At 37.8% G+C, this 72,089-nt stretch overlaps 3 protein-coding genes and 1 long non-coding RNA gene across 7 annotated transcripts; 1 reads left to right on the top strand and 3 right to left on the bottom strand.

Annotated features, from left to right (window-relative positions):
* Positions 1 to 23,088: 23,088 nt before the first annotated feature.
* Positions 23,089 to 28,877, bottom strand: LOC129882568 (uncharacterized). Its single transcript, XR_008765798.1, has 5 exons — positions 28,793 to 28,877; positions 28,076 to 28,142; positions 24,476 to 24,523; positions 24,011 to 24,084; positions 23,089 to 23,492 (listed from the first exon to the last, which is right to left on the bottom strand). It is a non-coding gene; the product is annotated as an uncharacterized LOC129882568 (long non-coding RNA).
* LOC129882565 (glyoxylate/succinic semialdehyde reductase 1) lies at positions 27,116 to 33,323 on the top strand. Its single transcript, XM_055956931.1, has 8 exons — positions 27,116 to 27,368; positions 28,849 to 28,959; positions 29,051 to 29,152; positions 29,799 to 29,900; positions 32,380 to 32,495; positions 32,618 to 32,696; positions 32,777 to 32,947; positions 33,062 to 33,323. Exons 1-8 carry the CDS (start codon positions 27,261 to 27,263, stop codon positions 33,134 to 33,136), a joined length of 864 nt encoding a protein of 287 aa, XP_055812906.1. The 5' UTR covers positions 27,116 to 27,260; the 3' UTR covers positions 33,137 to 33,323.
* A 79-nt stretch (positions 33,324 to 33,402) lies between these two features.
* Positions 33,403 to 48,680, bottom strand: LOC129882567 (oligoribonuclease-like). Of its 4 annotated transcripts, none has more exons than XM_055956932.1 (9): positions 48,425 to 48,680; positions 48,158 to 48,289; positions 46,696 to 46,772; positions 45,823 to 45,904; positions 45,648 to 45,703; positions 35,556 to 35,642; positions 34,096 to 34,186; positions 33,763 to 33,877; positions 33,403 to 33,667 (listed from the first exon to the last, which is right to left on the bottom strand). In XM_055956932.1, the coding sequence occupies exons 1-9, from the start codon at positions 48,534 to 48,536 to the stop codon at positions 33,583 to 33,585; spliced, it is 837 nt and encodes a 278-aa protein (XP_055812907.1). In that variant the 5' UTR covers positions 48,537 to 48,680; the 3' UTR covers positions 33,403 to 33,582. The 4 variants fall into 4 exon arrangements, with proteins under 4 accessions (XP_055812907.1, XP_055812908.1, XP_055812909.1 ...); XM_055956933.1 differs by having other exon boundaries at positions 33,757 to 33,877; positions 48,425 to 48,679; XM_055956934.1 differs by having other exon boundaries at positions 33,403 to 33,656; positions 33,757 to 33,877; positions 48,425 to 48,679.
* Positions 48,681 to 55,014: 6,334 nt separating this feature from the next.
* On the bottom strand, positions 55,015 to 55,919 carry LOC129883558 (uncharacterized). Its single transcript, XM_055958194.1, has 3 exons — positions 55,890 to 55,919; positions 55,357 to 55,512; positions 55,015 to 55,266 (listed from the first exon to the last, which is right to left on the bottom strand). Exons 1-3 carry the CDS (start codon positions 55,917 to 55,919, stop codon positions 55,015 to 55,017), a joined length of 438 nt encoding a protein of 145 aa, XP_055814169.1.
* Positions 55,920 to 72,089: the final 16,170 nt, after the last annotated feature.

Below are 72,089 nucleotides of genomic sequence, written 5' to 3'. Positions count from 1 at the left end.
AAAGATTTATGATCCAAAGAAGATGATTTAGAGAAGACTGATAGATCTGGATAGAATAATATATTAAGGCACCGACTGAATTGATACACAGCAATAAACTATGATAAGTTATAGTTGAAACAAGTAACAGTATGGTTAAGATAAGAGTACAAGGGAAAGAGAATTGTGATGGATATGAAATGTTACCAAGACAGCTTGTGAGATATTAAGAGTTAGACTAACTAAGAAGGGTAAGTAACCCATAGTAAGAATCATGAAGAAGGTCAAGTAGTGTTATACTATGGGACTGAATGTGAACAGGATACCATATGAATATAACAAAGGTCATGGTGAGAATAAGTAAAGCATAATAAGGAAGTAACTAAAAGGGATGACATGGTCCATGTGATTGGAGTATAAAGATAGGTGCGAAATAGAAAAGTGATCTATGGGACAAATGAAGAAGACTTATCAAGTTTTGTAAGGAAAATTTCGAATAAAGGTTATATGACAATGAAAAAGATAGCTAGTTCAAGGAAATAAAGAGTAATATGGAATTCCTTACGCACAACAAAAAAAATGGACATGAGCTGGAGGAATAATAAGGAAGTTCTAACAGAGGCACCCAAGATAGACATAAGTAACTGAACACGAGGATGGAATGAAAAGAGAATGTATAGTTATCAATTTAAAGGGGTGGGTGAGATAAAGGAAGGCATAGATATGGTGCAGTATACCAATGGTGTTGGAAAAGAATCATACGCATTGGAAAATTCGAAATAAGGGCGTAAGGTAGAACACAAACAAATAATAACATGGGTACACCCGAAAGGGGGGAAGTGGCTTCAAGTGAGATCCCATACTAGCACGAGTTGACAAGATTTAAAAGTCAACAATGAATGTATAGAAGCCATGGCACCGGAAACAATGTTGAGAATTATTAATAAGGACCTTGAATAGTATGACATCAAAGGATGGGTGCATAGGAAAAGAGTAAATACATAGAAATCTTAACGCACTCGTAAGACCTTATCAGGCTAGCAAACTTTTGAGGATGAATGTTCGAAAGGAGGGAAGGATGTTATAACCCATACCTTTGTTCTTTGGAATTTTTTCTTAAGCTTCTTGAAAGGTGCCATGTGATCAATATTAATTCTAATGTTATCAAATAACTCTAAGGAAAGAAAGATGTGATGCCCCATAGTAGTGAAGGTTGGAAATAGAGTTATAAGAATTGGAAGGGAGTTGGAGGCCAAGTAATGAGTCATAGGACTTGATCTACTTGTGTAAGCTACCAACTTGGATGTCTTACATAACTAAGCTACTTGAGTACACCTCGAGCTTAAGTAACAAGGATTACAGAGGTTCTTAAAGTGAGACGAGATTATGAACCCATAGAAGAGGCAGAAAAAGGCGTAGCACCTACTCGGAAGCAAGCAGGTGATGCACAAACTTGGACCAAGTAGGTGACGCACCTACTTGGGGTGGGTCCAACATGACCACGTGGCAGCATGGGATTGGTTGCATGAGGTGACATGGATGCCTAAGGTGGTGACACATGTCACCCTTAGGGATTGACACATGTCACTCTCCAAAAAGGTGTATATATATGTATAAATGACTAAGACTCCATTTGTTCATCTTTACAACTTAGAAAAATAAGAGAGAGTTGAGAGGAAAAGTTGAAGAGCAAGAGAGGAGGGCTACGAGTTGCTTCAAGAAAAAAGGTAAGGCTTGATTTTGTTCTATGAATTAATTATTTAAGGTATCCTACGGTGATATGATGGTGTTTAACAACATAAAATTTATAGTCGGTGTTTTGAGGCGGTTCTCGTTCTTGTCAACAAACCCATTTTAGAAATAGGATTGTTGTTAGTAATACTACTATAACTCCTTGTGTAAAGCTTCATTCCTAGTGATTCAAGATGTTTTGGAAAGAACTATAAAACCCAGTATTGCTTTTATCTGCTCGAACAAGGATGATGAAGTATAGGTGAGATGCTGCCCAGATTTCATTTTGGAAATCCTACACGGGCTACTGTTCGTATTTTGGGTATATCCTTTTGTACGGAATTGATGTAGGGGTGATTCGAAATTTTATTTGAACCTAAGACACATGTATATAAATTTTATTGAGTCCACAAAGCCTGTTTCCCTCAATTACCCCTTCGAAACTAAGCGACAATACAAGATAGTAGGCTGTCCAGAATTCACGTTTTGATAGTTTTGAGCAAGTTGTTTGGGGGTTTGTATTGTGTAATGTTAAAGTGAATTACTTGTGTGTATGCTGCTGGTTGTTGTTGTTGGTTGTCTTTAGTTATTAGGAGTGTAATTGGAAATTCAGATAGGGCATATTATAGGGGAGATGCTGCCCAATTTCTGTTAACTCCTTAACTAGTTAAGAAACTAGTCGAGAAGGCGAACAAGGGGTTGAGTTCTATGAATACTCATGTATAGCCTAAGGTAATTTAAGGCCAAGGGTTATTGATACTTGCATTGCTTCCATGTTAACTAGGTTTGGAGGGCGACGATGTGAACGTGGTTAAGAGAAGTCCGGAAGAGGTATGTAAAGCCTGTCTCTCTTTTCTTTTGGGAATTTCTTAGATTTAAGTAGAAAATGATATATGTATGAAGCCTGGGGTAATTCTATTTAAGAGCTATCAACATGATTCATGATTCATAATTCGTGTTCATTGTTGAATGTTAAGACTCTTAAAGTAGTTAAGCTTTCATTCCTCAAGTCTTGTATATGCTCAAAAGTAGTGTATGTAAAGTTATTCTTCCTCACTTTTGGTATGACTTAGATGTAAGTACTATGTATATGAAGTTTGAAGTTATTCCATTCTTAAAACTCTAAGTGTGAGTTAAGGTTGTTGTTCACTTCCTACTGATTAGAACTACTGTAATAAGTTGATTCATTACTTTTCAAGTCTTCGATATGATAGGAAGTGGTACATGTAATGTCACGACCCAACTCCATAGGCCGCGACTGGGGTCTGACCTGGACCCCCCCCCCCATATACCTAACTATCAGTTATGGTCAAATTGAACTATAAATAAAACAATATCATATAATAGAGCCCCATTGGGCGATAACATTTTCATAAACTTGTATCCCTTTTCATTTGTGTCATAACATAAAAGGGCATGCAAGCTGACAAGGCTGCCATAACATAATAACATATACCATACATCATGTAGACCCAGTTGAATCAAACTGATATATACAACACACATATACACGTCTGCAGACCTCTAAAAATATTAACGACAATATGTGGTGGGATAGGACTCCAAAACCTGTATCTGTACCTGCGGGCATGAAACGCAGCCCCCCGAGAAAAGAGGGTCAGTATAATATATGTACTGAGAATGTAAAACATAACATAGCATAAATGGAAACATATTTGAAACAGAGAAGCAGGGAATCCAGTACATCATAAAAGAAGCCTTTGTACCTGTACTATGTGAATCATAAAAACATGCATGTTCAAATTATATCATATAGCCGGCCCTATCAGGGGTCCGGTGGATACACCTATAAGATCATCATAACCCAGTGCCATCACCATCTTATTACAACACATTATCATATATATATACATACGTATCCCGACCCTCTAGTGAGGGGCTCAGTAGATAATATAGTGAATTATGCACGATTACTATTCCCAGCCCGGGACTTAGTGAAAAAAGTGCTACAGTATACACAAGTAGAGTAGTGAGCAACTATATGCAGTTTAAATCATTATTGGAGACTCAATAGAATAAGAAAGTTAAGCTTTTGTTTGAGGACCCGAATAACGGTGTAGTTATATTGAGTGTCCTCTAAATGCCATTATGGGCTGCCTTAAAAGTAATCTCGGGGACCCTAGATATGTATAAACATAGGGCCAAATCATTTATGGAATCAAAAACACTTAGTCTTGTATAGTCTTTAAGACTTGGAGCCTGTATATTTAGTACCTCTTTAACATATAGAAGTTTCTAGGGAAATCGTTCAACTACTATTAGAGTTCGATATTCAAAAGTAAATAGGAGATGTTAAGAATGGAGTTACTCCGGAGCTCACATCATATTTAACTTACCACTAAAACATGCCAGAAAAGAAAGAGAGTAAATCTACATAGTCTGTACTTTCCTTCAGGTGGTCATTATATACATATCTCGTACCCGGCCCATCCTGGGGCTCGGTGAGCAAATATGGCATCATAATCTCATTTTCATACCAAGTACATATCAAGAGAAAGGAAAGATAGTTTCCCATACACTACTCTTTAGCACGTAGAAGCCTTAACAGGCAATGCTCAATTCTTGTAGGGGTGTCAACCCTAACTGTAGTTAGGGATTATGAGGCGTACTTGGAGTTCTGGGAATGGAATTATCCCCACATTCCACATACAATTCACTTAAGGCTAAGAATTGTCAAAAGGAAAGAAAGATAGTTGTACGTACTTATACCAAAACATGCCAAGAGAAAGCTTTACATACCTCGTACGAGTTACTCTTTGTCATGTTCGCCTCGTCGTTCTTTGAACCTATTCAATATGGAAGTAATACGAATATCAACCACTCTGGACTTTCCAGCACCTTCAGTTTCACCTTAATATCCATGGAATCTACTTCCTTATCCGTTTCCTCGACTAGTCCTTTAATTAGTTAAGGCGTTAACGAAAATTGGGCAGCACCTCCCCTATAACATGCCCTATCCAAATTTCTAATCACACCCCTAGTAACTACAGCCAACCAACAACAACAACCTACAACATATATACAAGCAATTCACACCAACATTACACAATACAAACCCCAAATAACTCACTCAAAACTATCAAAACGTGAATTCTGGATAGCTTATTGTCTTGCATTGTCGCTTCATTTTGAAGGGGTAATTGAGGGAAAAAGGATTTATGTCCATGAAAGTTATATACATGTGTCTTAGGGTCGCATACAATTTTGAATCACCCCTACATCTATTCTGTACAAAAAGATATTCCCAAAATACCAACCGCAGTCCGTGTAAGATTTCCAAAACCAAAATATGGGCAGTACCTCCTCTATACTTTATCACCCTTTTTCGAGCAAATAAAAGCAAAACTGGATTTTAAAGGCTAAATGAACATTATAGACATATGAAATATATTTCCAAAACATATTGAATCACTCGAAATAAAGATGTACACAAGAAGTTATACCAATATTACTAACAATAGTCCCTTCCAAAAATGGATTTGTTAACTAGTTCTTAACATTTTCTCTCTTTGTTCTTTCAACTTTCTCTCAAGTTCCAAGATGAAGAATTAATTCCGTAGACATCATAAGATACATATATATATCTCCATGTGGTTGATGAACACCGTAGATAATTAATTCACAGAGGAAAATCGGAACTTACCTTGAAAAGGAGCCATCTGTAGCTATGTTCCTTTGCTCTCAAACTTTTTCAGCTTTTGGCTAAGTTTTAAGAAAAGGAATGAATTCCTTAGTCACTTAACAGACATATATAGGGTGTCTTTGGAGGTGACACGTGTCAGCCCCATAGGGTGACACGTGTCTAGCTCTTATTAGGACACGTATGCATGCTGCTAATAGAGTGCTGCCACATGGCAGTGGGGTCCACCTACAGGTGGGTCACCTACTTGACCCCAAGCAGGTGGGTCACCTGCTTTCTTGAGGTGCTGCCATGTGTTGCCTTCCTAGGCTACCACATGTCATCTTTTTCTCTTTTTCATGAGTTTGTAATCTCGTCTTATTTTAAGAACCTGTGTAATCCTTGCTACGTAGGCTTGGTATGTCCTTAAGTAGCTCGAGTATATAAGACTTATAAATTAGTAGCTTACGTAGGTAAATTGAGTCCTACAACTCATTTCTTGGCCTTCAACTCATTTCGGATTCCCACGACTCTATTTCCAACCTTCCCTACTATAGGATATCACATCCTCCCCTCCTTAGAGTCATTTGATAGTGTCTAGACAATGGGAATCTCATGGAAACTTTCAAGAAGACTAGGAACACGTTTTAAGGTTCAAAAGTGCAGGGTGTAACATATAAAGCTTGTCTTTTCCTACTTCTAGAAAGACTAGACTATAGGTACTATAGAACATGGATTTAGATATAGCCCCATTTATAGATTCTGGATGTAACTCATGATTTGTACTCACTTTTGAATGATAAGGGTCTTAAAGTAGTTGAACTATGACCCTCGAGCCTTTTATAGGCTCAATAGTGATGGATTGTGTAATCTCCTATATCTAGGGGCGCTTGAACATGTTTTGTGGTGATATCTAAGGGATTTTTGATATGTTATGGAGTTTTACTTGCACGTATATGTATTATAATATATATGGATCAGGCTAAACGTACCTTGGCATAATTTGCTATGTAAGGATTGGGCCATACGTTCCATGGCATGTTGTGCTATTTACGGATCAGGCCATCGTACCTTGGCATTGTTACATGATATATAGATCGGGTCATCATTCCTAGGCATTATCATATGATATACAGATCAGGCCATCATTCCTCGGCATTATTACACCATATACGGATCTGGCCATTATTCCTCGGCATTATTATAAGATATATGGATCAGGCCATCGTCCCTCGGCATGTACTTTGTATATATATGGATCGGGCTATACGTTCCACAAGGTTAATGGTATAAATATTCTTATGATGGAAAAATAATGTAGTTATTACATAAGTCCCCGAATGGGTCGGATATAGTACGTGATGATAACATGTATTCCTTTATTTTATAAGATGCAGGTACGGTAGATGGCTAAATGTTATACTTGCCCCCTGCATCCCTATTTCAGTTGTTGTCTCAGTTATGATGTTTTATGCTTTATATACTCAGTACATATATAGTACTGATCCTTTTTTCCTCGGAGGGTTGCGTTTCATAACCATAGGTACAGATGTTCATTTCAGGGATCCGCCAGCTTAGGATTTCCACTCAGCTATGTCGAAAGTACTCCACTGTTCTGGAGCCTAGCTTCTGGTGCTGACCTTCTAATGTATATATTTGTTTATTCAAGGGTACGGCGGGAGCCCTATCCCGCCATATATTACTGTTAATATTCTTAGAGGTTTGTAGACATGTAGGTGGGTTATACATGTAAGTTCTGTTCAGTTATGTCTACATGATGTATTGTAAATATCAAGATACTATGGAAGCCTTGTTGGCTTGCACGCCCTTTCATGACAAGATACAAATGAAAGAGGCTACAAGTATATAAAAATGCTATGACCCACTAGGATTCTTATGTATAGTTCGTATATTAATTGTTACATCTGATAATTAAGTATATGAGGGTCCAGGTCAGACCTCAGTCACGGCCTACGAGGTTGGGTCATGACAAAGACAATGGTCCCCTACCCGATCAAGTAACTAATATAGAGTTCCAGACTACCAATACTATGCTAGCCCAAGTGGTAGCCAACCAAGGGGTTGTAGCTCCTCCTTATGTTCCTACTCTGGACTCAAGAGTGGGGGACTTTATGCGAGTGAACCCTCCAAAGTTTCATAGCTCAAAAGGTGATGAGGATCCTCAAGAATTCATATATGAGGTCTACAAGTTATTGAACACTATGGGGGTGTCATCCGAAGAGAAAGCGGAGTTAGAGGCCTATCAACTTAAGAGTGTTGCACAAGCATGGTACACCAATGGAAGATAGAAAGGGTAGATAAAGGTCCTATTGATTGGGAAGTCTTTAAACTCACTTTTCTTGATTGGTTTTTCCCTCTTGAGCTAAGTGAAGCTAAAGTGTTGGAGTTCATTAATCTTCGGCAATGTAATATGGGAATGAGGGACTACGCCCTCAAATTTACTAAGCTATCCAAGTATGCTCCTGCATTGGTTGCCGATCTACGTATCTGAATGAGTCAATATATATCAGGGGTATTTGACTTGTTTGCTAAGGAATGTCATACCACCATGCTTCTAAAAGAAATGGACATATCTCGGCTTATGACTTTCACCAAACGGATTGAATGAGAAAAGCTCGAGGAGATGAGGATGAGGGATTCTAAGGGGGCCCGATATAAAGTTGGGTTCTCCAATGCTAGGACCAGTGGTGGTAGTAGTGCCCTCTCTCAACAAGGCCAAGGCTTAGGGAAGAAGTTCGCTAAAAATAGGGTGCCATACCTAAAAGCTCAAGGCGGAGGAGGTGTGAATGCTAGTAACCCTTATTTTCCTAAGTGTGCAAAGTATGCAAAGAATCGTAGAGGGAAATGCTTGATGAGAATGAGTGTTTTCTATAGATGTGAAAATATGGTCCACAGGTAATCCGAGTGCCCCTGTATTGCTAAAAAAGGTGAAAAAGGTCGTCATCGGAGGCCAAGTCCAACAAAGCACCCACGCTCAACCTAAGAGTGGCTAACATAATAATCAATTCTATGCTCTTCATGCTAGGCAAGATGTGGATGAGACTCTTGATATGGATATAGGTCTTTAACTTTGATGTTTATGCATTGCTAGATCCAGGTGCAAACTTGTCTTTTGTTATTCCTTACCTTGCTATGAGATTTAATGTGTGCCCCGAGGTGTTGTTAGAAACTTTTTTGGTTTGTACTCCCATTGGTGATTCGATAATAGCCAAGAAAGCTTATAGAAATTATTCCATGTCGGTCTTGCATAAAGTTATTCTATGTAATCTTGTTGAACTTGACATGACCGATTTTGACATCATTCTTGGTATGGATTGGTTACATGTCGCTTATGCATTTATATGTTGTAGGACTTATATGGTTAACTTTCACTTTCTTAATGAGCCTATTCTTAAATAGAAGGGTAAAGATTCGGTGGTTAAGGTTCGATTCATCTCATGAAGCCCGAAAAATTATTTTCAAAGGGTGCATTCATCATATTGTGCGAGATAGGGATGTTGATTCTGAAAGACCCACCCTTGAATTGGTCCTTATAATGAATAAGTTTTTTAATGTATTTTTCGATGATTTGCCCGGTGTCCCTCCCAAAAGGGAAACTGACATTGGCATAGATCTCCTTCCCAATACCCAACCTATTTCTACTCCTCATTACCGTATGACTCCGGTGGAACTTAAGGAGTTGAAAGAGCAATTAAAGGATTTGTTGGTTAAGGGTTTTTAAAGGCCAAGTATTTCACCATGGGGTTCTCCCGTATTGTTTGTTAGGAAGAAAGATGGGTCACTCTGAATGTGCATACACTATCAATAATTGAACAAGGTCACCATAAAGAACAAATATCAAATTCCAAGGATAGCTGACTTGTTTGATCAATCACAAGAAGCGAGTAACTTCTCTAAGATTGATCTCTATTCCGGGTATCATCAATTAAGAGTAAGTGAGTGTGATATTCCCAAAACAACATTTAGAATAAGGTATGGTCATTTCAAAATTATAGTAATGTCATTTGGTTTGACTAATGCTCCCTCTATCTTCATGGATTTGATGAATCGTATTTTTAAGCCATACTTGAAAATGTTTGTAGTGGTGTTTATTAATAACATCTTGATTTATTCTTGGAATGAGGAAGATCATATGGGTCACTTGAGAATTGTGTTACAAACATTGAAATACAAGCAACTATTTTCCAAGTTTAATAAGTGCGAATTTTGGCTAAAGGAAGTTGTATTTCTTGGCCATGTGGTGTCTGCTGATGGGATTAAAGTAGATCCAAAGAAAATGGAGGTGGTTAAGAATTGGCCTAGACCATTATCCCCTTCGGATATTAGGAGTTTCTTGGGCTTAGATGGATACTATAGAAGGTTTGTTGAAGGGGTTTCATCTATTGCTTTTCCTTTGACTAAGTTGACCTAAAAGAAGGTGAAATTTCAGTGGTTGAATGAGTGTGAAAGGAGTTTCCAAATATTAAAGGATCATCTTACATAGGCTCCTATGTTAACATTAACCGAAGGTTCGGATGGGTTTGTTTTTTATTTTGATGCCTCACATATTGGTTTGGGTTGTGTCTTAATGCAACACGGTAAGGTGTATGCTTCGAGGCAGCTTAAGGTACATAAAAGGAACTATCTAACCCCAGATCTTGAACATGCGGCGGTTGTGTTTGCTTTGAAAATATGGCGTCGCTATCTTTATGGAGTGCATGTTGATGTGTTTACAGACCATAAAAGTTTGCAATATGTATTTAGCCAAAGGGACTTGAACTTAGAAAAAGGAGGTGGCTTGAACTCCTAAAAGACTATGACATGAGTGTATTGTACCATCCGAGTAAAGCAAATGTTCTAGCTGATGCTCTTAGTTGATTTTCCATGGGTAGTGTATCATATGCTGAGGAAGGTAAGAAGGAGTTAGTCAAAGATGTTCATAGATTGGCATAGTTATGTGTGCGTTTGTTCGACTCCAATTATGGAGTTGTTCTTGTACATAATGGCTTAGAATCGTCTTTTGTGGCGGATGTCAAGGTAAAACAAGACAATGATCTAGTGTTGGTCAAATTAAAGAAGTCAGTTGCTGAAAAACCCATTAAAATATTCTCCCAAGGGGGAAATGGGGTACTAGGTTACCAAGGTCGTTTGTGTGTTCCTAATGTTGATGGATTAAGAGAATTGATATTGAATGAGGCCCATAGATCACGGTATTCGATTCATCTGGGATCCACTAAGATGTATCATGATTTGAGGAAAGTGTATTGGTGGAATGACATAAAAATAGACATAGCAGAGTTTGTGGCTAAGTATCCTAATTGTCAACAAGTTAAAGTTGAGAATCAAAAAATAAGAGGTTTAGCTCAAGATATAGAGATTCCTACTTGGAAGTGGGAAGATGTGAATATAGACTTTGTAACGGGTTTGCCTCGTACTAGAAGATAACATGATTCCATTTGGATTATTATATATTGGATGACTAAGTCAGCTTATTTTCTACCGGTTAAGACTTTTTATGATGCCGAAAACTATGCTAAGTTGTACATTCGTGAACTTGTAAAACTTCATGGTGTTCCTTTCTTGATTATATTGGATAGAGGTACTCAATTCACTTCATATTTTTGGAAGTCATTCCAAAAGGGTCTTGGTACTAAAGTAAAGCTAAGTACCACTTTCCATCCTCAAACCGATGGACAAGCCAAAAGAAGGATTCAAACTTTGGAGGATATGTTAAGAGAATGTGTGACTGATCTTAAAGGAAGTTGGGATGAGAATTTGCCATTGATTGAGCTTGCCTACAACCATAGTTATCACTCTAGCATTCACATGGCCCCTTTTGAAGCCTTGTATGGCAGAAGATGTAGATCTCCGATGGGATAGTTTAAAGTAGGTGAAGTGGCATTGATTGGCCCATATTTGGTAGTTGATGCAATGGAAAAAGTAAGGTTGATAAGAGAAATATTGAAGATGGCTCAGAGTAGTCAAAAGTCCTATTCAGACACTAGGAGGAGAAAGCTTGAATTTAATGTGGATTATTGGGTGTATTTGAAGGTTTCACCTATGAAAAATGTAACGTGATTTGGGAAGAAAGGAAAGTTGAGTCCTAGATATGTATGACCCTATAGAATATTGAAACGTGTTGGTAAAGTGGCATATGAGTTAGATTTTCCATTTGAGTTGGCTATGATTCATCCGGTATTTCACATATCAATATTAAGAAAATTTGTGGGTGATCCAAACTCCATTGTGCCTTTAGAAATTGTGATCGTTGAAGAAAATTTGACTTATGAAGAGGTTCCAGTGGAAATCTTACACTGGCAAGTGAAGAGGCTAAGGAATAAAGATGTTTCCTCCATCAAAGTGTTGTGGAGAAATCAACAAATAGAAAGTGCTACCTTGAAAGTGCAAGCGGACATGATGAAGCATTATTTATATCTCTTTCCTTCCATTCAAGCCTAAAGGTACTAATTCGATTCATGATCAAAATTGATTAAACTCCTACGTATTATGTATCTCCTATGTCATTCATATGCATGCATGTTGTGAAAGTGATTTTTAAAACCATGTTTTATGCTAAGTATGAGTTTACATGTTCTATGAATTTTTAGAATGTTCCTATGTTCATGTTGGGTTGCTAGTCTGTTACACCCCGTACTTTTGTACCTTGGAATACGTTCTTAAGTCTCTTGAAAGGCTCTTAAGTTTCTTGGAAGGATCGTAAGCCTCTTAAGTTTCTTAAGGTTTCCTAAAGTTTCTTAAAGCTTCTTAAATCTTCTTAAGACTTCTTAAGAACTATTACGCTTCTTAAGAGTTACCATGTGAGCCGAATAATCTATAACGTTATCAAACAACTCTAAGGAAAGGAGAATGCGATACCCCATAGTAGAGAAGATTGGAAATAGAGTTAGGAGAATCCAGAAGAAGTTGAAGACCAAATAATGAGTCGTAGAACTCGACTTATTTACGTAAGCTTCCAACTTGGAAATCTTACATACTTAAGCTATTGGAGTACATACCAAGCTTACGTAGCAAGGATTACATAGGTTCATAAAAAAGACAAGATTATGAACCCACGAGGGGAAAAAAAGTGCCACGTGGCAGTATGGGAGAGTTCTATGTGGCAGCAGCTGGGAGTGACACATGGCAGCAGCTGGAGAAAAGGGGGTGGCCCCCCCACATTCTATGTGGCAGCCTGTGATTGGAGGAAGGGATGTGTTGGCCCAATGAGGGCTTGACATGTGTCACCACTTAGGGCTTGACATGTGTCACCACTTAGGGCTTGACATATATCACCCCCTAAGGTGGCCTATATATATATATATGTTTGATGACTTTAATTCATCCTTATCCTTTAAGCTTCATCTTTATCAAAAAAAGATTCAAGAAAAGAAGAGAAGAGAAAACTTGAAGCTAGAGAGAGAGCGCTACAATTTTGGGGAAAAAAAGGTGAGTTCTTTGATTTCTCTCCATGAATTAATTATCCAGGGTATACCACAATGTTATGAAGGTGTTAGTAATGAAAATTTACGGTTTGGATCATCCCAAAACGTTAACAAACACCACGAAATTTTAGGCGCGCTAAAGGAACTTCTGAGGCAAGTTTCGACGAGTTTGATGAGTTTCGGGCAAGGTAAGGGCTTCCCTTTCAAATTGGAGTTTATGATATTTCTATTATGTATATTACATGTATTAAATAAGGTTGGAAGTGGAAAAATTGCATAAGGATGCTTGATGTTAGAAACAAACTAAATTGAAGTGGTTATAGCTAAATCGAAGTCGAGTAGTGGGTTGTCGTTCTGGTGCTGCGGGTAAAGATGGTTGGGTTGAATGTTGCAGGGATTTAAAGTGTTTTAAAAAGAGTGTGGGTGCTTTTGGTTGCAGTCACATGACTCTCCGTTTGGTATGGTTAAAGATTTTGCAAAATAAAGATTAAAAAACTCTATTTTCGTATCGTAGTTTGGAGCTACTTGTTTGGAGCTTGTATTGTGTAAGGTTGAAGTGATTTACTTGTACATATGCTGCTGCTTTTTGTTGCTGGTATGGTTGTTGATATTTTGGCCAATTTGAAATCTCAGGGATGTTGAAGTTATAGGGGAGATGCTGTCCGATTTTAGGTAGATTCGGAACTAGTAACAAACTAGTCAAGGGTAATGGATAAGGAAATAACTCCTATGAGTACATGGGTGTAGAGTTGGAAATTGGAAAGTGAAAATTCATTAACCTTAGTATTACTTTCATGTTAAATAGGTTCAAGAGACGACGAGGCGAACGTGTAAGAATAATCCGTAAGAGGTATGTGAAGCTTACTCTTTCTTTTTTTTTGGCATGTCTTAGCCTTAAGTGATAGATATACGAAATGTGGGGATAATTCCATTCATAGAACCCCAAGTATGACTCATAAGTATTATTCACTTCTCAATGGTAGAATTCCTATACTAGTTGAGTTATTGCCTCTCAAGGCTTCTATATGATGGAGAGTAGTAAGTATGTGAAGTTATCTTCTTTCTCTTGGCATGTTTTGGCATAAGTATGCAGAGCTACCCTTATTTCCTCTTGATATGTCTTTGACATAAGTGTGGTGCTATGATGGTAAGGTAATGCAATAATAAAGTTATGATACCGAGCCCATGACGGGCCGGGTACGATATATGTAAATGATGACTCCTTGAGGAAAAGTAGAGACTAGGTAAAGCTTATTCTTTCTCTTTCTTTGGCATGTCCTAATTGTAAGTAAAATGTGATACGAGCTCTAGGGTAACTCCACTTTTAAGTCCTAAATGTAATCTGTATCTCTTATTCACTTCTGAATGTCAAACTCTTGTAGTAAGTTGAACTACTTTCCTCAAACTCCATAGGTTGAAAAGTACTGGATGCATAAGCTTCTAGTCCTAAGGACTATGTGACGATGGGTATCCCTAATTCTATGAACTGTTAGTATTACTTTGGTACATGTATAGGGTCCCCGATATCCTAAGTGATATAGGCCTCAATGTCATTTAGAAGTCACTCGAGATGGCTACACTACTATTTTGTTCCTCGGACGATAGCTTAATCTTCTTACATTGTCGAGTCTCAGATAATGATTTAGAGTGTATATGGTTACTCACTACTTGATTCGTGTATACTTTAATACATATGACACCGAGTCCCATAAAGGGCCGGGTACGGTATATAATGATTATGACACCGAGTCCCATAAAGGGCCAGGTACGGTATATGATGATTATAACACCAAGTTCCATAAAGGGCCGGGTACGGTATATGATGATATGATGATACCGAGTCCCATAAAGGACCGAGTACGGTATGTGATATGTGTATCATACCAAATGTTCCTCGGCATTACTATATGATACGTGGATTGGGCCAAACATTCCTCGGTATTACTATATGATATGTGGATTGGGCCAAACGTTCCTAGGCATTACTATATGATACGTGGATCGGGCCGAACGTTCCTCGGCATTACTATATGATATGTGGATCGGATTGAACGTTCCTCGGCATTATTATACGATGTGCGGATCGGTTCGTATGTTCCTCGGCATGTACTTACTATATACATGGTTCGGGCTGTACGTTCCACAGTGCTAATAATATGTAAGTACTTATGATGACAGAATAATGTAGATGGTACACCAAGTCCCCTAACAGGCCAGGCACAGAACGTGATGGTAATATGTATGACTTTCTTTTATACGATGAGAGTACGGTAAATGGTTAAATATTATACTTTCCCTTGCATCCCTACGTCAACTGTAATCTCTTTATAATGTTTATGCTTTACATACTCAGTACATATGTCGTACTGACCCCCATTTCTTCAGGGGGATGCGTTCATGCCCGCAGGTACAGATACATACTTTGGGGATTTGTCAGCATAGGAGCTCTACTCAACAGTTCAAAAGCGCTCTATTATGCCGGAGCCTAGTTTTGGTATTAATCTTTGATGTATATATTTATTTGTTCACGGGTACGGCGAGGGCCCTGTCCCACCTTATATTACTGTTCTTACTCTTAGAAGTCTGTGGACATGTATATGGGTTGTATATTCATGTATATACAGTGGTGTCTATGATAAGCCTCGCCGACTTATATGTTATCCTGCCTGTTGTTGTGCTATAACTTCAACAGGGGAAAGATTTGCTTACAGATAGCAGGGATATATGCGAGTTCCCAGTTCGGGCACCCATCATGGCTTATGGGGTTGGGTCGTGACATAGTCCTCTTTCCATGTCTTTTCTATGCTAGTAGAATCTCATTCGAGGATGAATGCTCCCAAAGAGGAGATATTGTAAGACCCTGTAAGATCAAAAGTTGAATGAAAAAAAATCTTTCAAAAAGGATTGAAATGTACTCAAGCCCACGAGTTAGTCTACAAATCGTATAGGTTATTACGGGTCATAAACTTGACTTATAGAGGTAAAGTAAGACTTTGGAAATTTGACTAAGGCAGGAGTTGGGTTGACGACCCGTAGAGGAAATGACGATTCATAGAAATAAGCCATCGTGGCGAGGTAATATGACCCACAGATGTCACCCTCAGCACTTTGTCTATGACTCAACAAATAGAGTCGTTGAGAAGCCCACGACTCATAGAAATGAGTCATATGAAAACTTCATAGACTCCTCAACTTGCACAATTTTTAGACCTGCAAGACGAACGACTTCAACGACCCATAAACCCAAAGTCGAGCCATACAGAGGACTCGTAAAAAAGGTTTAGAGACTCAATTTTTACGTCTTTCTCAAGACCTGCAGGATGAGTCGTAATGACGACTTATCACCATGTCAATGACCCATAAAATCAGGTCGCAGGGTTGCCTGATTGGAATTTTAATGAGGAGTAGTTTGGTATTTTCCCTATATTCTAATAATGTATGTTGAAAAATTTAAGGACTAGATTCATTACAAATTGGATCCTAAATACGCAGAATGTAGGGGTTGAGGTTGAGGATCACTTTCCCCCGCGTGGCTAGGGAACTTTCTATCGGCGAAGTCTTGGTGAGTCCTCAGATATCGGGGACAAGTTATGAGTTGTTATTCTTATTTTCAAAGACTCTCGTTATGTTTTATTTTGAGGGTGAGCTAGGGACATGTCTTAGCCCCAGACCATGTTCATGATTAGAGGCATTATTGGACAATTATGTAGAGTCTTATATAGTCGGATCATATTTCCCTTATGTTTTATGGTAGACTCTTTTCTATGATGTTTTTGTAATTACTTTACCTTATGTATTCTTATGATATGAACAAGAGGCTTAATTGGAGCCCTTCGAGGTTTCGATCACCGTGTTATGGATAGGCTCTAGGCTGGGTCATGATATAATATCTCAGGTAACACATTAAACCTATTAGCAAGGAATGGAGTAACAAACAACAAATTTTCACCCGGATCTAATAAGACATACACATCAAAAGTAAAGACCCTTTAGCATATCGGTAACAACATTGGGTGCTTCTTCAACCTCTTGCCTCCCATACAAAGCTTAAAAGAGGTGGGTGCATTAGAGACCTCCTTGAGCTTGTTGACTATGAGCAATTTGGCCTTGAATCCTAACACCACCACCATATCTACAATCTCTATCATGATGACCCAGTTTACCACATTTGAAACATACATTAGATCCGGCTACGCATTCCCTTTTGTGAGTCTTCCCACACTTCTTGCAAGTGGTAAAAGCTTGAGCACCAACTTTCTCTCTTAGAATGGCCGGATTAGCACCCTTGTCCTTGTTGAACCTTGGAGGAGGTGTATTGGTGAAACCTTTCCCTATGAATCGTTGACCATCATGGCCTTTGCCACTACTACCATAACCGAACCTTTGAGGATTGAATGCTCCACCATTAACTCTAGTCTTCTTGAACCCCCTTGGCCTCTTCCTCAACCTTCATCCTCAATTTGTTTTGTTTATATCATGACTTGGGAGATGTCCATCTCTTTGACCAACATGACCATCTTTCACTCTTTGGATACCAAACTAGAAATGTCAGAAATGAACTTGCTCATCCTTACCCTTGGGTCGGAGACCATGAAAGGAGCATACTTGGCCAATTTTGTGAACTTGAGGGAATATTCCCTCAAACTCATGCCCTTTGGTGAAGGTGGATAAACTTCTGGATCTTTGTCTCCCTTAGCTCCAAAGGAAAGAAGTGGTCTAGAAAGACACTCTTGAACTCTTCCCATTTTATTGGCCCCATGTCTTCACCTCTCTCAATGACCCATTGCTCATACCAAACCCTTGCCATGCCTTTAAGTTGATAGGCCACTAGCTTGGTCTTTTCATTCAGAGGCACACCCATGATATCCATAATCCTATAGATCTTCTCAATAAACTCCATAGGTTCCTCATTTACTTTAGAACCATCAAACTCAGGCAGATTCATTCTATGGAAGTACTGAATCCTAGAAGCTGGTTTAGGAACTTGAGGAGGAGGAACAATTCCTTGATTATTTTGGTTGGCTACGGCTTGAGCCAACAATGTGATGATATTCTAGAATTCTGTATGGGTTACTCCTATTACACCTCACCCTTTTAAACTCAGAATATTTCATAAGTTCCTTGGACATTACCATATGAACCGAATATGCTACGACACTATCAAATGACTCCAACGAAGGGAGGATGTGATACCTCGTGGTAGAGAAGGTTGGAAGGGGAATCATAAGAATTCGGAAGGAATAGGAGGCCAAGTAACGAGTCGTAGGACTCGACTTATCTTCGTAAGCTACTAATTTAGAAATCTTACATACGTGAGTTACTTGATTACATACCAAGCTTATGTAGCAAGGGTTTCATAGGCTCTTAAAGTGAGACGAGATTACGAATGAGATTACAAACCCATGAGGAAGAAAAAAAATTCGCAGGGCAGCCAATGGGAGGGTGACACGTGGCAGCACCTAAGCAGGCAGGTGACCCACCTGCTTGGGGGAGGTGGGCCCCACTGCCACGTGGCAGCCCCTCCTTGAACAGGTAGGTGCGGTGGCCCAATAGGGGCTGGACACGTGTCACCTCTTGGGGTTGACACGTGTCACACCCTAAAGCCACATATATATGTTGATATGTATCATATACTTCAGTTAACCATCAAAACATCAGCCAACACAGAGAAACAAAACGTGAGGGAGAGAAATAGAGAGGCAGCCATGGTTTTTGAAGTTTAAAGGTTAGTTTTCCAATTTTCTTCCGTGAATTAATTATATACGGTGTACCTTAAGTACGTCGATATGTATATATGTATTTTAAGACCTTCATGGAACTAAAACTCCAGCTTTGCAATTGGAATTTGGAAGAGAAAATAAGAGAAAACGCTAGTTAACAAACCCGTTTTTAGAAGGGATAGTGGTTAGTAATATTGGTATAACTTCTTGTTTGTATCTTCGTTTAGGGTGATTAAATATGTTTTATAAAGGTATTTAATGGGTCTATAACTTTCATTTAGACTACAAAATCCAGTTTTACTTGTAGCAGCTCGAAAACGGGTGATGAAGTGTAGAGGAGGTACTGCCCAGATTTGGTTTTGGAAATCCTACACGGACAGCTGTGAGTATTTTGGTCATATATTTTTGTACAAAATTGATATAGGGATTATTCAAAATTCTTTGCGACCCTAAGACACATGTATATAACTTTCATGAAGGACGTAAATCCTGTTTCCCTCTATTACCCCTTCGAAACGAAGCGACAAGGTAAAACAGTAAGCTGTCCAGATTTCACATTTTGGATAGTTTTGGCGAGTTTGACAAGTTTAACGTAAGGTAAGGCCTTTATCTTTAACTTTGAGCTTTATGGTGTTGTTATGGAGCATTTTACACGCCCTATAGGTGGCTGGAAGTGTGTAAATATCATTGGAACACTTGACGTTCGGAATAAACTAAATTGGAGTCGTTAGAAGTGAATTGTCATCGAAATAAAGTGTCGTTCTTGAGGGTTGCTTCTGCAGGGGTGTGGGTTGTTGTTGCAGGGCCTGAATATGTCCTAATGTGGGTTAGGGTGCTGCTGTAACTAAAGGCGTCACAAAATAAAGGCTAGACGCCCTATTTTGATATCGTATTTTTGAATAAGTCGTTTGGAATTTATGTTGTATATTGTTGGTATGAATTGCTGCAGGTTGTTGTTGTTGGTTGTCTGTAGGTATTAGGGACCTAATTGGGAATTTGGATAGGGCACATTACAGGGGAGGTGCTGCCCAATTTTCGTCGACGCTTTAGCAAATAACAGAACTAGTCGGGGAAACGACTAACGAAATAGATTCCATTAATACTAAGATGTAACCTAGGGTGATGGAAAGTAAAAGGCGTTGATATTCATACTACTTTCATGTTGAATAGGTTCAAAGGACGGCGAGGCAAGCAGGATAAAGAATAATTCAGACAAGGTATGTAAAGCTTTCTCTTGGCATGTTTTGGTATAAGCTCGTACAGCTATCTTTCTTTCCTTTTGGCAAGTTTTAGCCTTAAGTGAATTATGTGTGGAATGTGAGGATAATTCCATTCCCAAAACTCCAAGTACGCCTCATAACCCCTATCCACTGCTTAGTTTTGGAATTTCTGTAAGGATTGAGTATTGCCTAGTAAGGCTTCTACGTGTTAAACAGTAGTGTGTGAAAAGCTATCTCTCATTTTCCTTGACACGTATTTGATACAAAAATGAGATTATGATGCCATAATGATTCACTGAGTCCCATGATGGGCCGGGTACGAAATATGTGTATGCAGATCCCATAAAGGAAAGTACAGACTATATATAGTTTATTCTCTTTCTTCTTCTGGCATGTCTTAGTTGTAGGTTAAACATGATATGAGTTCCGGGGTAAGTCCATTCTTAGCATCTCTTATTTACGTCTGAATATCGGACTTTTATAATAATCGAACTATTTCCCTGGAAACTTTTATATGTTAAAAAGGTAACAAATGTACAGGCTCCAAGTCTTACAGACTATTTGTTAACAAATGTTTTTGGTTTCATGAGCGATTTGGCTTTACTTTAGTACATGTTTAGGAGCCCCGAGATTATAATTGATATTGCCCATAATGGCATTTAGAAGTCACTCGAGATGACTACACTACTACTCGAGTCCTCCGACAAAATTTTAATCTTCTTATACGGTCAAGTCTCTAATGATGATTTAAATTGCATATAGTTACTCACTACTCTACTCGTGTATATTGTAACACTTCTTTCTCTGAGTCCCGGGCCAGGATATGTTCTCGTGCACAGTTCACTGCATTATTCCCTGAGTCCCTCAATAAAGGGCCAGGATACGTGTATAAATATATGATGATGTGTTGTAATAAGGTGGTGATGGCACTGGGGCCATGATGGTTTTATAGAGATGATTTTACAGAGATGATTCACCGGACCCCCGAAAGGGCCGGCTATATGATATGACTCGAACATGCATGTTTTTGTAATTCACAAAGTACAGGTATAGGTTTCTGAATTGATATCTTATCCCCTGTTTCTCTATCTCAGATATGCTTCCAGTTGTATTATATTATGTTTTACATACTCAGTACATATATCGTACTGACCCCTTTCTCGGGGGGCTGCGTTCATGCCTGCAGGTACAGATGCAGGTTTTGGGAGTCCGTCAGCTTAGGATTCCATGCAGCTCAGCTGGAAGAGGCTCCATTGTATCGGGGCCTAGTTTTTTATACTGTCCACGGATGTATAAAAATTATTTCATCCATTTAGGGGTACGGCGGGGGCCCTGTCCCGCCATATGTTGTCATTTATATGTTTAGAGGTCTGCAGACATGTATATGTGGGTTGTGTATGTCAGTTTGATTCAGTTGGGTCTACATGATATATGGTATATGTTATTATGTTATGGCAGCCTTGTCGGCTTGCGTGCCTATCGTGTTATGATACAAACAAAAAGGGCTACAGGTTTATGAAAATGTTATCGCCCAATGGGGCTTTGTTACAGGATACTGTTTATTTACAGTTCAATGTGACCACAGCTGATAGATATGTATACGGGGGGTCTAGATCGGACCCCAGTCGCGGCCTACGGGGTTAGGTCGTGACAACTCCCTCCTCAAGATAAGAAGCTTCGGGCATCGGAGGATCTTGGTCCTCATCATTAACCCTTATTCTTTGTAGAGGTACTCTACTTAGAGGCATGATCTAGAAGACATAGACGATGTGTTAGTTAGAGGAAGTATTAGGACACTCTAGGGCACAACATGAATTTGAAAGAAGTGAGAACTTTCCTAAATATCTCATAGTCTCCTATTCATAGTTGTGGCGCACTTCACAATCATGAATAAGACTCTATTTGATGCGGTATGTTGGACTCCGAGTACGCATAAGTAATGAAAGTAGAAGAAAGACAAATCTTACTTGAAAAAAGCAGAGCTAGATTATAATAATGACGGAAGCATAAACATGAAGATTCTTACAAGTAGGAAAAAGACTAAGAGAAATTTGTATGAAAATTTTTCTTATTCCTTTGAATGAAATATTACAAGTCTTTTATAGACTGAAAAAGAGATAAGAGGAATATAAAAGCTTTGCTCTAATTGGGTGCCTCTGATTTTCTTATCTTCTGAGAGGGTCCACTTATCTTTGAGGTGTCCCATGCTTTTGTTAAAGTCTTTTGCTTTTAAAAAGTTGTTGGTCATCTATCTTCTTTTGTAAAGTTGATGGCACCTTTTTCGAATAGGATGAAGTACTTTTGGTGGAGAGGGTCCTATTTTGATTTTAATCAAAAGAAATTCTGTCTCTTTGAGACTTTTTTTTTCTTTCTAAACAATTCCGATATTTTATGCCTCTGTTTGAAAGACTAGTTATTCTGAGTTTTAATACTCTCAACTAGGATTAATCATCAAATATAAGCAAATATGATTGTGCTAAAGCTTTAGGATTTAACATATCACCATTGTCATCACTTTGTGATGAAGCCTCTTCTAGAAGCTGAAGGATTTCTTCTTCATTTGGATTATCATATATTTTGGATAATGCCTTTTGAAGTCTTTTCTTTAAATCACTTTTAGGTGATTTCTTTGCTAAAGATGGTGAACCTTTCTGAGAAGGTTGTTGAATCTCCTTTGGAGCTGGTGACCATCCTTTGATAAGGATTTATTTGGACAAGTATTTGATCCTGTCAAATTCTGCTAGACAAAAAGTCCAACTAATAATAAATGAAATTTTTTTCTGAATGAAATATTTGCACATTTTTATGTGCTCAGGCAAAGTAGAAATTCCTTGATCAATTTGGAATTGACCGAATTTTTCAGAAAACAGTTTAGGCATAGATAAATGGTTTCCTCCAAAACAATGCCACCATTCATAAAACCATCTGGGGATGATGGATTTAGACAATTCTGGACTGTATTTTATGAACCAAATATGAGTTGAAGGACGTAAATATATAAAATTGAACCATGCATTTTTATAATCATACCAATTATAAGTTTAGGATTTATGCTCCCTAGAAAAATTAATGGGGTGTGTAAATGGTTAACTTGCCACTCAAAAGGAGTTAAGATCTTTTTAATAATAAATTTTGAATAGGCAATGCTATTTAGATCTGCTTTATCGGATAGTTCATGCTCTATTTCCACAGAGCCAATATCTACCAGAATGAATTTATAATACTTCCTAGTTTTGAGTGGATTTTTAGAATCCACGTAATTTTTGTTAGTGTAAGCAGGCTTAAGAAGATGTTTGATCTCATAATTATCATACTCTTTATCCAGAGCTAAGATAGGGATAACTTGCAAAGAAACGAAATAAATTTTTTCCTTTTCTTTAGGTTTGGTATTGGGTGATGGAGTTGCCGTTGTGGGTGTTACAGCTTCAGCAAAGCTTTCTAGAGCTTTCATGGTGTAACTGTCCTTGGTCTGGGTTTGGAAAAATCTTTGTTTTCCTGATGGAGAAAAAGAGTTGGGCTCTTGGGATTGAGCAAAGGGCTTTTTTAATATCAACATATTCGAAAAGGTGCTCGGAGGCAACGGAGGGTAAGCAATAGGGTTTATCAGTGGTAATTGTGCTAAGGCTGAATATCTATTGGGGGAAGTAACAGTTAACGTTAACTGGACGGATATTAAATGGCTTAGCTGAAGTAGTCTTTGCTACTGCTTCCTTCACTTTGAAAGGTCCTCGAGGTGGTGGTCCTTGCCTTATGGTTTGCCCTACAAAAAATTTCTAGTTAGGAAGTCTGGGAGAGAATTGTCTTATCCCTTGACATACTCAATTTGAAAATCAAAACTAGATAATAAAGTTTGCCATTTAACAAATATCTGTTTAGACACCAAATATTTAACATCTTTTTGCAGGATATCTTTAGTAGATTTACAATCTACACGAAGCAACAAAATTTTGTTAATAAGATCATCTTGGAACTTGGTTATACGAAGAACCACATTTTTAATAGTGCTATAGTTTTTTTGAGCGGAATTCCAGATTCTAGAAGTATAGCAGACTAGTTGTTCTTTTGATTCTGGGATTTTCTCTTTTTGAGAATTCCTCCATAACCAATGTCAGATGCGTCAGTCTCAACCATCATAAAACAATCAGAATTAGAAATACCTATACACATAAGGGTTTTAATCATTTTCTTGATTTTTATAACGAAAGTGGTTTGATCCTTACCCCATGAAGTAGGGGTCTTTTTTAGCCTGTCATAAAGAGGCTTACAGATTTGTCTTACCTTAGTGATAAAGTCTGCTACATAGTTAAGGCTTCCAAGGAACCTTTGCAATTGGGTTTTGTCCTGCATAACATCTGAAAACTTATCAAAAAACTCAATGGCCTTGCAGATTGGTTTATAAGTTCCTTGATACAAATCATGTCTAAGAAATCTAATATTTGTTTGAAATAGTTTATCAAACTGAACCATCATTTGAAAATCAAGACCGTTGTCATCTCAAGTACCCTTCGAATGTCCTTATGAATTATACCAAAATATGAATTATACCAAAATATAAATTATGCCAAAATAGGATGGCTGGAATCACACACACGTATCAAGACATAATGATATAAGTTCTGGGAATCAAGAACATTAGTCATCTTAGTGTCTCTAAGAATAGGGGCTTCTTTGAAATTTATACATTCGTCATCCATTTATTTCATATGGATCATGCCAAAAGAAAGAAAGATTAGCTTTACATACCTTGAACTCTATCTAAATGTCCAACGTTTACTTCTCGAGCTCATAGGTCTAAAATTAAGATAACATAGGCCACAGTTAGATATCCACATCACTTACTAACTAATCCAAGTACGAATGAAACTTAACAAAATTCAAGCAGCATTTCCCCTACAAACTTAATAATCCTCGAAATTCCAATTTAGCCAAACACTAATTAAAATATCAACAACAACAATACCAACAATTTCATAACAAACTAGAATAAAATCCATCCTTAAGTTACTTCCAAAACAGCCCAATATACATTCAGATGTCAATGCTTGTATACACTTCTTTATTTCTGTATACCCATAGTAAATCAACAACAACAACGCCAATCCCCCGATATTCCAGGCCACAAAACAGTTCATAACAACCACAAAAAAAATCCCCAAAATATTATCACAAAGCAGCCACAAATATCATATCAAACAGCTTCAAAATATCATCACAAAACAACCACAAAAATCATGTAAAACAGCCACAAATATTATCACAAAACAGTCTGATATACGCTTTGTATACAATATCTTCATACACTTTATTCTTCTAAATTCAAGAACAACAACTCATCAACATATCAAAAATAATATCAACAATTATTATATATCATAACTCAGCTAATTCCATCCATTTAATCCACCTAAAATAGCCCCTTACTCCATAAATCTCAACAAAACAACAAACGAGTTTATAACGCTATTTTCTCCGTTCTAATCTGTTAAAACTCTAAATAAATTTGTTAACAATGAAAAATGGACTTTAATATTACCTTAAGTATGCAGAAACCACATTAGCACTTTCCTTATTGGCTGATTTTTAGCTCAAATTGAAGGCAACGCGACATACAACACTTTTCTCTTCATAAGCTTCGAGATTTGGGGCTCAGATTTTGATCAAAATTGGTGTTTCTCTCTAAGATTCCCCTCTCTCTCTCTCTCTATCTGGAAATTTCTGGATGTTTTCGTCTAAAAAATGAAGGAGAAAGCTGAAAAAATTTTCTTAAATGACGTGGGTATTGGGCATAACCCGACTTGAAATCGGGTTGGGCCGAATCCACTGTTCAACTCGACCTTTCTTCCTTAAAACATTCATATCTCCTTATCTCGATGTCACATACAGACCCACGACCTATGGAAAGATATTTCAATTATCTACAACTTTCATTTTGAAATTTTCCAAAATTCCCAAATAATGAAGGGGTTATGGCCTCCCGAAGTCAGATCAACCGAAAACGTAACTTGAACATATATATATATATATATATATATATTGGATGGCTTCCACTTTGATTACAAACAAGTCGTGCCATTTTAAAATTTGAAATTAAAAATCCTTGAATTTATGTCCATTAGCTCACGAGTAGTCCAATGTGCAAAAATACGAAATATAACATAATACTTTGATCTTTAACTTTTAAGTAATATTAAAATTTTATTTTGTCAAGGTGAAATATTTTAATCATGTGCAATGTCATGTGATAAGGTTTTTTCAAATAAAAGAGATATTATATTACACACACCACTGAAGTATGTTTTTTAAATAAATAAGTGATAGTTAAGGTATAAAACTAAAAAAAAGTGATAGTTTAAGTGTGTTTTTGACACTTATCTCTTTTTTTAATTGAGAACTTTTTTGTCACCTACTACTATATTTTCTCATGTTAGTTATTATTGTTTCTATTTTATGAGCATTTTATAAGATTACATTATTGTCTTATCACACCGAATTATTGGAGAAGTCATATAATTATTTTATGAGCATTTTCTTATTGGTTAAATCAAAAACCGAAAAACCAAAAATCGATAAAAAAATATCTTGTTGGATTGGTAATTGATTTAGTGTATTTAAAAATCAAAAATCGATAAATTGAATCGATAATATATAAAATCAAACCAAACCGATCGATGCACACACTTAGGTCTGAAGAAGGGTTGGGCTACAAGGGTGTGTTGTACGATATTATCAGTGGAGGAACCAGAATTTTCAATAAGATGGTTCAAAATCTGAAAAAATAGACGCACGAACTAGCTGAAGGGAGTTCAACATATACTATTTATATATAAAAAAATATTTTAATCATGTATAAATAGTATAATTTTTTATCGAAAGGTGTTCGAATGAATCCCGTAGCCACAATGTGGCTCGTCCATGCGTATTATCCTGCATTTCTGTAGGATTTTGTGGGCTCGAACTTATGACATTATGCCTATTGAGGCATAAGTTCTTCCAGGGAAAAATTCATATGGAGCATAATTTGTGGAATATTATGATACAAGATCATAAATTTATTTCTCCCGACAAGATTGATAGTTATGAGAGACGAAAATTAAAGATGAAAGATGATATTAAAGATGAACATAAAATGGGGCAGAAGTGCAAATGACCCTAGGAATAGAGGCAAATGGCGAAGCTAGTTTATGAGCCGGCCGGCAGAGGATGGCACCACACTCACTCTCGGCTCCCATAAAACAGGGAAAAAGACAAATGGACGAATCAGCAAAAGGAGAAAAACAAGTGGAGGAGATCTTGTTGACGTGGCACGAATCAACTACAAAACAAGCAAATATCATAAGAATCAAAGTGTACATTTCTATTTATACTATTAATAATTAATTAAAGGAAAGTGATTTTCCATCGAAGAAAGAGAAAGATAAATTTAATTTAAATTGTATATTTTCTATTGGAGTCATTTTTAATATTTGCAGCAAGCTATACGAGTAATACAAAAGAATTATCAGTGGAAAAAGAAGGAAGAGAAAAAAGAATGGAGGAAATAGGGTTTCTGGGGATGGGTATTATGGGGAAAGCAATGGCAGTCAACTTGCTGCGCCATGGTTTCAAGGTTACTGTTTGGAATCGCACTCTCTCCAGGGTATATATATTATTTTCTACTTTATCTTCATACCCATTTTTAATGTTTTATGATTTACTATCAGTTAGATTATTTTCTTCTTATTATTGTGAAACCTTTCCCTGCACCTGAATGGAACTTCCTCTTCTATTCATTAATTGCATTACTTTGAATAAAGATGGATTTGATCAAATGGAGGAGGATAGAATTTACGCAAACCTTATTGCTATCACCATGGAGATAGAGACGTTATTGAATGACCATCGGCTCAAGTGCATCAAAACCAAGTAAGAAGAAAAAAACATCCAAGAAAGCATACTCACTAATAAGAAAAAGCGATGCAAAATCTACAAGACAGAAACACTAACAACAACAAAATAATGTGATAATCGAACACACAATAAACAACATATGACAAGATTTATAAGGAACTAACAAGCCGAAACATTAAAAAAGACAAAAAAAACCTCCACCCCTGCTATCCTTCTACCCTAATACGCGACCTTCCGTCCTTCCTATCTAGCGTTATGTCATCAGTAATATTAACATTGCTTGCAGTAGACATATATTATTAAACAAACAAACTCCAAGAAAACCCAGATATGAACTAAATATTGACTGATTGCAGGTTGAAAACTCCGTATAAATCAACTTTGATTTGTAAATGGCTTAAAAAGATAGACAGTTAAGAACCAAATAAATGATTGCAGCTTTGAAAAAGAACTAACCTTGGTACACCTCATTTATTTCCTGAAACTTTGAGGTCTGATTTTTTTGCTTATCCGGATGCCATTTCTGTCCCCAAAACAAAAATTATAAAACGGATGCAAGAAGTAAGGTTTTGCAAAAGTTCAGATGGTCATTCAGTTAATAGTTATTATCTCTAAAGTCATATTTCTTTTTTATTCCAATTTTCTTCAACAAATCGGATAATAACTATTAGTTGATTGGCCATTGAGAAATCAACTTGGTTTTGTAGTTATTCAGTTGTCTGTTTTGCTAGTTTCCGTTGCAAGATCAGGGGCTTTTAAAGTCCAATAGCTGAAATGGAAATGGGGAAGTATTTATGATTTTTTCACGTTTTTATGACTATCTCAAAAATGAACAAGTATTGGTTCGACTTGTATACAATAGATTATTACCTTTAGGAGTCATTTGGTTGAGGCATAAAGTATAATAATCCAAGGATAAAATGTAGGACTATTTTATTCCTGCATTTGGTTGGAGGTATTAGGTAGTTCTGAGATTATTTATCCTACCGTTTATACCTTAGTGATGGAATAAATTATCACATATACATGGTGAAATAACTTATCCCAAGATAACTTATCCGTGATAATTTGTTCCCAACCAAACGACCTTACAGTCATGATATTTTAAACAGCACTAGACCTTCCCTTGGTGCAAATAAACTATTCTTGTCGTCAATAAGTCTGATATCAAACCTTATTTATTCTGCAATATCACAAATTCAGTATCAACATTTTTCTGATGAATGCAGTGTGATGAGCTAGTGCAACATGGAGCCTCTGTTGGAGAAACTCCTGCAGCAGTAGTCAAGAAATGCAAGCACACAATTGCAATGTTGTCTGATCCAGTTGCTGCTCTTTCAGTTAATCAGACTATACAAGCATGTGAATAATTCAAACCATTGAAGTTTATACTTCCTTTATCTAATGAGAGTTTCTTCGTGGTCCACCTAGGTGGTTTTTGACAAAGACGGTGCACTTGAGCAGATATGTGGTGGAAAGGGGTATATTGACATGTCAACTGTTGATGCTGATACTTCTTCACAGATTAGTGAGGTTGGGCATTCTCCATATTCTTCATTTGAGCTGAAGCATCTTACTATCAGTAACTCAGCTTGTTTCTTGAATTTTTTCTCTCTTGAAGAATCTAGTTTATGATTAATACTGTAGCAAAACTTTCTGACTGTCGATATTGGGGGGAGAAGGGGCTGGTGGAGTATAATTTTACATTTTAACTTGTGACGGAGATGGAAAGAGGAATCACTTTTTTATGTTTTCTTAGTTCCTTCCACATACGGAGTTAGGGACAATAGAACAGATTTCCTGATATAAAAGCAACAAAACTGAGTTAGATATGAGGGACGTCCATGAAATCAACTAAGCTTCTAAATCTTATGCCTCTTGTGATCCCTAGTTTAGGACATACAAGTTCAAATATGAGATCATTTCAGTCTTTTCTATTCATTGCAAGTAACAGTTGAAAACATGTCATTTTGAAATGTATAACCTCATACTTTGAAATCACTGTTAAATCCAAATAACTCCATCCAAATTGACCCTAATGTGCCCTCTTTAGTGTTCATGCTTTTCTTTACCTTTAGTTTACTCCAGAGTTTAGATGCAAGTTAAAAAAACTGAGGGAAGGGATAAGTGTCAGTTGACAGGAAAATTACTAACAATTGCAATACTTTAATGATTAAAGGCCATTACATCAAAGGGTGGTTCTTTCCTTGAAGCTCCAGTTTCAGGGAGCAAAAAGCCAGCTGAAGATGGACAACTAGTAATCCTAGCAGCTGGTGACAAGGTAAAATTATTTATCTATTTAATGGAAGCACACTCTTATTTGCTTCCATATTTCTCTCTGGTTTTGCATGAATTCCAAGTTTGAACACAACATTGAACTTGTGAAAAACAATAGGTGTTAGATTTGCCAAACCTAAAGAGTAGATAAATAGCTACAAGAAACTAGTCACATTAAGCAAATGCTATGGGTAGTTTCCTAAGTGTAAATTGATATAGTAGTAGGGTCATACATTGGGTAATTGTACATTATAATGTGATAAAAAGTGATTCAGGTATTTGAAATTTGTGTTCATGCGTTCTGTCAGATTCTTCTCCTTATCTTTCACAGATATCAATATAGAATGAATGTTGGGGCAATTGTTATTACGATCTACCTCAAACTATAATGATGATACAAGTTAACATCGCAAATTACACACTGAATTACTTATCTGACGTGCCAATGGTGTGTCACCTCAGGGCAAGACCTGCTTGTAGTTTTGACTTTGAAGCCAGGATCTCTAAGCTGCAAACTGTCAAATCCTTAGTTGTTTGAAGAAAAAAAAGCTCCCAACGTATGATCTCAACTTGTCAAACCCTTAAAAGTTTTGATGAAAAAAGCTCCCAACTTAAGCTATCAAACTGTCTAACCCCAACAAACTTTGATGAAAAATTGCTCCGAACTTAAGATCTCAAACTGTCTAAAACCTACAAGTGTAGATGAAAAATAGCTCTCAACTTAGGATCTCAAGTCTTTTCTGACTGAAGACAGAGAAGTGAGTGGTGCTCGCTGCATATTTACTCAATATCAGTGGAACATATCTTGCTCTTTAGACAACACAAACCAAATAATTTTATCCTCGAAAAACTGTTATTCTGTTTTGTTGTCTAAATATGTTTTCTTCTTTTGTTTTTTGAAGACTTTTAGGGTGTGTTTGGTATGAAGGAAAATGTTTTCTTTGAAAACAAGTGAATTTCAACTTATTTTCTCATGTTGGTTGGTGAGTAGAAAATAGTGTTTGGGTGGTGAATTGAAAACATTATTCAGAAAATATCTTTTATTTTTGGCTAGAGAGTAGAAAATACTTTTTAGGAAAATAATTTCTGACCTTGAAACCAACCCCAATAATTGACACAGGACCCGACCCCGACATCTGAACTAGGACACGACCCCAATGACCAATCCGAAATTCAACCCTAAAATCTGACTTAGGACCTGACCGCGACTTCCGACCTGAGACTGGGACCCGACCCGACACTCGAACTTGGACATGACCCCTATTGATTCGGAATTCGATCCCGACATTTGACCCAGGACCTGAACCCTGACTCCTGACCTCGACATCCCACCCTAATAAGTAATTCAAGACCCAATCTGGACACCCAACTCGTGACCTGACCTCGATCCGAGATTCGGCACCCCAACCAGGACCCGACTTTTGACCCAAGACCCAACCTCAGATTCCGACTCATGACCCAGGACCCGACCCCGACTCTTGATTCGGGTCCTGACTCTACTCGACTTGCGACCCAAGATTCAACTTTCAAAGAGGAATTCAACTCTGACTTTCAAACCGAGACATGACCACACCCTACTCGGAACCTAACTTTCAAGCTGAGATTTGAAATTCTTTTTAAGAAGTAAATTTTGATTTTTTTTTTTTTGGGAGTGAGGAGGAGCTGGTAGTGGTGGGGTAAAAATGAACTTTTTAAAATTTGAAAATATTTTTCAATAACAAACTTTTAATTATTTTTTTTTGGGGGGAGGGGGTTGGTAGGGGATCGGGGTAGGGGTGGGGTAAAAATAAATTGAATTTTAAAATATTTTTCAAAAATAAAATTTTTGAACTTTTTTTTTTGCGGGGGTGGGAGGTGGGGGGCTGGTAGAGGGGTGGGGTAGGGTAAAAAAATTAACGAAAATTTTAAAATTTGAAATATATTTTTTTAAAAAAATGTGGGAGAGGGGGTATGGGTGGTCATGAGTTGGGTGGGGTAAACAAAACTAAAAATTTTAAAATTTGAAGTATTTTTTAAAATTTTGATATTTTTGGTTGGTGGGCCTGATTTGGGGTAGGGGAAGGGTCGGGATACGGGGTGGGACAAGAAAACAAATTGTAATTTGAGGTAGAGGAGAGTTTTGAAAAATGTTTTTGTTCGTACCAAACACTCTAAATAGTTCTTAAAAGCACAAAATAGTTGTATCCTAAAAAAACTATTGATTGGGTTTTAAGCATTGGCTGTGCATTCCAACCTGTGTCCGGTTCAAATTCTGTGCAGCCTAAGTCTATTCAATTATAACAACTAGCTTGTGTGCAACTTTGAGCAAACTCTGTTGCAGACCGAAATATGCATGTGTAAATGTGAAAAATGAACATAGTGAGATCCCCTGTAATATCGATGTAGAATTGTGAACTTCATAGCACGCTGCAACTAAACCACCTTCCAAAACGAACTTCTGTTGGTCTTGTGTTAATTCTGATGTTTTTGTTCAATCCTTGTAGGCTCTGTACGATCAAGTACTACCTGCTTTTGATGTCATGGGAAAGAAATCTTTTTTCTTGGGACAGGTTGGGAATGGAGCAAAAATGAAACTTGTTGTTAATATGATAATGGGCAGGTAATTGTCAGTGGCTCTTTCAATTATGTCCTTCTGTGTCTTCCAAGCAGAAAACATGGGTGAATTCAGTCTTCTGTTATTATGTTTGAAAGCTATTATGAAGAGAATTCCGTAATGTGCAGTGTGATGAATGCGTTTTCGGAAGGAATTGTACTGGCTAACAAAAGTGGATTGGACCCGCATACCCTTCTTGATGTGTTGGTAAGCATAGGCGATAGCCAGGTTTTTGTTTCCCTTAAACATGTACAAGTAAATTTTCAGAATCATATTCATTCTCACAGGACCTTGGAGCCATTGCCAACCCAATGTTCAAAATGAAAGGACCTGCCATGATAAAAAATAGTTACCCACCTGCATTTCCTCTGAAACACCAGCAGAAGGATATGAGGTTGGCTCTTGCACTTGGAGATGAGAATGAAGTGCCAATGCCAGTCGCAGCTGCTGCAAATGAGGTACGGCTTGTTTGATCTAAACATCATAGAAATTGTTCTGATGCTATTTGTAGTTGGCATAGTGCCTGTTTTTTTACGTTTAATTCTACTGTGGATGTACTCATCTGCCCCTAGGCATTCAAGAAGGCAAGGAGCTTGGGTTTGGGAGACCACGACTTTTCAGCTGTGTTCGAGACTCTCAGAAAGTGAGTGCAACAAGATGAGGCATACTAGAGATCATGGCTGAGTCTTTTTTGTCTCTCTAAAATGCTTAATTAGCATAGAACTTTTAAGAATTGTAATGGAACCTTCCTATGAACTTTTTTCAAGTACTTGGACATATGAAAAGAACTTCAAAGTGCAAAATTTGAGACTTTTATAAGCCCTCTTCTGTTGAGTGGAGCCACCATTTGTACATTTAAGCAGAGCATCTTGGATTTGAAAGTAGATTTAAGGTCCAGAGGGAAAATGCATAATTCATGGAGAAATTTAAAATAACCATTAGCCAAGTAAACTGACAACATTTGAATCAACTCGCATATTCCTTTTACATGCTAACCAACTGTGCACGAAAATTCATTGTGTAATCAGTATCTCTGAAATTGCGACCAAGTCTGATTTCATCTAATACTGGAAAGGCAAGAAGTATCATTCTATTATTTCCCTTCACACACACATCCACTTTTTCCCAGGCAACAGAAGATAATATTAACTTTCTTGAGTTGGTTACCTGTTGAAATACTAACAAAAACATTTTCTGTTAAGCATAATGTGTTTATACTAAACATAAAAGAAGAAACCGTAACCAGGAAAAAGGAAATTTTGCTAACCATTACTTGGACTTGGATGCTTTGAATATGTGTTCCTTGTAGTATTTGAGTTCTGCTATGCTCTCTTTAATGTCATCCATAGCTCTATGTTTGTTTTCTTTTTTAGGAGCCTTTTTCCCATCTAATGAAAAAGCAGGAAAATACTATTAAATAGATGGAAAAGAGGCAAAATAAAACATGCAACAGCCAAAGAAATTGGATATTAGTCTACTACTATATCAGAATACAATATGCTGGCTCTGAATTTATTATTAAAACTAAAATGCTTAAGTGCCCACACCCACCAAGGAATACATTTAAGTAGACCTAATAAACCGCAATAACCTGTACTGGTTTTACCTCTTGGATACCAACGAAGATACAATGCCTTGACACTGCTAACATCAACAAGTACATGTGAAAAAAGACTAGCCAGATTCGGCAAATATTTCTGCATAGATAAATTAGAAAGAGAACATTTTAGAAACAAGCTCTAAACTTGAAAGGCCAATTAGTAAATATGCATAGAAACACCGAAGAATACTTGATTATGCCATGTGGCAAGAAATATATGTGATATATATACATATATTGCTAACATACTACATGAAGCTAGTATATTAGCAATGTACCCATTTTTTGAGTTCACCAAAACACCCTTATAAACACATACCCTCTTTTTTAATAGCAGGGATGTTTGGGTCTTTCCAAACAAATAAGTCTATTTCCTAGCGTACTTCTCCTCGCCATTTCTTTCATCCAGCTAACTTTTTAATTTTCCTAAAAGCCCTTCCTATTTCTTGCCAACTAATGAAAATTAGGGACTTCTTCGTCATTTCAACCCAAAATCCCCCAAATCCTCTTCCCCGCTTCACCCAAAAGCTCCTTTTTCTCTGCAGTTTTCCCATTTCAGCTTCAATTTTACCTATTCATGGTTCATTTTATCTCCACCTTCTCATGCTATCCTCAATTTCTCCATGTATCTTTCACTTAAATGTCCAAATTTTTATCTCCAGAACGCCTTGTTGCTAGACTTTGGATATTACAAACACTGAAATGATGTTAAATAAAGACAGTATCGCTGTTTATGGGTTTGCAATTGGGGATTGGGACTAATTTGTTTCGGTTTCTAAACTATACAGAAGAACCAAATTTTTATTTGTTATTATTGACATCAAAAGCAATGATATTTGGAAATCTTAAATTCATGAGTTGTCAAAGTCTTCTAGATTGTCAAATTAAAAGGAACGGAGATGAAAAAGTTAAATGGAATTACCTGTTTCCCACTTTTTTCCTACTCAAGTTGAAAGTTATACTTTAATCAAAATATGGTTTACACTCGTCACAACTGCTCTAGATCCAGAAGATATCAAGGAACACTTGTTTTCCAATTAGAATACTCAAAACAAATTGCAAAGAAGAAAGGAGCTTTTGGGTGATGTGGGGATGAGGGAAATGGATTTTAGGTTGAAATGACAAAGAAGTCCCTAGTTTTAATTAGTTGGCAAGAAATAGTAAGGGCTTTTGGGGAAATAAAAAATGGGGAGGGCACATATATATATTTGACAACCATTTGTCCAGGCCAGCTTGTGCGCATCTCGACTAATTTCATGGGCACTTGGTACCTCCCACCACATGGGCTGGACTACTCTATGTATCCACCAAGGTTTGGATAGATTGAAAGAAATCATCTAGTGTTTATGCATCTACTGGGGTAATGCAACAATGCACATATAGTTATCACAAATCCATTTATTTGTCGATGAGATACCTCAAAATGATATGTCTATAGATTTATACTAATATATATATATATATACCTTCAAAAACTGAAAATCCACGTAGACTGAATTTCCTGCTAGTGATGGTGTATATGTGCCAATATTTCTCTTCACAAATTCAACAACCTACATAATGCAAGCAAAAATATGTTAATGTAAAGACCAGTCTCATGGACCCCATAGCAATAGCCATGCATCTCAATTTTCAATCATGCTTTACCTCAATGATTCACAGGGGAAGCTTAGACTGAAATATTAATTGTCAAATTAGACCAACATGAGGCTACAGTTGAAAGAAAAGGAAAAGACGAGGGAACGAAAGGTATTGATGTTGGTCACAACCCTTCAACAATGAAGCTATATACTTTTTGCCTTTCTGGTTTGGGAAAAAATAAAAAACAGTATTCACCGCAAAGACCAATTCCATTGTGAGGATGTGGCCACTTAAAGTATATGCTTATTTTCCAAAATCGAGGAGGCAATTATTTTCTAAACACGAGCACATGAGAAAACAGGGTTTAGAAAATTTGAGGTTCAGATATCTAAGTATACAGACAAACATTATTTTTTTTGATAAGGTAAATGATATTATTAACAACGGGCATGAAAGCTCCCGTATACAAGAGGTAACCAAAAAGTAGAGAATCCACATCAAAAGCATGATTCTCTAAAAAAGACACTCAATCATCTATACAAGGAGGAATTTTGAGGGTACACCAAAAATCAATCAAAGAAAAAAAGGCCATTTCATAAATGTACAAATTCATTTTTAATCCCCTCAAAAACTCTCATATTTCTCTCTTTCCATACAACCCACATAAGAGCTAATGGGGCAACCCTCCATGCCTTTTGCCTTCTACATCTTTCAGCCCAACTGTGCAGGACATCGTTAACAGTACCCAGCATTACCCAGTGTACACCAAAATAATTCAAGACCACCCTCCACAAGCTCAACGTCACTTTGCAATGCACCAACAGATGATCAACTTCTTCACCTGAACACTTGCACATAAAATACCAGCTAACATGGGTGACATTTCTCTTCCTTAGATTCTCAGCTGTAAGAATTGCTCCCCTTGCTGCCAACCATGCAAAAAAGCACACCTTCCTGGGTGCCCTAGGAATCCAAATCAATAGATGTGGAAAAGGCATCTCATCTCTCATAAGAAAGCTCTGATAGAGATATTTGACAGTAAAAACACCATCGCTCCTCAAGTCCCACCTTCGAGAATCACTAAGGCTGTGCCTGATTTGCTTGAAGAGCAACTCCAATAGCCTTCGGAACTCTTCCATCTCCCAATCTTGTAGGTTTCTCCTAAACGTAAATTCCCCAAAAAACTTCCCCTTCATACTCCTTGAGGATCTGGTGGACTGTTAACCCCCTCTGTTTTGAAATTTTGTACATGTCCATGTATATCTAACATGTCTCTACTAACTCGATGGGGGAATAAGAAGACTACGGAAAGGATAGCGTTTGACTGCGAGAAGCGTCAAGGGATTCTGGCACACAAAAGATGGAAGCTAAATGAACAGTTTGCAGATTTTTTTTTGCTCCAGAAAGCATAACAAGTTCAGCAGATTCATTAGTATTGTAACAGTGAGGAGGGAAACAGATCTGTCATTATTATACCAGAGTTTGCATTTAATAGGGGTTGGGGGGACATAGCATTGAAGATAGCAAATTTCATTAAAGACCAAAAGGGCCTATTTATTGCAAACAACCCAAGAATGGTGGATCCAAAAACCCTGTATGCTGATTCAGTAAGGACAAGCAAATGGCAATCAAAGAAAGCAGCGGAATCTGTGATTAGTCACATTAACGAAGTTATCTCCATCCTCGGTGGAAACACAGACCAAGATAATGGCCTCCTTGACAGATGTATTGTGGGTAGTTTTAATGTAGACCTGAAGGAGAAACCCATTCTTGCAGACATCAGAAAGTGGGCCATTAATACGTGGAAAAAGTCTTTTAGGATCAGCATATATGAAATGGGAGGTTGCTCCTTCTTTTTTGAATTTCCAAACAAAAGCATGGCGGAACATGTCATTCATGGGGAATGGACCTGGAAACAGCTGAAGCTACATCTGGAATGGTGGTCACCAACAGCTGGATGCTGCACGAAATGTGAAAGCACAACATGGAAAAGAGCAGTGGGTCTGCCACTACATCTATGGACGAAAAAGATGTTTAAAGCCATAGGAGATCAATGCAGAGGATGGCTGGAAACAGAGGAAGAGACATCTCTTAAAAACCACCTAATGTGGGCAAGATTAAAGATAAAAGGAGATGGAGGAAACATTCCAAAAGAAGTTAAAATAGTGGATAAAGGATTAATCTTCTTTATTCCGATCTGGGCTGAAATGCAAGCAATGGTGGTAGCCGGTGAGGTGGAGCAGACGATGGGTAAAGACTTTTGGACAGTAGAGGTGAAGGGGGGAGGAAACAATGAGTATGTCACTGACAAAGAGTTGGTCAACCACGTGGGTAGGACTTCAAACCCTATAGCTGGCGTGGGCCCAGCAAAGTGTGTTGAAAAGGAAAGGCAATCATTTAAAAGTGGTGGGCCAAAGGTGGATCGCCCATTTTTTAATGAGGCCCAAAATTTTGGACCAAATTAGATTAATGAGGCGGTGTTTTCTAAGGTTGTCGACTCAATGTTAGTTGAAATAGAAGCAAACAATACAGACATTGTATTCTTCGACAGAGTAACTGGAGAAAGAGAAGTTGTTTTAGCCGAGGAGGATCAAGCAAAGGATCGAACAGAACTCGCAAGAGGAGAAGAGTGGGAGATTTTTGCTGATGCGATCACAAATATAGAAGAAGGAAGAACCCAGCTGAATTTCAACAGTCCAGTCAAGCATGCAAATTGGAAATTGTACAGAGGAAGAGAGATGGAACATTGAGGAGGCAAAACCATTAATTTAACTTGCTGTAGAGGAGGAAAGTGATGGGGAGATGGATGCGTCATTATGGGTCCATCAAAACATAATCAAGATGAGAAAAGAATTCGGGGTAGTATTCGATGGGTGTCAAAAAGAAGCCCTAGCGCTCTTCAAGAAGATAGAAAACAAAAGACACCCAATCACCAAGGTAGCAGAGAAGCAAATAGGGGAAACCTCTAGAATTAAAGGGCTGCAAGAGTTGAAAGGATTGACAATTGATATGAATTTTCAAAGCAAATGCACGAGAATAAGGGAGAGGGGAAATTCTATAGATATAAGATGAATGTGAAGATAATATCATGGAATGTGAGGGAGTTGAATTGCAAGGAAAAGAGGAGAGTGATAAATAGCCTGCTACAGTATTGGAAGGCAGATGCCATATGTCTGCAGGAAACCAAATTAGAAGGGAACAATGGGGACGTAATAAAACAAGTATCGGGAAACAGAGGATTTAAATGCGGGCAGTTGAAGGCTAGTGGTACCCGGGGAGGTATCTTGATGATGTGGGATATTAAAGTTTGGGATGGGGAAGTAGTGGAGATAGGCTCATATACTCTGACTTCTAGTTTCAAGTCAAGAACAAATGATCTTGGGTGGCATATGACAGACAAGAAGTTTGGGGGGAAATAGGCGCTGTTAGGGGCTTATTCACGGGAGCTTGGGTTGTGGGAGGTGATTTCAACATTGTTAAATATGCATCAGAAAAAAAGGAATTGTTCCAAAACCTCTGTATACATGAATGAGTTTTCTGATGTAATTGAGGACATGAAATTGATTAATCCTCAATTGGAAGGGGGCACACCTGGACCAGCAGAAGTAATAGGGAAGCTACATCTAGAATTGATAGAATTTTGTATTCTACTGAATGCAGGAGAGGGGGGGGGGGGGGAATTTCAACAATGTGAAGCTAGAGATTTTTTTCCCTAAAATATGCTCAGATCATACACCAATTGTTTTAACAAGTGGCAGTTGGGTGCACACAAAATCCTATTTTAAGTTTGAAGGGTGGTGGCTGGAGAAGGAGAGTTTTAATGAAAGAATCAAAGAATGGTGGACATCTTTGGTATTTGAAGGGAAGCCTATTTATATTTTAGCATCCAAGGTAAAAGCTCTCAAGTCCAAATTAAAAGAATGGAGTGCAAATACATATGGTAATTTGGAAAAAAAAGAAGAAAATACATATGGTAATTTGGAAAAAAAAGAAGAAGAAGCAATTGCTCAACAGAATCACTGAGTTTGATAGTATTCAGCAGAATAGACCTTTAACTGAAGAAGAAGTTGTCCAAAAAGCAAATGCGGTCAAGGATTTTGAAGATTATGCAAAAAAAGAAGAGACAGCTTGGAGACAAAGATCAAGAAAATTGTGGATAAAACAGGGGGACAAGAACACTAGTTTCTTTCAGAAAATTGCAAATGCTCACAACAGGATCAATCATATTGATAAATTGGTAGTAGAAGGACAAGAATTGGTGGAGGTTACAAACATCAAAAGTGAGATTGTAACCTTTTACAGAAAGTTGTATAATGAGAGTGAGAACTGGAGGCCCTCTTACAACATGAATCAGTGCCTTTGGATCAGTGTAGAAGAACAAGAAGAACTGCAGAAACCTTTTGAAGAGGAAGAAGTCTTGCTTGGGCTTAGGACTTGTGCTATAGACAAAGCACCAGGTCTAGATGGGTATTCCATGGGGTTTTTTTGTAAGATGTTGGGAGGTTGTGAAGGAGGATGTGATGGCAACCATTCATAACTTACATTCACAAGAGATCTTTGAGAAGAGCTTTAATGCAACATACATAACTCTTATCCCAAAAAAAAAATGGTGCCAAGGAGTTAAGAGACTTCAGACGAATCAGTTTAATAGGAAGTGTATACAAGCTGATATCCAAAATACTCACAGAAAGAATAAAGAAAGTGATGCATAAGCTAGTTGATACACAACAGATGACCTTCTTGAGAGGTAAGCAGATCACTGATGCAGTTCTCATAGATAATGAGTGCCTAGATTCAACAATAAAAGACAAGACTCCAGGAATTATGTGCAAATTGGATATAGAAAAAGCATATGATCATGTCAACTGGAACTTTTTGTTTGGAATCATGCAGAGGATGGGATTTGGAATGAAGTGGATCAGGTGGATGAGATTTTGCATAAGTACTGTCAGATTTTCAGTACTAATAAATACATCTCCGGAAGGCTTTTTCCCCTCTAACAGAGGACTCAGACAAGGTGACCCCCTCTCACCTATTCTGTTCATTCTTGTGATGAAAGGCTTAAATAACATGCTAAAGACAACTCACAGTAATGGATGGATTAAGGATTTTAATGCTGCAAATGATGAAAATGCAAGAGTGGAAGTCACACATTTACAATATGCAGATGATAATCTTATCTTCTGCGATGCAGAGGAGAAACAACTCAAGATTCTGAGAATAATCCTCATTCTTTTTGAAGCAACCTCTGGTCTCCACATTAACTGGTGGAAAAGTCACATTTTTTCCTATCGATGAAGTGAACAGAATCCAACATCTAATAGAAGTCCTGGGAGGAGAGATAGGGCAGCTGCCAACTGTCTATTTGGGGATGCCTCTGGGAGCAAAAAGCAAATCCAAAGAGATTTGGAATGGAGTGGTGGAGAGATGTGAGAAGAGACTGTCCAGATGGAAAGCATAATATTTGTCCAGAGGAGGGAGATTAGTCTTGATCAACTCAGTTTTAGATGCTTTGCCAACTTATTTGATGTCAATTTTTCCCCTTCCAGCCAAAGTGGAAGAAAGAATTGATGCCTTCAGGAGGAATTTTTTATGGAATGGAGATAAGGAGAATAAAGGATTCCATTTAGTTAAATGGAAGACTGTAATCCGGTCTAAGAAGCATGGGGGGCTAGGCATAAAAAATCTGAGAAAACAAAACAAAAGCTTGCTTATGAAATGGTTGTGAAGATACCCTAAAGAAGAGCAAACCCTTTGGGTTAGGGTGATTCAAGCAAAATATGAAAAGGAAGATTTTTGGAAGACTAAAGAAGTTACTTCTGCTTATGGTATCAGTTTGTGGAGGTCAATCAGAAACTTGGGGCATGTTTTCTTTGAAAGAACAAGCTTCAATATAAATAGTGGAAGGAAGATCATGTTCTGAGAAGATGATTGGATAGGAAGTGGCAGTCTTAAGCAGCTTTTTTCAGATATTTATCTATTGAATCAGCAGCAGAAGTCTTTTTTGCAAGAAGAATGGACTCCTCAAGGGTGGAACCTGACATATAAAAGACTGATGCAAGATTGGGAGGTGGAAAGAATGGCTGAATTTTATGGTACCTTAGATCAGTATACAGGACCAAAGGAAGGAGAAGATACTCTCAATGGAAATGCCATAGCAAAGGCTTTTTCACAGTCAGCACTGCTTATACAAACTTGAATCAGATGGGGTCTCAAATCAGTTTCTTACCATGGAAGCTTATATGGAAAGTAAAAATTCCTTGCAAAGTGGCAGTCTTCACTTGGCTAGTAGTGCAAGAGGCTGCTCTGACTCAAGAAAATCTCATGAGGAGGGGCATACAAATGTGTCCAAGATGTTTTTTTTTTGTGAGCAAAAGGCAGAGACAATCAACCATCTGTTTTTACATTGTAAAGTGGTTAGCCAGCTATGGAACCTATTTATTAGTTTCAGAGGCATAAGGTGGACTATGCCTGAAAGGGCAGGCGCAGGTCAGGCTCTAGTAAGCTGGAACAAGGAAGGGAGTGGTAGCACGGACAAAAACAAATGGAGAATTGTCCCAGCAGTTATATGGTGGACCATTTGGAAGGAGAGAAATTCTAGATGTTATGAAAATATCAATAGACCCTTACATAAGATTAAGATGGGCTGCATTATCACTTTTTGTTATTGGTGTAGTTCTGAATATATAGATGATCCTGTAGCAATTGTAGACATTCTAGGATCCTTGTAAGATGAAATAAGACGTGAGCTAGGATTTCTTTTTTGGGGGGGTTTGTTGAGCCTACTCAGCCGTATGTAGTTCCGTGATGTAAATTTTTGGGATACCAGCCTTAGTGCTGAAGATTTATATACAAACCTGTTACCTTTATCAAAAAAAATGACACCCTCAACAAATTCTCCCCATACAATTTGTGATTCCAAAACTAATTCTCCTTCCATCCCCCACCCTAAAGGTGATGTGACAATTAAAGTCATTCCACCCCTTCATAATGCTCCTCCACATGCTACAACCAAATGAAACAGAAATATCTCTAGTCCTCCACCCCCCGCTCTTCTGATGTGCCATATTTCTCTACTACTACCTCCCTCCATAAGGTGTTCTACTCCACCCCAAATCTCCATAACCACTTCCCCAGTAAAACTTTGTTTAACACCTTCAGATCTTTTATCCCTAGACCACCCCACTTTGTTGGAGTTGTAACGGCCTCCCAATTAGCGAAGTGAATCTTGCTAGCACCATCTGTCGCGTCCAAAAAGTATCTTTGAAGTCTTTCTAGTTTTTCAGTAACTCTCACTAGTGCTTGCAACAAAGACAAGTAGTAGGTATTAATGCTCGATAAAGTGCAGAGACAAAATATACAGATTATACCCCACCTAAAGAGTAATATTCACTCTTCTCACTCTTTAGGATTGCAACACAAGCTTACGGCAACCATGCACCTATGTATGCATTTTGGAGGAACCATCTCCTTAAGAGGACTCACAAGCCCCTCAAAATCTTATGCACATAAACAAGTCTGCTCTTTAGGATCTGGTCTCTGTCTTAATAATATATAGACATTATTAAGAATTACAAATTAATATGGCAATATCTCATTCCTTATATATATTGGAAAGGTTTAAAGTCCTAATTATATAATTAGAAATAAGAATTACTTTTCCTTTCCGTTTTAGGTTACTTGTAAACACTATTTAAACCCCAACATGCTTGTGGGAATAATCAAGCAATTCATTCTCAAATATCACATCCTTTCTTCTTTCTTTACATGGTATGAGGGCATAAATCTTGGTAGACTCAAATAGCTTCTGCTACAGAACAAAGAAAACATTTTGTTGCGAATGAAGAAGATATCGAGGAATTGTCCATACGTAAAACCAAAATTATTGATATCGGCCTTTTTCCCAGAAAAAATGAATCTTGTGATCCAATAGAAGCAGATGTGATGTGGATTATTCAATAAGCGCGGGCAATGTCAGTCAATGTGTGTCGTCCGCCTGGCGAATGATTTCCTTTTTTTCTTCTTCCTTCCGGTGTCTAGCATAACTCTCTATAGCAATCGGTGCTCCTCTTTCCATTCAAACACTGTTCATCTCTCCGGCGAAAGTTTTGGTGCCACTATGTCTTCGGTGAGGGGCAATGCTACTTTCTACATGACCAACATACTCCTCTAATATTGAATTCCACAAAAGCTAAGGGTTTGAGTCCCTACACTGAAAACTCTTTCTCCCAACTTTTTTTTTTTTTTTACTATAGACAAGAATTTGAGAACCTACTCTGAAAAACTCTTTTTCCTCTTCTTCTAGTACGTCCTCTAATCTTTCTACTTAAAAGAATACAAATTCATCTTTCTTATTCCAAAAAATAAAATGGTAGTCCAGACCAATGGAACTGGAATCTTACCTTCACTCGATGCAAAAGGGATCGAACACCTCATTCTATTACCCTGACTAGTGTTGATTATGAGGACTATCTTTGGTACCTGATTGCAGACCAACATCTATCATCCTCATCTACAGCTGTAAGCTCAACCTGGTACACAAAATCCACCTAGAGAGTCATTACCTACTCCGACGACATCCCCTGCTTTGGTCGAGCACTAATCAGATGAAGTTGAGTATATTTGAGGCAACCTAGGAGTATACAATATATAGGCAATAGAAGGGAAGCAATGGACCCAAGCTGAACAAACTTCCATCATGAACCTCAAGATTCGAAAAGATCAGTTTGCCTCGCTTAAGATTTGCTTCAGTGTAGGTAAGGCACTAAGGTGTGTGCCTCATTGTCCATGATTCCTATCCAGTGTTTTTGAGAGCGAGAAGTGAAGCGCTCGCTCCATTGAAGTGAAACAAAATTAAAAAGAATATTGCACAAACAAATAAAATAACTATAAACAAGAACTCAACAAAGATAATACTCATTCTGAATATCTCTTGATTTCTTCTTTCTTTACGGACCATATCCTAAAGAGTCCTTTATGGAGATAGGCCCCTTTAGCTTTAGGGGAAATCTTATGTCTTCTTTCATCCTCTCTATCTATTGCCTATGCCCAATGCCTTACATTACTACTATATAGAGAAGGCTAGAAGCAGGCCCCTCATGGTCGATGTGCCTGCTTCTAGCTAAGGGCATTTATGTAATTTTTGTACTTTTTCTATTTTAATTTATTATTATTTTGTTTTTTTTATCTTTTGAATATTTGAAAGTTCTATAAATCACGATAATTAACAATTTAAAACATCTAAATTTTAAAAGATATATAAAAAATTCGATTGACTCTGGAAATACTATCGGTGCCACATAAATTGGGACAAAAGAGGTAACATATATTATTTTAAAGTGACGTAAAAAACACTATATAATAATTAACAACTTGAAATATTTGAAAAACATATAAAAATTTGGTTGATTCTTGAATCTATCTGCCACGTAAATTAGGACATAGAGGGTAATACATATTATTTGAAAATTATGTAAAATTACTATAAATTAACACCTTCAAAAAGAAATTGGATGATTCTCCAAATTCCAACTGTATCACGTAAATTGAGACTGCCATGCTGGCACGGGTTCCCATATCTAGTGGATATAAAAAGCCTTTCATTTGCTTCTTCTTTTTGATGGAAGTTTGACTTCCAAGAATGTATTCTAATTTTTTGCCTAATTCTTCTACTATATCTTTTTGACCAATGATTGAATCAATCATCAACAGCATAATTAGGACAAGAATTAAGATACATTTAGATAAAATCGAACTTCCATCAAAGAGAAGCAAATGGAAGACCATTTCACTAGCTCTAGTAGCTTTCAAAAGGATGGTGGGATAACTAGAAATGGGTCCATACTATATGCAACCAGTTAAAAACAAACAAGTAGAATCAGATGTGTAAATGACACGCTAAATGTTTTTGTAATTGAAGCTGACATATTAGCATAGAATCTTACTCTTATACATTTAGGATAAAATGCTAGATGTACCTCTTTTTCAGCTTCTTCTTCAGTGACTGTACTCTTAAGAACCTTCTCAGTCAAACCTAAATCAAATTAAGTTTATCTTGAACTAAAAATGTATTTGATAATACTGAAAAGGTAATTATATTTTAAAAAGGCTGCCTAAAACTTAGAAACAATGTTGATAGTATAAGTGGCTTACCGCTCGCTGCATGATGCTCTTGGCACCATGGTGCCATATTATCTAGACACTCCTTAGCTTGATGTATAACCAAATCAGGACCCTGTTTTTGGAAAAATAAAATACTTTCCAACTTAGAACCAGGAGGATGTATGAAGTGATTGACAGATGCACAAGGCGTGATTTATGAAAAAAGTGTGCTTTGAGAAAAGGTCAACAAGTTTTCCATATTTCCCACCAGTAGGATCAGAGTCATCCAAAGAAGAGCACTGAAGAAGTAGGAATTATTTAGTCAATTTGGATTATAAGATAAGTACCATATATATCTTTTTTATGATGTTGGTATCTGGGCCAACTTGAGCGCACCTCAACTATTCCACCGGATAGCACAAGGTAGCAAGTGGTCTCAAAATTAAGCTTTCAAATACTAATTGTTCCTGATAGTTTCAAAACATATAATAAGTTCAGAATTGACAAGAAAAAGAAATAACTTGTCCAACTATTAGGTAGAGTTCTCTGGTTCAATCACTGGGTAACTCTGCCCCCCACAAGGCTTAGGTATATGGGCAGAAATCACCTAGTGGTTTTTTGCCTCCACTAGTATTTGAACCTGAGACCTCATGGTTCTCCACCCACTTCATTGATCACTAGATCACCCAAGGTCCCACACCCTTGGGTGCTTCTATATATATCAGTTTAAGTTACTCGCACAAAACAGTACAGTATTATGCATCATTTGACCACTACTTTCCTTTTTTCCAATTAACTATAAGCTGAAAGAACTGTCTTTGAAAAGGAAAAAAGTAAAACTTAAAGATAAATGGCATTAAATAACATAAAACAAAAGTCGGAATAACAATGTAAGAAAATATATTAAAGGATGGCTAGCAATACCTCCATTGATTTCGTTAAATTTCCATTTGTAACTATACAAGCAATCTCCAATATCCTATCAACTTCAATATTCAAACCTACAGTGCAAGCAAAACAACATCATGGTATGCTTTTCATTGGAGATGATGCAATGATGTTTTCCTTGGTGCATTTGGATAGAACATTATGCAAAAGTTTTCTAGAGCAGTATATGTGTCCAGCTTATGATTGGTTATCCTTTTTATCCTTCAAAATAAATCCAGAAATTTTGGCACCCTATATCAAACTAATTATGGACAGACATAGATGATAAGCAACCTATGGTGCTTATCCTTTAAGCATAGCATTATACATAAAAGTAAAAAAATTCAAAAATGTCTGCTTGTACATATAACGATTTTGGCTCATTAGCCATCTTAGCTGTGCTTTTTGAGGATTGAGCCCTCAACCTTTCAGAGACCATAGGCGCTCTTTACCGCTGAACCAAGCGACATCTGTGCTCAAAGACATCTTAGTTAAGGAAGGATGACCATAGAGGAGGACTTTATCCTAGACACCTTGGCTTAAATATTAAGATTTGGATTATTAAGGAAAATTCAAGGTATATCTGCAAATCAGTATTTTAGCACAATCTAGTTCTCCCACTTTCTAAATTTCTTTTGGAAGTCACTTGTACTAGGATATGAGAAATTAGGTCAGAGTAGGAAGAAACCTAGAGACCTTTCCAGATAACAACCACAGTAAAGTACCGATGGACACCAAAGTGCAGAGCGGGGGAGAGGAGGCCATAGCTGGATTACAAACCTGGACGATAAGATGAAGGATGAATCTCTGACTGTCAGCATGAGGAATGTGACACTCAGAATTTAAAACAGACTCTGGCAACAAAATACAAAGAAGCTTAGAGACTAGTTTATTTAAAATGAAGAGTGGAGGATGCCTTCATAGCATAAGATACACAGCACAGGGAAGGATAAAAGCAACAGTATCCCAAAAGCACCATCTTAAGAGGACTCTGGTGGCATCAGCTTATTGAGAAAACTCCATCAATATGAAAAAAAATTAAAATTAGTGTTCGGGCCATCTTGTGCACACCTTGCCTAATTGTAGGGTTACCTGCTACCTCCCACCAACGTAGGTAGTTAACTCTGTCCATCAAGCTTAAATAGATGGAAAGAAATCACCTAGTAACTTTTCCTCTGCTAGAAATTGAACCTGAGACCTCATAGCTCTCAATCTCAATTGACTTAATTGACCACTAGGCCACACCGTTGGATGCAAAAGTTGATCAATATAATTGGACTGCCAACATGCTATTCGAGTACAGGGACAACAAACACAGCAATCCACAGCAGCACATACATATTGATGGACTTTGTGACAGATAACATAGCGAGAAAACGCAATAAGAATGATTGTGGTTGAATGCATAAGGTTTAAAGACCCAGGCACATTTCAAAAAACACCATGACCTAATGATTACCGGTCATCTCAAGGTCAATCCATACAAGCGGCAATTTGCACTCTCCTGCAACTGATTCTAGCTTCTGAACCCTTGTTTTATGCTCACGTACTTTCATCTCTCCTGGGCTGCCATCTCCCCCCTTCTCTTTACCTGTATAATTCGCAGATTGTCATTTCTTGCAAACAAAAGTTAGATGCAAGGGTTTCATAAAGAAAGTTAAGGATTAGCTGCATATTTATTTATAATATAATTTAGATCAGATACAATAATCTGCTTCTTTCTGACCTTCTCCTGTTACTCTATCAGTATCCCCATTAGTAACCTCAGCTTGGTCCTCGTCATGGCTATCTGCAACATCCAAATTCAGCAATGAAAAGGCATTTGAGAGTTGATTCATTTCCCTCGAAGTCCTTGGTCATTAAGCTCCTGCACAACTGACAAATTGGTGCTGTAAGCTGTACATGAATCCGTTTCATTCATTAGGAATGAAAATATAAAAAACAAAGAAATTAGTTGCTCTGGGTTGAGTACTGCAACATAAGCTAAGCTGTTTAAATCCAACCAAAATCCATAATTCTAACCAAAAAAAAAAATGTTATTATTGATTTATTAATAATGAGTTTTTGATTTCGCGGTTTTGGTAATTATTTTAATTTTTTATTATTGAGCTATTATTCTTAACTGTTTTAGATTTCTTCTTAATGGACTAACCGATAACACGATTGTAAATTAAATAACTATGTTTATATCATTTGGTATATAAAGTCATTGGCTTAGAGTTCAGTTTTATAATTTTATTTCTGGCTTTCTCAAACTTTCAGTTATTCTACAATGTGACAGTGTTTACTTTTGAGTAAGATGCATTTTGTCAATTATGTCCATGGTTCATTTAGTTTGTCACTTCGTTTCTAAGTAATTTTCAATAAAAAAGAATTATGTCAAATCTTAACGGTTAAACCGATAACGATCAATAACTGATAGCATGTTTGCAAACCGATAGTTTAGGGGGATACTTATTATAATGACCCTATAGGTCATTTTTGAATTAATGCATTCATTTTATCGTTTAGAGCATTCTTGTAGTGACCCAAAGTCATTTATGACTTGCTGGCACTGACTGTTCGCTCGTCTGGTCGTTCGTTTGGGTTTTAGGCTCGTTTCGCTATTTTGGAGCTTTAATAACTTGAAAAAATGATTTTGGTCATTACTTCAGGTAAACGAACTCAGAGCGAAATTCTAACGGTTCCATCAACTCCAGAATGATCAAATTATTCTAGTAGCATGGTCGATATGAGTATAAGGCAATCGGTGCGAGTTTGGGGCTAACTGGCGCTATAGCCTTTGAAATTTGACCTAAGGTTGACTTTGGTCAACATTCTCAAAAAATGCGATTGGATGAGAATTTCGTGCGCGGTTAGTTCTGGAATGTCAAGTTTGGTCTAGAACGATCCTTCGTTTGTTTCTCGAAGTTTTTGATCTAATCCCGAGCCCCGTTATTGAAATTGGCTAAAAATGACACTTGGGTGTGGGATCCACTTTTCGTTAAAATGACCTCATATGAAAAGTTTGAATGCGCTAGTGAGTCCGAAACGTCGAATTTGATGGGGTATCATATCTCATTTGTGTGCACGGGATTTTGAACACCCCATCGGAGATTTGTACTTTGCCAAAATAGATGTTGCAGCACCTTGCTGATGCAAGGGTGATTTACTCTTCGCGTTTGTGGGCAGAGGACTGCATTTGCGGAGGCTAGGTGAACTGTTCTCTGGGTTCACAAAGATCTGATGCCCAAGCCTTCACAGTCGTCATCATTGCCATCAGTGGCGACAATGTCCTCCACAACCATAAGAGCAGTGACAACATCGTTGGGCTCCTTGTCCTCATTATTATTGCCCATCTCATCAACAGTGGGCTCATCATCATCTAAGGGCTCCTGAAATGTTGGGCCCATTCGGCACATGTACATGGCACTATCCGTAAGAGGATAACGATCAGCTAACTCCGCTATCTTTTCTTCCATCATCGGACGACCACCAATACGGAATTGCAACTCTGCCATACCAAACGTCCTTCCCATCCAGCTATCATCCCATGCTTGCCAAACGAAAGTTGATAGTACAGGCCCATGAGCAGTGTCTTGAGCCTTAGTCTTTGTCATATCCACCAGATTACACACCAAGTATGGAACTCTTGGTGCGCACAAGTCATGAACTTCCTCCTCGACCCCCTCAGACCATAACAGCTGGGTAATTATACTTTCATAACAAAAACGCCACTTTTCGTTATTTCGGAATTTTATCATGTTGTGGCACAGTACTGACCTAGCATTCACCTGCAACTCTTTCATGTGCTTACCGAGCAAAAATACACTACAAACAATTTTCAACCATACCCGAGCCTCACTATTGAGATGCGCATATTGCAATGTAGAGTGTCTCCCGGTGTCTTTTGCTCTATCCTACCGTGCAACAGAATTAACACCGCACAAGGTGTGATGAATGTTTCTATACGGGGGTTATTCCTTCATGTCTAAATACTCAGAATAGTCGCAATGGGGAGTTCCTAAGAATTCATTCAACGCTCGAGTGGTAAACCACTAACTTCACCCTATTGCTACTAGACTGCTCAGTATTCCAATTAGCATAAAATTCACGGATAAGAGTCCAATTGCACTCATGTTGGTCCTTAAATATGTATTTGAAGACCCAAATTGTACACCATCTCGTGAATTTGAGGAAACTCCGCCTGTAGCCTACCCTCATTGACATATTCATCTCCCATGTACTTTGCCTCTTTTTGGGACTCGAACCAATCCAACCCATATTGCTCTACCGCCTTCTTGCCGAACCGGTGCAGTGGTAGTCTTTAACTTGTTGGTTCTACAAATGAAGAAGCCCCCCCTTTTCAGGATCTTTTGTTACCACTCTTCCGTCTAGTTGCTTTCCTTTAGGTGCCATTGGAGAAGAGGAAGGAAGAGTTTATATAGAGAGAGAATCGGATTTGGACAATGATGGTGTTTTTAGAATGGTGGGTGGCTAGACAAAGAAGACAACGTGGTGTTTTGGGGGTTTTAGTAGTTTTGTGGGACAATGTAGGTGGTGAAGAAGGGTATTTATAGGAGGAATTGAAGTGGAAAGATGAAAAGGAAAGGTTATGGGAGAGTGGGGGTCGGGTAGTTGAAGAGTTTAGGTTGAGATAGTGGGGTAGTGGGAGGGTTTTGGGGGTTGTTAAACGTCTTTTTCTAAATTTAAACCTGAATCCATTACTGGCGCGTTGGTGGCGCGGCGCACCAGAGTCGCGCCCACTTACAGAATTTCAAAGATAGGGCTTGGCACGGCACACCAAGATTGCACTCGTCTAAGCCCTCTATTTTTTGCTCCCTGGCGCGGCGCACCTGCAGAGCGCCAGCCCGCCAAGTTTCAGACTTTTACTTCTTTTTGTTCTAATTAGCTCCTGTCAATCTGCGCATTAACCATACACCATTAGAAAAACAAACACGGTGGGTTGCCTCCCACCTAGCGCCTTAGTTTTGGTTGTGGCACGACATTAAAACTTGTTCTACTCCTAATATTACCAAGAAAGACAATCTAAAATCAAATGCCAGCCTAAAATACCAAAGACAAAGCAAAATTACAAGCTTTAGATCCTAATACAATGCACGGGTTGCCTCTCGTGTGGCGCCTTAGTTACTATCGCGGCACGACCCAACTACTTCTTCACTCATCTTCCAGTTTATGGCTTCCTCATCACGGTCAACATCCTCACCAAAGTAGTGTTTAACTCTTTGTCCATTTACCAAAAATGTGAAGGTCTTCATTGCATTCCACAATACCACTGCTCTATGCGGTGTCATACGCACCACTTCAAAAGGTTTATTCCACTTGGACCGCAACTTTCCTGGAAAGAGCTTGAGTCTAGAGTTAAAGAGGAGTACCTTTTGCCCTGGTTTGAAATTTTGAGTGAAAATATGCTTGTCATGCCACCACTTTGTTTTCTCTTTGTACGACTTAGCATTTTCATAGGCATGTAGCCTAAACTCTTCTAACTCATGCAATTGATCCAACCGCTTCTCTCCTACTAACTCTGGGTCGAGATTAAGCTTCTTGATTGCCCAGTAGGCATAATGTTCTAACTCTACTAGTAGATGACACGCTTTACCGGATGCCATCTGATATGGAGACGTCTCGATGGAAGTTTTATAAGAAGTTCTATATGCCCATAATGCCTCATCTAGCTTTGCTCCCCAATCCTTCCTTTGTGCATTGACAATCTTTTGCAGTATCTGCTTTACCTCTCTATTGGAGACCTTAACCTGTCCACTGGTCTGTGGATGATAAGTTGTAGCTACCTTGTGTCTCACCCCATATTTAGCCAAGAGATTCTTCATTGTTTGATTTATGAAGTGTGATCCTCCATCACTAATAATTGCCCTGGGAGTGCCAAATTGAGTGAAGATGTGCTTCTTTAGTAACTTGCTTACCACTTTTGAGTCATTCGTGGGAAGGACCACAACTTCAACCCATTTGGACACATAATCCACTACCACTAATATATATTGATTCCCATAGTATGATGGAAACGGACCTAGGAAGTACATGCCCCATACATCAAAGATTTCAACCTCCAGAATATTTTTCAAAGGCATTTCGTGTCTCCTTGATATTGTGCCAACTCGTTGACACTGATCACATTTCTTTACATATCCTGCAACATCTTTAAACAGAGTAGGCCAAAAGAAACTTGATTGGAGTACCTTATGGGCGGTACGCTCACCTCTATGATGGCCGCTATATAGTCATAAATGGCAACTATCCAACACTAGGTTCACCTCAATTTTTGGCACACACCTCCTAACCATTCGATCAACACCTTTTTTGAATAAATAAGGCTCGTACCATATGTAGTACCTGGCATTATGCATCAACTTTTTCTTCTGCTGCAAGGTAGCATCAGGAGGAAACACTCCACTAACCAGATAATTGACAACATCTGCATACTATGACAATTCAGTCATCTCTAGGGACAAAAGCTGCTCATCTAGAAATTCTTCTTTAATCTATAGTTGTTCTTCAACATGTGTCGAACTCTCTATCCTATAAAGGTGATCGACAACTTGATTCTCATAGCCCTTACGATTCTTGATCTCGATATCGAACTCTTGTATCTACAGGGTCCATCTTATGAGCGTTGGCTTTGCATCTTTCTTATTGAATAGGTACTTAAGAGCTGCATGATCAGTATAAACAATCACTTTAGTACTTACCAAATAGGATCTGAACTTGTCGAACGCATAAATCAGTGCCAACATCTCTTTTTCTGTGATAGTGTAGTTGGCCTGAGCTAAATCAAGAGTCTTGCTTGCATAAAAAATAAAATGAAAAATCTTCTCTTTTTGCTGCCCCAAGACTGCCCCTACTGCTACATCACTGGTATCACACATAAGATCAAAAGGTAGCTCCCAATTAGGAGAAATTAAAATTAGAGCTTCCGTGAGCTTCTTCTTCAACAACTCAAAGGCCCTACACACTTCTTATCAAGTGAACTTATCTTCCTTCTCCAACAAGATGCACATGGGCCTAGCTATTTTTGAGAAATCCTGAATGAACATTCTATAGAACCCAGCATGACCCAGGAAACTGCGGACTCCTTTGATTGAAATTAGAGGAGGTAATTTCTCTATTACCTCAATCTTGGCTTTATCTACTTCCAACCCTTGCTTTGAGACTTTATGACCCAAGACAATCACTTTCTTTACTAGAAAATGGCACTTTTCCCAGTTTAGTACAAGATTTGTCTCTTCGCACCTTGCTAACACTCTATCCAGATTTCACAAGCATGAATCAAAGGACTCCCCAAAAACTGAGAAGTCATCCATGAATATCTCCACAAAATCATCCACCATGTACCTTTGGAAAGTTGCAGGTGCATTACATAATCTGAATGGCATACGCTTGAAAACATAAGGTCCATAGGGACAAGTGAGTGTTGTCTTTTCTTAATCCTTAAGAGTAATCGAGATTTGATTGTACCTTGAATAATCATCCAAGAAGAAATAGTACTCTTGCCCAGCCAACTTGTCTAGCATTTGATCAATGAAAAGAACTATGTAATGATCCTTCCTTGTCACCTCATTTAATTTGCGGTAGTCCATGCAAATCCTCCGGCCAGTGACTGTTCTAGTGGGAATTAGCTCATTCTTCTCATTTTTGATCACCGTCATCCCCCATTTTAGGTACACACTAGACTGGACTTACCCATTTACTAACTGAGATAGGATAGATGATGCCTGAATCTAACCCCTCAATGACCTCCTTTCTCACCATATCTTTCATTACAAGATTCAGTCTACGTTGAGGTTATGCAAATGGTTTGTGCCCTTCCTCCATTAATATGTGTTCATGCATAAGGCTGGACTAATCCCATGCAGGTTAGCCATTTGGCAGCCCATGGCTTTCTTTCATCATCTAAGCACCTCCAAAGCTTTTGTAACCTACATTTCAGACAAAGCTGATGAGAGAATTACTGTTGAAGTGTCATTTGGACCAAGGAATACATACCTGAGATGAGATGGAAATGGTTTCAATTCTAGTTTTGGAGCTTCCTCAGTTGAGGTTTTAGGCGACGGGCCCAATACTATATTTAATGGTTCCACCTATTTTTTCCACATGCTCACATTGTGAGCATCTAACACACTAATAATTTCTTGCGCCAGCATACCGCCTTGTATGTATTTACCCATTAACACTTTCTCCATAGGATCTTTATATTCCTCACATTTCTCCGCCACTACTTCATCAATTACTATTATTGCAGATAACTCTTCTTATATCGCAGGAAATTTCAATATGATATACACATCAAATACTTCCATATTCTCATGAGCTCTCATCGTGAGTTGCCCCTACTGCTACATCTATCAATGCCCCTCCCATTGCAAGGAATGACCATCCTAATAAGAAAGGGACATTTGGATATGGCTCAAAGTCTAAGATGACAAAGTCCACAGGAAAAATGAGTGATCCCACCAGGACTAATACATCCTCGATGATCCCATCCGGTCTGGCTACTGAGCGGTCTGTAAGTTGCAACAAAATGGTGGTAGGCTTTGAATTTCCAAAACCCAATTTCTTGGACATAGAGGTAGATATCAAGTTTATGCTCGCCCCTAAATCACATAATCCTCTTGCATTCACACAATTGCCAATAGTAACCTATACCGTGAAACTCCCCGGATCTTTCTGCTTTGTTGGGAGCTTAACTTTATTTATAATTCTTGAACTGCAGTCCTTAGTGAGTGATGCTGTTTCATACTCAGCCAACTTGTTTTTTTTGGCTACAATGTCCTTGACATACTTGGCGTACTTAGGGATACCCTGCAAAACATCAATCAAAGGTAAATTATTTTTTACTTGTTTCAGCATTTCAATGAACTTCTCGAAACATTCCTCCTTTTTTTTCTTAAACTTTTGTAGGAATGGAGGAGGAGGTTTCATTTTCGATTCTTCATCCACTTTTTGCCTTTTGGATTCATCTTCTTCCCTAACTTTTCCTTTACCTTTCGACTCATCTGATTTTATTTGGGGAGTCAATTCAGTTAGTTGCCGACCACTACGGTACTGACTGCATTTACCTATTTGGGGTTTGGATCAGTTTGACTTGGAAAACCTCCTTGTTGGCGAGAGTTCTGTGCGCTTGCCAACTGCCCAAGCTATTTTTCGAGTTTCTGAGTAGCTAACAGATTTTGACGCACCTCTGCAGCTAACTTAGCCTGGTCAGTCATAATTTGTTTTAATATATCCTCTACGCTCATGCTTCCTGATTTCCTTGAGTTCTGGTTACCCTGACCTTGATTATTATACTGTTGCCCACCTCCCTGTGGTCGGAATTGGGTCTACCCTTGATGCTGATTTCTATCCCATGAGAAGTTCAGGTGGTTTCTTTAATTTGGGTTATAAGTATTTCCATAGTTTTGGTTAACTCCTCCCCTTGGTGCATTACCCACAAAGTTCACAGACTCCGGATTAGCTCCACAGTAATCTTTGAATGTTCACTACTTCCGCAAATCTTACACCACATTGGTTGTTTTTGAACCATATTCACTGCTACCTACTATTATCCCAGTTCCAGATTGCTAAAATGTGTGGACATCATATTCTGCATTGATGCAATCTGTGCAGTGAAGGCTATCATGGCATCTACTTCCATCATTCATGCTTGTTTCTGCACAACATGCATGGAATTCCTTCCATTCCACTCATAATTTCCCTGAGATATGAGGTTCAGCAGTATATATAGCTCATTATAAATTTTCTCCCGCTCTTGTCCTCTTGCAGCCAAATCAAAGAGAATTTTGGTGTTGGGTTCCAACCCCTATATAAAGGTATGGACTAACACCTCATTCGCCTGATGATGGTGGGGGCAACTGATGAGCAGGGATTTAAGCCAGTCCCAATCTTGATATAAATTCTCTCCAGCTTTTTGTTTAAAGCTTAGGATTGCTCTTCTCAACTTAGCTGTCTTTCTCGAAGGAAAGAACTTGATTAGAGACTTACGAGCTAAGTCATTCCAAGTGGTAATGAAATTAGGCAGTTTTTACTTCAACCACTTGTTTGCCTCCCACAATAACGAAAAGGAAAACAACATTAACCTCATATAATCAGGAGATACCCCAGTTGGCTTGTAAGTATAGCTGATTTTCAGAAAGTTCTAGATATCTACTTGGGGATCTTCATGAGACAACCCCGTAAACTGCCCATTTGTGTGCAAAAGCTATACCATATTCTGTTTTAGCTCAAACCGACCTCCAGTCGACGATTTCTGAATATTGGAGGTAATATTTGCTATAAGTGGGACTGTCACATCTCACACTGTTCTTGCTTCTATCTCCATAGGTATCTCTTCTGGCGGTATCTCCTTAGGCAAACCGTCCCCTGGAAAACCTTGGTTATTCTCTAGATTGAGTTTCTGTATTAGGTATTGAGAGGCCGCTTTACGCCTTTGTCAATGAAAGAATCGTTCAAGCTCAGATAATGGCTCTACAAGCTCCTTGTCTCTGCCTAGTATAATGCCTCAGTCACCTACAAAATGCATAGCTAAGATCAAGTTTTTAACACTAGAACAATCAATATAGAAACTTTGAAGAAAAACAAATTGCCTAATTTAAAGTCCCCGACAATGGCGCTAAAACTTTGTTGCGTTCAGGTGCACACGCAAGTGTACGTGATCTAACAAGTAATATAATATATCTTTCGAGCTGGATATCGAACCCATAAAGACTTTATGAAGACCACTTATTTATATTGAAAGGACTATACCGATTATGTGTGTTATGAGAAATTGAGATAATGCTATCACCAAATCCTTTGCTGCAAGAAAAATTACTACTACTACAAGAGTTATACAAAAAATCAGGTTATGAAAAATCCAGGGCTGTAGCATAGAATGAAGTCATATATAATATTGTCCACTTTTAGTCTTAGATGAGATGTTTAACTTCTAATTTATAGGGTTACTAATACAAGCATGATCTTCCGATCTCTAATTATCTATCTTTATCAATAGCCTAATTACATCATTGAGCGAGGATAGGCATGAATCAATAAAAATGCATTAATCTATCGTCCTATTTATTAACCAAATGTGGTATACATGTATGTGTCACTAGCATCCTGCATACAAATCACCCTAAGTTACTCTAGCATGAAATGTTTCCTACATTCTTTGTTCTATCTCCTTGTCTTCTTCCGAATTCAAGGTAGACAACACATGTACTCTAATGCTGGCCAAACATTACAATAGTTAAAATAAAAATGAAGGAGTAATTATAATTAACAACTCATCATCGACAAAAGAGTAGATCGTATTATGTCATAACTTCATAGCTACAACCCCAAAATAAGAGTTCTTATCCACTCATGTTCAATATAAATACACAATGAATTAGTTCATACACTTTAATCTTCAAATCAAAAGAGAAAAAAAGAAAAAGCTAAAGTGCGTATACCCTCGTCTTAGTCTTATTTCAAAAGCTGCGTGCCCCCCTCTCAAAAGCCATAGGATTCTATTTATAGGATTTTTAAAATAACCTTCTAGTCCTAAGTTGACTCGGACTTAATTAAAAAAATCAGAATTTCGGGGCCATGTTGGTGCACTGCACCAGGGTCGCGCTAAAATATCCCTTTAGTAGTTTCACCCTTTGCGTAATGCGCTAACAGTGTGCCAAGAATGCCTCTCAGTTGTTTACCCTCTGGCATGGCGTGCCAGCAGTGCATCTAAGATAATCCTCTAAAGTTTATACTCTAGCACGGCACGCTAGTAGTACGCTAGGGCTGCTTATCCTATTTTGGCTTCCTTCTTCTCTCATTCAACTTGCATATCTTTGCATTGACTTCTTCCAATCACTGACTTGTATCCAAGCATCCCACAATCACTATACATACCTTAGTGCAACCTTGTTCTTTATTCTATCTAAAACATGCAATTATATTTCTAAAATATTCTCAAAATAAGTACTAAATATGAGCAACAAGGCACATGAGCACATAAATATGCCCAAGATCAGCGGCTGACACATCAACCATTTCTATGATTTGCATGGGAGGCAAGAGGTGGAGGAAGCACCAAATGTTGTTACCGGTATGTTAAAATGTCTTTTCTTTTGATGTGTAAGAATTGTTAGATTCGGGTGCAAACTTGTCATTTGTTACCCTATTCTTAGCTAATAGGTTTGATTTATTACCCGAAATGTTAGTAAAGCCTTATTTGGTGTCTACCCCTGTTGGTTAGTCAGTTGTTGCTATGAAAGTTTATAAGAGATGTCCTATGTTTATCTTGCATAAAGTTGTTCCGCGTGATCTGATAGAGTTTGACATGGTAGATTTTGATGTTTTACTTAGGATTGATTGCTTACATGCATCTTATGCTTCCATAAGATTGTATTACTCATTGAGTCATTTCAATTCCCAAATGAGTCCATTCTTGAATGAGAGGGTCAAAATTCGATGGTGAAAGGTAAGTTAATTCCTTGTCTTAAGGCCCGAAAGTTGATTGCTAAGGGTTGCATTTACCACATTGTGTGGGTTAGGGATGTCAATTTCGAAAGTCCTCCTCTTGAGTCGGTCCCCATAGTCAATGAGTTTCCTGATGACCTTCCTGGTATCCCTCCCGAAAGAGAAGTTAATTTTTGTATCGATCTCCTCTCCGATACCCAGCCTATATCTATTCCTTCTTACCGAATGACCTCTGCAGAATTGAAGGAGTTGAAGCAACAATTAAAGGAATTGTTAGAAAAAGGGTTCATAAAGCCATGTATTTCATCATGGGGTGCTCCTGTGTTATTTGTAAGGAAGAAGGATGGGTCACTTTAGATGTGAATAGACTACCGTCAATTGAACAAAGTGACCATACAAGTACCTAATCCCTAGAATATATGACTTATTTGATCAATTACAAGGGGCAAATCACTTCTCCAAAATTGACCTTCGGTTCGGCGATCACCAACTAAGAGTGAGGGAGTGTGACATTCCTAAGACTTCATTTTGAATAAGGTATGAACGCTTCAAGTTTATAGCGATGAGTTTAAGGTTGATGAATGCACCGATGGTGTTTATGGGCCTAATGAATAGGGTGTTCAAACGCTACCTCGGTACTTTTTTATGGTCTTTATTGATGGCTTCTTGATCTACTCTCGGGGTGAGAAAGAACATAAGAACCATGTGAGGATTGTGCTTCAAACTTAAGGGATAGGCAATTTTTTGCAAAATTTAGTAAGTGCAAACTTTGGTTGAAATGGCATTTCTTGGTCGCATAGTGTTCGGTGGGGGGATCAAAGTTGATCCTAAGAAAATGGAGGAAGTCAAGAATTGGCCTAGACAATTGTCTCCTTCGGACATTAGGAGTTTCTTGGGTCTATCCGGGTATTATAGAAGGTTCATTGAAGGGTTCTCCTCCATCTCATTTCCTATGATGTAATTAACCCAAAAAAACAAAATTCATATGGACGAATGAGTGTGAAAGGAGTTTCCAAACCCTGAAAGATCGCTTTACCTCCGCTCCTTTTTTGACTCTACCAGAAGGACTAGAAGGGTTTGTGGTTTATTGTGATGTCAAAGTTTGGTTTGGGTTGTGTCTTGATGTAAAATGACAAAGTTATAGCTTATACCTCTAGGCAATTGAAGGTGCATGAATGTAACTACCCTACCCATGATCTTGAATTGTCAGCCGTTGTTTTTTCTTTAAAGATTTTGTGGCATTATCTCTATAGGGTGCATGTGGATATGTATACCGATCATAAAAATTTCCAATATGTGTTCACCCGAAAGGACCTCAATCTAAGGCAAAATAGATGGCTAGAACTCCTCAAGGACTACGACATGAGTGTGGATTATCATCTGGGTAAAGCCAATGTGGTTGCCGATGCAGTCAGTAGAGTTTCTATGAAGAGCATGGCTCATATGGATGAATGAAAAATGGAGTTGGTGAAAGATGTTCACCAGTTGGCTAGATTAGGGGTGAAGTTGTGTGGTACCGATGATGGTGGTATAATTGTTCAAAATAGGTCCGAATCCTCCTTGGTGGTGGATGTTAAGTTAAAATAAGACCTTGACCCGACATTTGTTGAGTTAAAGAAGTTGGTGAAGGAAACAAAGGTAGAGGTCTTTTCAGAAAGGGGAGATGGGTGTTATACTACCAAGTTCGGTTATGTGTTCCTAATGTGGATGGCTTAAGGAGTCTGATCTTGAAAGAGGCTCATAATTCTTCATGCAATATTCATCCCGGTTCTACAAAAATGTACCGAGACTTAAAAGATCTCTATTGGTGGGGTGGCATGGAAAAAAACATAGCAAGGTTTGTGTCCAAATGTCCAAATTGCCAACAAGTGAAGGCCGAACACCAAAGGCCTGGTGACCTAGCACAAGATATTGAAATACCTACTTGGAAGTGGGAAGATCTGAACATGAATTTTGTAGTGGGTTTGCCTCACACCCGAAAGTGTCATGATTCAATTTGGGTAATTATTGATAGAATGACTAAGTCGGCTCGATTCCTACCTGTCAAGACTTCCAATAGTGCCGAAGATTATGTTAAGTTGTATATTTGGGAGTTGATGAGGTTTCATGGTGTCGTTATCAATCATTTTGGATCATGTCACCCAATTCACTTCTCATTTTTGAAGGTCATTTCAAAGGGGCCTTGGTACTAAGGTAAAGTTAAGCACCGTATTCCATCCTCAAACCGATGGTCAAGTCGAAAGAACAATTCAAACCCTAGAGGATATGTTAAGAGTTTGTGTGTTGTAATTCAAAGGGAGTTGGGATGATCATCTACCACTCATCGAGTTTGCCTATAATAATAGTTACCACTCAAGTATTGAGATGGTGTCATTTTAGGCTTTGTATAGGAGATGATGTATATCTCTAGTTGGTTGGTTTGAAGTCGGTGAGATGACCTTGTTGGGTCCTAATTTGGTGGTTGATGCTTTAAAGAAGGTTAAGGTTATTAGAGAAAGGTTCAAGATGGCTCAAAGTCGTCAAAAGTCCTATTTTGATACTAGGAAAATGGATCTTGAGTTTAATGTGGATGATTGGGTGTGTTTGAAGGTTTCACCCATGAAAGGTATGGTTAGATTTGGTAAGAAAGGAAAATTGAGCCCTAGGTATGTAGGGCCTTATAGGATCTTGAAGCTTGTGGGCAAAGTCGCTTATGAGTTGGAATTTCCCTCGAAAATGACCATGGTTCATCTGATGTTCTATATGTCTATGTTGAGGAAATATGTGGGTATCCTAGTTCCATTGTGCCTTTGGAGATAGTGAATGTTGAAGACAATTTGATCTATCAAGAGGTTCCAGTTGAAATTTTGGACCGGCAAGTCGAGAGATTGAGGAACAAGGAAGTTGCATTCGTTAAAGTCCTTTGGAGGAATCAACAAGTTGAAAGTGCTACATGGAAAGCGGAAGTGGATATGATGAAATGTTACCCTCATCTCTTTCATTCTACTCAAGCCTAAGGTAATAAATTATTCATGCTCAAGTCTTTAAGACTCTTATGTTTCAGTTTTTCTAAGTCTTCATATGCATGCATATTCATGAAGTTAAATTTTTAAGTTATGTTTTATGTTAAAGTTTAAAGATCCCATGTTTGATGCATTTCAAGTTTCATTGTATTCATGTTGGGTTTCTAGTCCTCATGTCATGTCCACTTTACATAATAATCCTCATTTGAGGACGAATGTTCCTAAGGGGGATATATTGTAAGACCCCAAAAATGTGGAAGGTCCTAAAACAAGGAACAAATGATGAGTTCTCCGAAAGTGCAAACAACTGGCACTAAGAGCTGACAACAAAAACTATCATGGGCAGTGGTAATCATCACGGACCGTGGTGAGCAACCGTGGTAGATATTTAAATACTCAGACCTGCAGGATACAAATCACGATGGAGGACGACGGACCGTGAAGCCCTTTGTGGTGACCCCACTCCAAGAACCTCAGGAGATTTCCCAAGGAAAGGTCCATGGATGACCACCATGGATTATGGAACCCTCTACGGACTGTGGTGTGTCCTCGTGGTGGACACTCTGCAATTCCACCTTCAGGACCTACAACACTGACACCTTTCACAGCCCGTCGTGCCCTTCACGGAACATGAAGGAGTTCTGTGGTGAAACTTCAAAGATACCCTGCAGGTTTTTCCAAAATATTTTCCAAGTCCCTTACCACGGGACCTCACCACGGTCCGTGGTGATCACCACGGAATATGAAGGAGTCCCCGTAAATCCAATTCAGGTCAGATTGTAAGAGGGACATTTTTTTCCTTTTTAGTGTTTTAATTCAAAGTGGAGTCGTTTTGAAGTAACATTTACCCATTTAAAGACCCTAAACCCTTCTAAGTTCTTATTCTTCACACTTAGACTGAAAACCCTCAAATCCTCTATTGTCAAACTCTCCCAAGAACATCAAGGCAAGCTATGGTTTGTTTCCAAGGCATCTTAAAGTCTCCTTTCCTCCTCAAATCTTTCATAGGGATTTTATTCCCCCAAGGTATGTGGGTTTCATCCATGGTATCTTCCACCTATGGATCCAAATGTTTTCCTCAACTTGTTAATTCAAATTCTAAATTATGAATTCTTATGGACTTTTACATGATGACTCTAAATGCATACATTATGATATATTTAAAGTTTATTTACTTATATTGATGTATATTGACTCTGAATTTCATGAAAGGAATAATTTGTTAAAGTGTCTATATGAAGGCTTGACAGTGGTTTTAAGGTGTATATGGTGGGTTATTTTTAAGATGTATATTTTGATGCATTTCCATCACTCTGATGCATGCAATAGTTCTTTAAATGCAATTGGAGGTTTTATGAAATGAACTCACCTAGTTTTCTTATATTAAAGTAAAGTTGAAATGAAAGCTTTACTCCAAATGAAAGTTTGTGAAGTAAATATTTTATGTTAAGGGAGTCATATGAAATGATTGAATGATGTTGAAAGGGTTTATTAACCAAAGAAAGGATTTGATGTGAAAGGACAATTCTCACATCTTGAATCAAATGAAATATTTTAATGAGCTATCCCACCGAATGATGATTTGATATCTAAAGTTATATAAATGCTTGTGCTATTATGGTATCTAAATGTTATTTTATGGGATTGACCTAACACCGAATGTAGCATGTAGATGGGAACTCGACCTTAGGGGTCCTTAAGTAAAGTCTCATGTTGCATTAACTATGCACCAATATAGGAGCCCTTATAGGCTATTTAGTCTAGTTGATCCACGATTAGCCATTAAAGTTAAAGTTAAAGAAATGATTAAAGCTGATGGAGTTCTACCTGGCAAGTAGTCTCCCCATGCCAACGAGAGGGTAGTATTAGATTCCATATAATAGCTCGCATGGTCTTAAATGTCGGTTAAGGTCATCTTCCCACAAAATAAATATTTTAAAGTTTCATATGATGATTTCTCATGCACGCATTCACTTATGGATATTGCTTATAAATGTCTTAATATTCTTCATTTTATAGCATGCACACATACTTAGTACATTCAAAGTACTAACACATTTTTTTGCCTACATGACATCACCATGTAGGAACCGTCGTTGCTCTACACTCTCCTCTCCGTGGCTAAGTTTGTCGTTGAAGGTTACTACTAGTTGGTGAGTTCTCATGTTTTGGGAACAATATCCCTATCTTTCTAGCTTATGCTTTGTATAGACTATAGAGTTACTTTTGGTACTTTTGACTTATATATTTAGGGTGAGCTAGGGACATGTCTTAGCTCCCGTCAAGTTTTAAATATAGAAGGTATTGTTGGACAAAAATATTTTGATGTTTGAGATGAATTAATTCTTATCTATGTGGAATCCCTTAGTCCCGTTACCCCTTATATTTCGGCTACTTTTGATTATCATTATCAATGAAAAGCTTAATGAATGCTAAGAGTCTTGGGTGAGTAACCGTACCTTCGGGAGGCTCATTCGCTGTGTCACATCTAGGCCCTAGGCTTGGGTCATGACAGAATGCTTTCAGGTTCTTTTACTCATGTTTTAAACCTATTGGTCATGCACCTCATGTTCATATTGATTATTTCCTACTTAGTGCATTCCATATACTAACACATACTTTTTGCCTACATTGTATCATAATGTAGGGCCCAACACTCACGCTCATCCTTCCGTCCGTCGCTAGAGCTCATTACCCTTTTCACTTGTGGTGAGTCCTTATGTTCTGAGGACGTGACAATTTACTTTTCCTTATGTTCTTATGATTTTTCATCGTTTATGTTGGATGAGCTAGGAGCTTGTCTTATGCCCCCATCTAGGTTAGTAGAGGCATGTTAGATGTCATGGAGTTTTTTTTGTCTTTTCATTTTGAGTTTTAGACTTGTTCTCCTTTATTGAGACTTTTCATGTTGAGAACTTATTTTTGCACCTATGTCTTAGATTTATTGCTTTACTTGCCCTATGTATGCTCATGAATGATATGCTAAGAGGCTTGGTTGGGGTCCTTGAGGATTCTAATCCCTTGTGTTGCACCTAGGGTCTATCTTGGGTCGTGACAATTTGGGTTGGAAAAACATAAAGACAAAAGAAAAGGCATTACAATTGCTAGTTCCTTGTTGTTGTAACGTGTAGAGTATCGTTGTGGGTTTGACTTTTTTAAAATTTATTTAATTATCATATTATGATTCAAGTTTTGATATATTGAGATATGTAATTAAATATTAGGCGTATTGTATTATATGAATACTATCAAATTTATGATACTTGGAGGAAATTGAGACTTAGCCCTATTTGAGATTTAGGAAATTGATTATAGATATAGGTGGGATTTTGGGTCTAGGCTGGATATATGGTAATATAGGTGTCTATGAACTCGTTTGCTTTTGAATATTGTACATTTGATAGATTGGAAATGTTCGGAGGGATTGAAGAAAGGAAAAGCATTGGTGAATTCGCTTGCTTGACTTCGGTTATTTGGTTGAGGTAGGTTATGGTTAATTCTATATCATAGAGGAACTCTTAATAGTAATTGATAGTCATTGAGTAATGTTGTGAAGTTTTCTATGCATTTAATTATTGTGGTTTGGATGATTGATATGTTGTTGTGATTGGTCTACAATCCCAAGACCATGAAATCCATAATCTTGAACTTGCTCTATCAAAAGTGATGCCTTGAATAAAGAAGGTTTGATAAAATATTATTAATGAAGTGGAAAGTGATGAATAAGAATGATGAATCAATCATATTATGGGATTGGGTGTGATGAATAAGAATGATGAATCAATTATATTATGGGATTGGGTGTCACGAGTCGATATAATATATTTGGATTGGTTTCCATGAGCTGATATAATATTATTGGATCGGATGTCACGTTCCTACACGATAATATTAAAGAAAAACATATTAAAATGACTTAATATACTCAATCTCAAAGAAACTGTTTTATAAAAGAGCGTGGTGTGGAGGCTTGAGTCCTCATGTGTATTATATAATTTTGTTTATTAATTATGTACTTTCTTCATTGTTGTCACCACTTTTACCAGTAGCTTGTTGTTTGCCACATGTGAAGTGCTATAGTTGATTTTCTGCTATTGTTTTATGTATATTGGTTTCTATTTCTAGTCGGCTGATGATGCCTACTGTACATATTTCCTTGTACTGACCTCTACTTGTATTTTTCTGTGTTTTATTATGGAATACCATGAGTATACCATCGACTTCGACTCGCCCTTAGCAGTAGCCAGTCTCCAGTATATCAGATTATAGGGTGAGTTATCTTCCTAGCTCGTGTTGGGTACACTCAGTCATAGCATGATGTCCTTAGTTTTTGGATACAAATTATTTTATTTATCTATTCTAGTGTTTGATACTGAAGGGGAACCTTGGAGTAATCGGTGAAGTTGCTGCCATGTGACTAGGAGGTCACGGGTTCAAGCCTTGGAAACACTCTCTAGCAAAAATGCAAGGTAAGGCTGCGTACAATATACCCTTGTGGTCAGGCCCTTCTCCGGATCCCGCACATAGTGGGAGCTTTAGTGCACCGAGCTGCCCTTTTTTCTAGTGTTTGATACTCGTAGACTTAATATTTTGAGATTAGGTGTCCTTGATATGACGACTTTCAGATTTTGGAAAATGTATGTAATAGAATTTAGTGGTTTTTGTTATTTCATACTTTTATAAGTTTGAGCTTCCACATTATTGTCGTATTTTCTAAGTTGAATAGCTAGCATAAGTTGGGGTTTGTATCGTTGGTTCTCCCACCTACGAGGTTAAGTGTTGGTGCCACTCATGACCCATTTTGGATCGTGACAGAAAGAAATAAAAATAATTAAATATATATTACTTTTAATGTTAATAATTATGTGTACTAACTAATTGTAAATAGACCATTTAAAAAGGACGCGTATCAAATTTTTTCGTTGTTCACTTGCCTTCAAGAGAGTAAGCATACTCTCTATGCCATGTCACCATTTAAGGCGTATTTATTCCATTTTAAAATAGTTTAGGGGGTAATGAGATTCTAGTTAAGCTTAGGTGTATCGCTGGAATTTCGATCATAGTTTAGGAGGGTATTTATACCTTATCCCACCAATCTATGCCCAATAAAATTTGTAGTGACCCTCTTGGGAGTATGTCACTTCTTAAGAAAAAACTTATGTAATAGTTACGAATTTTATAAGAAGATTTATGTATGACATATTAATCATAATCTAGTAGTGGGAACGTGAGTCTTGCCTTGGACATAATGATTCTTTCCACATTGTGCACAAGTGGGAACACGATTTTTGCCTTGGCCTCTGATCTATTTTGCTTATATTGAGTTGGACCGTTAACACTACCAACCTTAGAATCATCAAACTTTCTCTTTTTTGATGGACCTCTAAAATCTGATCTAGGCTTTCAGAATTTGTTCTTTGTCTTCTAGCTTCTTTCTTATCAAGTCTTTCCCAAGTAAAAGTAGTAGAAACTGTTGTAGGATTGCCACATTCTTTTTGATGGAATCATTCAAACTCTCTTTAAATCTCCTGCACTTATCTTTTTCCTCATTAATAATACCTCCAGAATAGCGAGAAAATCTGAGATATTTCTGTTGATATTCAGCAATAGACATGTTCCGTTGCCTTAAATTCAATAAGTCCTTTTTCTTAGCTTCACAATAAGCAGGAGGGACATACTTCATATAAAATTCTTTAACAAAATCATCCAAGTAAGAATTAGAGGTTTTACCTTGGCATTTGGAATACTTACCCACCAATCGTAGGCATCCTTTTGTAATAGCGAGATAGCATACTTGAATTTGGCAACATCTGAATACTCTAAATGCTCAAACACTCTCTTCATGAGCTCAAGCTATTGTTCAACTTCTCCCATTTTCCTCATTTTCTCAAAGTTTATCCCATTGGGATGATGCATCAATTCAGCCATGTGGTGGAAGAATTCAACCATCTGTTGGAAAAGATGATCCATAACTTGAGTACTGTGGCTCATATGAGGATATGGACCAGCTCTGACACCTTGTTGGTTTCCCACTTCAGACCCACTAGTACGGGGAATATATTGATCCGATAAATGTTCGACAACCCCTTCTATTGCATGAGGTTAGGAATAAAAGTCACATGTACCTTCACGAGAAGCTTTCATAGGTCTATTAGAAGAAGATGCCATAACTTAATTCCTTCAAAAGGAAAGATCACATTTCATTAGGGACATGTAATGATGCATATAAAATCTATATGCATTAATGATACTATTTACCATATAGTGAGCAAATAATATACCCAAATCTTCAAAAAGGAGGCAAGTATACAAGCAAATCACAACAAAAGTCCTAGAACCACAAACCTAGTTTCTGATACCAACACTTGAAGTGACCCTCTTGGGAGGATGCCACTTCTTAAGAAGAAACTTATGTAGTACTTGCATAGTTTATAAGAAGCTTTGCGCAAGACATATTAATCATAATATAGTAGTGAAATTAGACCAATTCAAAAGTGTTAAATGTATAAAAATTTTCCTTTTAAAAATTCATTTATCTCAAATATAACCAAATAAAAACTCCAATTTATGGCGGAACAACTTTACAAAATAATTTAAGAAAAAACCTCACTAGATTTCCATGTATCCTTCCATACCACTACAGTTCACATTGTAAACTATTTCCAAACTCACGAGTACCGATGTTAACTGTTCGTGCTTCATACAAACATCCCTAAATTAAATAGTAAATTTAGTGCATTATATGACTCGGGTTTACACAAACCAATACAAAATGTGTTACCAAATTTAAGTTACAATCCATAATGTCTTGATCCAACTAGCCTTCGAAATTACATATAAATGTACAACCCATGGATAATATACATGTCCTAAGATTACTACAAAATATAAATGTCTGTATGCAAATGTGATCTTCCTTAAATCTCCCAAAAACTTTATCTCCAATGGCCAACTTCAACCATCTTCTCAAATATTTCCTACGATAGAAATAACTATCGCTAAGCATAAAGCTTAGTGGTGTAAAAACAACAAGCTTGAAGCCTTTAGATTCTCCAATTACTTTTCTCAAGTCATGGGCAGCACAATTAAAACACAATAAATAAATCAAGTGAACAGATATATCAAGAGTAGCAAGTTTGATATTTAAAGATCTAAATGTCAAGAACTCATAGAACCATCTTTACAAAAGATCAAATAACAAGTTTTACCCAATATATACATCATGCCGCCACACGAAATATAATCAAGTATCAAGAAGGACCAAAACCCTATATCAAGAAGGGTAAAGACTCAATAATCAAGAGAATCAAGAACCATATTAAAAATGGCTTTCTAGTTTATACTTAAAATAAAAAATTTCCATACTCAAGAGAAACTAAAAATCCAAAGTCAATTTGGAAAAAGATCTGAATCAAGAGGCATGCCAATAGTGATAAAGTCATAGCCACAGGAAGGACAAAGTCCATAAGAATGTCAAGTGATCGAGCAATCTGTACAAGTGTGTTACACCCCACCCTTTTTAAACTTGGAATGTCTCATGAGTTCCTTGGACATTTTCATATAAACTGGATATGCTACGACACTATCAAATGACTCCAACGAAGGGAGGATGTGATACCCCGTGGTAGAGAAGGTTGGAAGGGGAATCATAAGAATTCGGAAGGAATAGGAGGCTAAGTAACGAGTAGTAGGACTCGGCTTATCTACGTAAGCTACTAATTTAGAAATCTTACATATGTGAGTTACTTGATTACATATCAAGCTTACGTAGCAAGGGTTTCATAGGCTCTTAAAGTGAGACGATATTACGAACGAGATTATGAACCCACGAGGGAGGAAATTTTTTTGACACGTGGCAGCCTAGGAGGTTGACACGTGGCAGCACCCTATTGGCCGCATGTTGAGGTAGCCCAATAAGGGCCTGACACGTGTCACCCTTAGGGGCTGACACGTGTTACCTCATATATATATATATATGTGTATATAACTCTTAAGTTGTTCATTATCCAAAAATAGCAGCAGCCCTTGGGAGAAAAATGTGAGAAAGAGGCAGCCTTGGCGTTGGGAGCTTAAGAGTAAGTTTTCCAACTTTCTTCCGTGAATTAATTATATACGGTGTTCCTTAAGAATGTGAATATGTATATATGTATATTACGATGTCTATGGAACCAAAACTTCAGCTTTACAATTAGAGATTCGGAAGGAAAAGAAGAGAAAAACGTGAAAGGTGCAAGGGAGGGAGGCTACGGGTTAGGCCTATTGGAGGTAAGCCTCCGAGTTTCGTTTCATGAATTAATTAATTATGGTATCCCGTGGTTATATGACGCTGTCTAATAATGAGAAAATCCAATTTGGGGCAGCGAGGAAGTCGCACAAACAGCCCGCTCAATTTCAGCGCGTTTGAAGAAGTTATGAGTTGCGATTTGACAATTTTGGCCAATTTTGGGTAAGGTAGGGTTTCTTCTTTTAATTTGGACTTTATGGAGTTATTATAAAGGATGTTACACGCCCTATAGGTGGCTGGAAATATGAAAATGGCTTATAAATACTTGGCGTTCGGAATAAACTAATTTGTAGTCGTTATAGTTGAATTGTTGTCGAAACAAAGTGTTGTTCTTGTGAGGTGCTTCTGCAGGGGTGTGGCTTGTGGTTGCAGGGACTAAACATGTTCTAAATGAGGTGGGGGAGCTGCTGGTTTCATCCACACGACCCTCTCTTCGCACAGTTAAAGGTTTGGCAAAAATGGAAACTAGAAACTTCATTTTGATATCGTATTTTGGATAGGTCGTTTGGAGCCTATATTGTATATTGTTGGTATGAGTTGCTGCAAGTTGTTGTTGTTGGTTGGATGTAGGTCGTAGGGACCTAATTGGAAATTCGGATAGGGTACATTATAGGGGAGGTGCTGCCCAATTTTCGTTAACGCCTTAACAAACTAAAGAACTAGTCGAGGAAACGACTAAGGGAATAGATTCCATTAACATTAAGGCGTAACCTCAAATAATGAAAAGTTAAGAGTAGTTGATATTCATATTACTTTCATATTGAATAGGTTCAGAAGACGACGAGACGAGCAGGATAAAGGGTAACTCCCAAGAGGTATGTAAAGCTTTCTCTTGGCATGTTTTGGTATAAGTTCGTACAACTATCTTTCTTTCCTTTTGGCAATGTTTAGCCTTAAGTGGATTGTTTATGAAGTGCGGGGATAATTCCATTCCCAGGATTCCAAGTATGCCTCATAACCCCTATCCACTGCTCAGTATTAGAGTTCCTGTGAAGATTAAGTATTGCCTAGTAGGGCTTCTATGTGTCAGAATGTAATGTATGGGAAGCTATCTCTCATTTTCATTGAGATGCATTTGATACGGAAATGAGATTACGATGCCATAGTGGTTCACCGAGTCCCATAAAGGGCCGGGTACGAAATATGTATATGAAGATCACCTGAAGGAAAGTACAGACCATATAGAGCTTGTTCTCTTTCTTCTTTTGGGCATGTCCTTGACTTAGTTATAAGTTGAATCTGATCTGAACTCCAAGGTAACTCCATTCTGAAACATCTCTTAATTACTTCTAAATATTGAATTCCTATAATAGTCGAACTGTTTCTCTGAAACTGTTAAGTGAATAGTCTTACTTTGGTATATATCTAGGAACCTCGAGATATAATTAGTGTAGCCCCTAATGGCATTTAGAGGGCGGCTAGAATGACTATACTGTTACTCGAATTCTTAGACAATAACTTAGTCGTCTTATATAGTTGAGTCTTGGATAATGATTTAAACTGTGTTTGGTTTTTCACTACTCTGCTCGTGTATACTGTAACACTTCTTCTCCGAGTCCCGGGCCGGTTAACAGATTCGTGTAATTCACTGCATTGTTCACTATGTCCCTCGCTAGAGGGCCAACATCTGTATGTATATATGATGATGGCCTGGG

This window comes from Solanum dulcamara, chromosome 3, assembly GCF_947179165.1.
Source record: "Solanum dulcamara chromosome 3, daSolDulc1.2, whole genome shotgun sequence".
Classification (NCBI taxonomy): Eukaryota; Viridiplantae; Streptophyta; class Magnoliopsida; order Solanales; family Solanaceae; genus Solanum; species Solanum dulcamara.
This window is presented reverse-complemented; position numbering and strand designations above follow the sequence as displayed.

Excerpts from the sequence above, each read along its gene's own strand:
- LOC129882565 (XM_055956931.1), top strand. The coding sequence starts at position 27,261 with ATGGAGGAAATAGGGTTTCTGGGGATGGGTATTATGGGGAAAGCAATG. Across the intron at positions 27,369-28,848 it reads GGAATCGCACTCTCTCCAGG|TGTGATGAGCTAGTGCAACA; the intron begins GTATATATATTA and ends TGATGAATGCAG. Across the intron at positions 28,960-29,050 it reads ATCCAGTTGCTGCTCTTTCA|GTGGTTTTTGACAAAGACGG; the intron begins GTTAATCAGACT and ends TGGTCCACCTAG.
- LOC129883558 (XM_055958194.1), bottom strand. The coding sequence starts at position 55,919 with ATGACTGACCAGGCTAAGTTAGCTGCAGAG. Across the intron at positions 55,513-55,889 it reads AGGCTAAGTTAGCTGCAGAG|GGTATCCCTAAGTACGCCAA; the intron begins GTGCGTCAAAAT and ends GATGTTTTGCAG. Across the intron at positions 55,267-55,356 it reads AAGATCCGGGGAGTTTCACG|AAATTGGGTTTTGGAAATTC; the intron begins GTATAGGTTACT and ends TCTATGTCCAAG.
- LOC129882567 (XM_055956932.1), bottom strand. The coding sequence starts at position 48,536 with ATGAATCAACTCTCAAATGCCTTTTCATTGCTGAATTTGGATGTTGCA. Across the intron at positions 46,773-48,157 it reads GATTGACCTTGAGATGACCG|GTTTGAATATTGAAGTTGAT; the intron begins GTAATCATTAGG and ends CTTGCACTGTAG. Across the intron at positions 45,704-45,822 it reads AGAGCATCATGCAGCGAGCG|GTTTGACTGAGAAGGTTCTT; the intron begins GTAAGCCACTTA and ends AATTTGATTTAG.